The 72,089-nt window shown below is 46.0% G+C and overlaps 3 protein-coding genes and 2 long non-coding RNA genes across 5 annotated transcripts; 3 read left to right on the top strand and 2 right to left on the bottom strand.

Annotated features, from left to right (window-relative positions):
- Positions 1-5,059: 5,059 nt before the first annotated feature.
- On the bottom strand, positions 5,060-8,848 carry LOC120676742 (probable LRR receptor-like serine/threonine-protein kinase At3g47570). Its single transcript, XM_039958068.1, has 2 exons — positions 5,811-8,848; positions 5,060-5,674 (listed from the first exon to the last, which is right to left on the bottom strand). Exons 1-2 carry the CDS (start codon positions 8,797-8,799, stop codon positions 5,283-5,285), a joined length of 3,381 nt encoding a protein of 1,126 aa, XP_039814002.1. The 5' UTR covers positions 8,800-8,848; the 3' UTR covers positions 5,060-5,282.
- Positions 8,849-11,353: 2,505 nt separating this feature from the next.
- Positions 11,354-11,990, top strand: LOC120675531. The gene is made up of 2 exons (XR_005675380.1): positions 11,354-11,541; positions 11,644-11,990. It is a non-coding gene; the product is annotated as an uncharacterized LOC120675531 (long non-coding RNA).
- A 7,814-nt stretch (positions 11,991-19,804) lies between these two features.
- On the top strand, positions 19,805-20,450 carry LOC120674148. The gene is made up of 2 exons (XR_005674996.1): positions 19,805-20,035; positions 20,145-20,450. It is a non-coding gene; the product is annotated as an uncharacterized LOC120674148 (long non-coding RNA).
- A 20,238-nt stretch (positions 20,451-40,688) lies between these two features.
- LOC120674690 lies at positions 40,689-42,971 on the bottom strand. Its single transcript, XM_039955828.1, has 5 exons — positions 42,759-42,971; positions 42,559-42,658; positions 42,228-42,484; positions 41,316-42,144; positions 40,689-41,212 (listed from the first exon to the last, which is right to left on the bottom strand). Exons 1-5 carry the CDS (start codon positions 42,969-42,971, stop codon positions 40,689-40,691), a joined length of 1,923 nt encoding a protein of 640 aa, XP_039811762.1.
- A 1,262-nt stretch (positions 42,972-44,233) lies between these two features.
- LOC120674689 (peroxidase 1-like) lies at positions 44,234-59,124 on the top strand. The gene is made up of 3 exons (XM_039955827.1): positions 44,234-44,440; positions 44,651-44,673; positions 58,782-59,124. The coding sequence occupies exons 1-3, from the start codon at positions 44,234-44,236 to the stop codon at positions 59,122-59,124; spliced, it is 573 nt and encodes a 190-aa protein (XP_039811761.1).
- Positions 59,125-72,089: the final 12,965 nt, after the last annotated feature.

Below are 72,089 nucleotides of genomic sequence, written 5' to 3'. Positions count from 1 at the left end.
ACCCCCTGAGTACACACCCTCTGGGCTAGGGCGGGTGCCTTCCGCCACCCGGCCGTGGTTTGCACCAAGCCTACCTGGCGCGCCAAATGTCGTGGTGCTGCAAACCACGGCCGGGTGGCGGAAGGCACCCGCCCTAGCCCAGAGGGTGTGTACTCGGGGGTTAGCTAGTCTTAGATCAATCTTCCTCAAGAACACGATGAACACAGCAGGATTTAGAGTGGTTCGGGCCGCCGGAGCGTAATACCCTACGTCCACTGTGTGTTGTATTGCCTTCCCACGAGAGTGAGAAGTTCGCTAGAGCTTGAGTCTGGATTGTGGAGATGATGTGTGAACCTCCTCTGCTGGCCTTGGCTCTTGCCCAGCCTGAGGTTTTCTAGCGGCGCTCCCTCCTTTTATAGATCAAGGGGGAGCGGATACATAGGACGTCGATGCCCCGACAGGTGGGCCCAACGTGAATGCGGCTACAGTGGTAGCGAATCTTTCCTTCGATATGCGTACTGCTGCTCTCCTGTCACAGGGGTCTTCTCTTGTTCCGTCAGCTAGGTGCCCGTTGGAGTAGCGTAGCTTGCGGCGTGGCCTGCTGAGGCTATTATGTAGCGTCATAATGGGTGAAGCCGAGCCGTCGTATCCGACTGTTACGGCAGACTGGCAGACGCGGCATGGGCGGCGCCATCGGCTCCACTGCCTTGGTAATACGCGATCAATAGTGCCGACTGACAAAAGCTGCCTCGTGCCCAGAGGCAGCAGATCCCGCCTCAACCACTCGCACTTAATGCGGGTGGGTGAGGGAGCTTCCAGCGGAAGGCTGGCGCCCGCGCCCGCGTCTGCGTGACACGTGGCGGCTCCGGACCCCACCCGAGCAGCTTGCTGAGCCGAGAGCTCACGGGGGTCCGGATAGGCACGTGGAGGTCCCGGACCCGCCTGCGGGAGTCCGGATGGCACGTGGAAGTCCCGGACCCGCCTGCGGGGGTCCGGGTCCGCAGCCACAGGTGCTGAGCATTTCCACCTCTGGGACACGTGGTGACACCGGACCCGTCCCCAAACGGGAAGCGGGTCCGGGACCGTTGGTCCGGTGAGATGGAGTCGGAACCCAGGAGTCCGGCTGCTCAGCTCCTTAGGGCGTAGTTACGGATAACTACGCGAGTCTTGGCACAGTAGGAGTGGGTACCCCAGTTGTAGGGTACCGACACTATTCCTTTCATTGAGGATCATGAAAGGCCCGAATGACTCTATGATTTTCTATTCTCTTGGCTATGCAAATGAGATCCAGTTGCCAAACGTGGGGTTCCATTTGTATAATTGCGAGTCACTAATAACCACCCCTCTTGTTCCACAAGAGGTGGCCCGTAGGCACAATGTTTCTGGTTTTCCTGGCATGATGACATGAAGCAGGGCCAGAAGGGAAGCCGTGCAGCCGCCTTAGCCTCAGCCATCATATCAACATGAGGTAGGTGGCTCTTGATGGAAGAGCGCCAGCAACGAGTGGGCATGGCAGGCCCATGGGTGCCGATCAACTAGCTCCAGCTCCAGCGGCCCCGATCTCCACAAGATGTTTGGCATCGTCCCAGGGTTTCAGCTCCCTCACTCAGCAAATGGGCAAGCCCAACGTACATGCCAAAGATTGATGAGTCGCTGAACCAGCACATCCATCCGAGCCCGAACTTGCAGTGACACATCAGTGAGAGGATTGATTCTATCTAGTAGAGGCAAGTGCAATAGCAGCAGAGTCAAGGGCATGCTTCCATTGGGCGATGTACAACCCCAACCAATAACAGTGAGTCTAAAGCTAGTTTGGAGGAGGACCCCATGAGAGGTATCTTCTATCTTCTATCTTTATCGCTTTCTTAGGAATGCATGGAACAAAATAAAAATTTGCAAAACCTATAAATTACATATAAATTTGCAAATCTAAAAACAAAATAAAAATTTGCAAAACTTAGAAAATACCAAAAATATTTACTTGCTTTCTTATATGTGTAGTAAGCATTGTTTAATTCTTTGTTGAGATGATGTATAGTTGCTCTGTTAATTTCGTTCATATGCCTAGTTATTACTCCCTCCGTTCGGAAATGATCTACATATTTTGACTAGAGAAAGTCATTCGAAGTAAAGTTTGACTTATTAATCACTCTTAGAATATAATGTCAATTACGAATAACTCAATGTCATCTCAAAACCTCTTTGAATACATATGTATTGACATAAATTTTATAAACTAATTATACATATAATTTAACTAATTATTAGTCAAAGTTTATAAAGTTTGACTTTCTCTAGTCAAAATATGTAGATCATTTCCGAACGGAGGGAGTATAACTTAGTGCTCTACCTAGTTTTGAGTTTGTTGGCTAATGTTCAAACCTTAAGCTTGAAACTTCTGCGTAGCAAAAAGCATGATCCAAATTTAGGTTGTTGGGGGTTATGATATGGTTAAAAAGAGTTACTATGATCTTTTCCTACGTGATGCTTGATATCCGAAGCATTTAATTTTAAAAATAAAAAAAATATAAGAAAGTTCCTCAATGATATGAACTTCGTATCCAAGGCCATATGTTGATCAAATATGCAACTCGTTATCTCATTGAACTTTGTCCAATTGTTGTGACCCTTTGTGGGATACATTTCATACTCCCATGATCAAGATCACGTACCTGTCTCCACCATATGATTAGTTTCAACATTAGAAGATAGCAAGCACTTTATGCATCGACCCACAAAATAAAACTCCATGTTATTTCATGACCAATCTCTCCATAGTTATTTTTGTTGGAAAACAATATGGACTATGCAAAAAAAATCAAAGATATGCTCAAGAAGCCATGCTAAGAGAGAGGAAGAGAGAGGGGGGAGAGAGAGAGAGAGAGAGAGAATTGAACCCATGAATGTCCAAGCTTTCAAACAAAAGAGAGAAGAAAGATAGCCCATATCCAAGAAAAAAAATAAATGAGAGAGATGGTTCATGAAAATACCACCATCCACTAAAAATATCCACTCATTTGCACATCTTGATCAAGATTTATGACTTATTTCTCCTTTGGATCTGATTTTACTCTAGCAAAATATAAGAAACATGTTTGCCTTGAAATTCTCCATACCTACAGCTCCACGAACTTCAGGAGTAGGATGAGAAATAAAGGTGCAATAAAAGCCTTGGTGAGGAGTAATAATACACATTGAGTGATCCAAGAGATCATTTGAGGAACTTTGAAAATTCTTTTGACGAGTGGATATGAAGCATAGCATAGCAATATGGATACCAACATGGTGTACTGGTATTCGGATCATTTATGTGAGCTAATGACTTGTTAAGGCAGATATGAATATTTGCACACGTCAAACTGATTTGGTTAGACATATGTTACGTAAGCCGATTTGAGTGGGAGAATCGGTGAGTGGGCTTATACACTTATTAAGTGTGATTTGGCTTGTGAACCTTAAAAATCTATAAAAGGCCAAATTGTAGCAGACTTTGTTGTTGAGCATCGGATTGACAATGAGCATTGCAAGATTTTTTGAAGGAGATGGCCGATATATGAGTGCTTTGTGTTATTTTTGGCTTAGGTGTTCTGTGTTAAGCATCACCCTTAGAAAAGTGCTAGTTCTAGTTGTTGTTTATTTTGACATGCAAAGCTCATCAAAAAGGCTGGGGGCATGTTAAAAGTGCAAGATCATCATTGAAATCAACTAAATTCTTTCCTAGATAATTAAGGTAACTGTGCTGCTGCACCATAATCATTATTTGGCTACATAAAGAGGTGAGAAGAATGAGAAACAAGACAACAAGTGTTTGCAGTCGAGTTGATGTCCCTTCGACTTATCTCACACTCAAAAGAGGAGGTTGCAACAGATGCGCAAGCAAGAATCACTAGAGCAACAAGGTAAGGTAGTACCAGCAAGGTCAGCAAATACAAAGTAAGTATGGAAACCGAACCGAGTTGTTTCTTTATCACCATGAATTAGATCAAGTTATGGTCAATGAATAGTTTCATCACCCTTAGAAGCAATATACGGCCGATGTATTGTTCATCATCATCCTTAGACAATCTTGGTCCAGAAGATTAGTTTTTGGCATGTAAGCATTGCCAAAAAGTAGGGCATATGTTGACGACCAAAATTAGCACGACTGTGCAGACTGGTTTGATTGGTATGCACAAACCGGTCTAACCGGTTTGGGTGACTTTGTCAAAATGTCAACTTGACTTCACCATTGCCTAGCTCTTATCGAGACGATCAAAATGCAGACATAGAACGTCCAATTTGGATTCAGATGAGAGAGTTATGACCTCGGGAAGACTTGACCTTGACAGGACTGGTCAAACCGGTTGGCTAGGACGGTCAGACCAGTCTAGACAGTCCAGTCCGAGTTAGGAGTTGTATTTCTACATGAAATTAGTTAGGGTTTCGACTCCCAATGGTGCAAGACCTCCCTTGCCTATAAATATAAAGGTCCACGGCCGATTGAGGACATCCAATCGATCAAACAACTTATCTTTCTGCGGTTTTACCTCTCAAACCCTAACTTCTCCAATCCCCATTTGCTATTCCTCTTGCGTCTCTACGGCGTTCGAAGGCATTCTGAGTGGTCTGCTGACCTTAGAGCAACTCTAACTCCATTAGCTCCGATGGGTCCCCCCGGAGCTTGTGGTTTTAGATTTTTGCAGTCTTCCCTGAAGAACCGGTCTGACGGGTCCGTCCAACCGGTCATACCGATTGGCGCAGAGGAGCTGCCGGTGATGATCGTTGCGATCTGCGTGTTCTTGCACTTTCGTGTGTTAACCAGAATTTCGTCAACCCAATGGCACGGGCAACATGGAACTTTAACATGTGCCTAAGACATGACTGGCTGAGTTGGCATGCCAATGCGGACGTCCAGCTCGGATAGAGGATGAAATTGAACCGGAGAGCAAGAGTTCGAGGACTAAATTGGTCTTTGCAAGAGTTCAGGGACGAACTTGACCCAAGAGCAAAAGTTCAAGGACCACATTGCCTATTTTGCCATCTTGGAGAACTACATGGCCCGTGACAACACCGTATGAGTAGAACTAGTCGTCAATCAAAATTAGTAACAAAATATGTATACATGTCATATTTGAAGTTACACTTCTACCTAACTCATGGTGATATGCTTTCATGCTTCAGTACCATAATTATAGACCATCGCAATCTAAATTTTAAAGAACTTGAACAGAAAGGCTTCTCATGAAGATTCTCAGTCACATAAGCAAAATAAGCATAGACTATAATGCGTCCGCAACATGTAAACAAAACCAAGTGTCTATTCATCAACACATAGTAGCTAGTGCTGATAATGTTCTTTTGATTGTGGACACTTCAGCATAAACGTCCATCATTTTTGGTCGATCTTTTGGTGTCTGCATAGAGCATGAGAGACCAAGCTTAAGAAGCTGCGTAATGCAGCTATACATTCCCATGATTGTGTGATTTTCATGGTCTAGTTTATTCTCCATGCCTTCAGATCCGAAATTTGGGATGACATTAGGATCTAGTATCCCATCAATCTTTTGGGGAAATGCATTTCCAACAAATTTCTGAAGGCTCAAACCATTATTAAACAACTCATCTGTTGGGCGTTTCCCTGTGAGCATTTCTAGGATGATGATTCCATAGCTGTAGACATCGCCCTCTGTTGAGATCTTGCTCCCAGTTCCATACTCTGCATTTTTTTTAACATGGACTATTAAAAATGATAAAAGTTTCCTTATGAAAAAGTAAATAAAACGTGGATGATATTAAGGGGATGCGCTATAGCTTTTATAGTGATAAGAGATATTAATAAAGTAAATGATTACCAGGTGCAATGTAACCAATTGATCCTCTTGGTCCTGCTAAGCTTGTAGAAATAGTAATACTTGAAGAATAATTATGGCTTTGAAGGAACTTAGCTAACCCAAAGTCACTAAGACGGGCACCCATGACATCATCTAGAAGCACATTGCTAGGCTTTAAATCACAATGGACAATAGGAGGCACGCAACGGTTATGTAAATAATCCAATGCAGCAGCTATGTCCACTGCTATTGTTACTCTCGAGCCCAAACTTAACGGTCTTCTCATTTCCGAATAAATCCAGCTCTCTAGGGTGCCATTGGCCATATACTCCATTATAAGAGCCTTGAAATCATTCCGTTCCTTGTCCCATGTTGAGCATGCAGAAATCACCCTTACAAGATTACGATGACGAGTGTTTCTGAAGGCCTCGCACTCAGTAACAAAGCTTTTTGGAGCTCCAAGTTCATCAAGCTTGAAAACTTTGATAGCAACGATTTCACTTGCTTCTGATTCAAGTACACCCTTATATACTGATCCAAATGTCCCTGAACCAAGCAAGTTGTCTGAAGAGAAACCATTTGTAGCTTTGACTAAATCAGCGTAGGAGAAGTTTTTCATCTCCATGAATGATGGATGATCTGTCCGCTTAGATCTCTTTCTCCACTTCAACAGAACAAATATTACACATGACAAAGAGATCAAAGCAAGAGCCACGCTAATCCCAATTATCATTATTAGGTTGTGGGAACTGCGCTGCCTTGATGATGCAACACAAAGTGGCAGTTGTGACATTGGGGAACTAGAGCATAACATGGTGTTCCCCTGGACAAATACCTCGCTAGAATTTTTAAATATCCCTCCTTCTGGCAGTTGGCCCTCAAGATTGTTGAAGGACAAGTTGAGAAGATTCAAAGAATTGAAGGATCGAAAAAAGTTTGGAATTTCTCCACTCAAGTTGTTTCGAGAGAGATCGATCTCAGCAATACCTCTCAAATTGCTGAAAGACTGAGGAATTCTGCCGTCAAGAAAGTTACCCTCCAGGTGAAGGGACTCTAAACGGACACAGGCACCGAGACTATTTGGAATATGGCCAGAAAGATGGTTGTTGGAAAATTTTAGTGAGCCTATATTGATCAAGCCACCAATCTCCTGTGGGATTTGCCCAGAAAGCTGATTGTGGGACAAATCGAAACCTTCTGTTAGGGAGGTAAGAGAGAAAAGCTCTTTTGGGATGCTCTCGTTTAAGGTGTTACATGAAAGGTTGAGAGTGATTAAATTTTTGCAGTCACCTAGCGCCCTAGGAATGGCTCCACTGAAATTATTCTCTTGCAAAAGTAGCTTGTACAGATGACTGAGTTTCCCTATTGAAACTGGAATCTGTCCAGAAAGTTTGTTACTTGATAAAATTATGTAAGTCAAATTTGCAAGATTTCCAATTGAGCCAGGGAGATTTCCGACAAAATTATTCTGCTCCATTCTAAGCTCTATGAGGTTCGTGAGATTCCCTATCTCTGGTGGTATGGTACTAGATATCTCATTCGCGTGCAGCCACAAAGCCTTGAGGTTTGCAACACTACCAACTGAACTAGGCAAATTCCCTTGCATTACGTTTGTTGCCAAAGACAACACCTCTAACTGCGTGCAATTTGCCAACGAGGAGAGGAAAGACCAATCGCCAGCTTCCAGGTGATTACTTGCCAAAATTAGTGTGTTCAACTTGTAAAGAGGCCCAAAAGATGGGATAATGCCATGGAATGCATTAGCCCCTAGGTTAATGAACTCAAGATTTGTTGCATTGGCCAGAGAAGGAGGGATTTGGCCTTGGAAGTTACTTTGCTGCAAGATCAATGTTTGGATGCTTGGAAGGGTGTACCCGATGTCAAATGGAATGGTATCAGTGAAATTATTGACGCCTAAACTAAGGTACATGAGTGAAGAAATGTTGTATAAGGAGGGTTGGACAGTCCCTTGGAAACTATTGTAAGATATATCAAGTACTTGCAAGTTTGGTATTTTACCTATACTTACTGGGATGATGCCGTTAAAATGGTTTGATGCAAGATACAGCGAGCGAAGGGAAGAAAAGTTCCCCAAAGATGAAGGTATAGTGCCTGCAAGATCATTCACCGATAATGTAAGATATTGCAAAGGTGAGTTGACATTTGAAACATCTGGTATGGACCCAGTAAAACTGTTCCACCCAAGGTTCAATCTTCGAAGTGATGTGCTGTTGAACAGGGCAGGAGGAATGTCACCACCAAGGTTGTTTTCTACCAAGTCCAGTACTTGAAGCGAAGAACTGTTAGCAAGGGCCGACGGAATAGGCCCCGTAAGGGTATTGTTTGCAAAGACTACAGAAAGAAGGGATGGGCTGCTTCCAAGTGAAACGGGAATGCTGCCCGTCAAACTGTTACGAGCAAGATCTAAAACCGAAAGATTGCGGAGCATCCCAACCTCTTCCGGGATAGCTCCACTGAGCTTGTTGCTGCCGAGATCAATCACCTGAAGGTATGTGGAAGACAAAGTGTTTGGGATCGAACCGCTGAAGTTGTTAGAGCTGAGGTTAAGGTAGCTCAACCTACTCAGCTTCCCAAGTTCCAGTGGAATCTGGCCACCGAGTTGATTGTCCGGGAAGAGGATCCTTGTGAGGCGAGTGAGGTTGACGATGCAGGGTGGTATTTGGCCATTGAGGCCAGATGACTCGAGGTCCAGCGCAACGACACGAGGTGTGCTCGTCTTGCTGCAAGTAACACCGGGCCAGCGGCAGAAACTGAGGGAATCGTTCTGCTTCCATGAGCCTAGGAGACCGGCGGGGTTTGAGAAATGGAGCTTTAGGCAAAGGAGGGTTTCGAAGTCGGTGTTAGATGAAGAAGAAGAAGAAGCAGCATTAGCTGCAGGGAATACTAGAAAGATCGAAAGAGAGGAGAGGAAAACCAGAATTAGGAGCCGCGATGATCCGAGACTGAGAATTCGCACAGGAGGCACATGTCTTCTTGCTCTGTCACTCATATTGTGCTTGTTGTCTATTTCAATGATTCCTGAGATCTACTAGCGAAACAAGCTGCATTTATACAAGGATCTACCTGCCTAGCTCCATGCACGTGCCCTTGCTTGCAAAATACTTTTTAATTTGAATATGCTATTTGCACGTTAAGTATAAGCTAGTTAGGTTCCTCGCCAGTTTCTTCTTCCTCATTTCCACGTACCTAACACTTTCAGAGTTTCAGTCAAAGGTACAGAGAAGGAAGAGAAGATGATTTGTATCATGTAGAACGTGACTGCTTCAGGACGAAAAGGATGGGCCGTTGGATAAAGGAAGTTGACTGGGATTTCACATAATTTCTTCCCTGACGTCAACAGAACGATCCATGGCACCATGCTCTGAATAACCACGAGGCATGGCTAGTAAAGTATTATGCGTCCACGACACATGGCAATTCCAATATTCCATGATTCTTATAGATTTGACTACGTGGGCAGCTATCATGGTCGTTAAGGGCACCTGGTCCGAATTTGTCACCCAACCGGATGTGCAAACAAGGGAATGTCTGTGGAAGTCAGGGCAACGGCGCGTGCGTTCGTGTTCGGATGACCTGTGTCTTGGCTTCCCACGATACTTCCAGCATGTCCAGCGCGTGCATTCACATTCCAACGACCCTTTTTTGACCAAGAAAGTAGACGTTCCGGTTCGTACCGGTTAAAAGGCAGCATTTAGGATTGTTGCCAGGGATACTGAAAGGAGCTGGTAGCACACAGAATGGCCGCGGCCATCTCCAAACTTCAATAATAATCGGGCTTCGACGATTCCTTCTTTTTTTTTTGCCCCACATGTACAGCTATGAATATGGCAACAAATGTACGCGGGTATCACGACTTTTGTGTGTGACTAACTTGTGTCGTCTGTGTCACTCGTTGCTCTGTTGCTGGCCACGAAGTTTCCTTTCACCCAGGAATTGAAGACAGCTCAAGCGATCCACCACCAACCATCCAAAGCTTCATTTCGGTGACCCGTTGTGTTGAAGAAAGACCCATGACAGCCGGATCGGAGTAGGTGACTGCATGATTTGACATACCACCTACGGTTTGGAAGATTGAGAGGAATATCCTTACGTTGCCAAGCACTAATAATCATGGATAGGTCGACGGTACTGGTTGTTTATGGGACAAATCAAGTTGTTGAGGTATCTTCAAAACCAGTATTTGCCATGGAAGGTAATTTTGCATTGATGACAAAAGAATTGCTGAAATGTCTATTAAAATAAAAAATTAAAAAATAAAAAATAAAGTGAAGTGAGTGTAGCTCAGCTGGTAAGGTTGCTTGTGGTAGAACCTGCCCACCAGGGTTCAAGTCTTTGAATTGGCACTAGTGCTCGCATTTTTTTTGATTTAACCGGCGATTTTCTTTCTGTGGTAGGTGACGTGTCCGTCGATAGCGAGGCGCTAGTGGAGAGTTCGTTTGGTGTGCCTTCACCAGCTTTAACTCATCCTAACATATACACTATAGCAACCATGCGAAAGACTAAATGGAATAGTTGCACCTCCTATCTAAGAAAAGCGCACTACTACGAGAGGGGTTTGTAGGGGTCGGTAAGGTGAGGGGTGACCTGCTCCTGGAAATAGGTTTTTCAAGGGCACCATTGATGTTCGCCGTCACTACTATCACCTACAAATGGCGCTCACCGCCTTTGAAAATGTCTTTCTAGGGGCGGGTTTTTTGCTACAGTAGTCCACTCCTTTTGCAGGAACGGATTACATTTTGACCTGCTCTTGGAAAAAAATCAGGACATTACTTCATATCATTTTTGTGGTAGTGGCTACTTCTAGTTTGTTTTCTTGCCTGAGTGTCCTTCAACTTGGCTCCTTCAGAAGGCAAGGTCAGTCTCGGGTCGTAGTTTCATTACACAATTACTAATACCGGAAACTTAATAACCGAGTTGGATGAGTATTATGGCGATGGATCTCCTTTATCATCTCATGAAGCTTTCCCTCTGATCTACTTATGATGATCATCCATTTCAGCAAATTTACTGATGTGGCATAAAATTTATGGCCAGTTTAGTTACGAAAATTTTTGGGCACTTTTACAACACTAATTAGGAGTACTAAACATATACTAATTATAAAACTAATTATATAGATGGACAAAAAATCATGAGATGAATGTATTAAGCCTAATTAATTCGTCATTAGAGATTGGTTACTGTAGCACGACATTGTCTAATCATTAATTAGGTTTATTATATTCGTCTCGCGATTTCACCCGGGGTTATGGGATAGATTTTATCAGTTATTCACATTTAATACTCCTAATTAGTGGTCAAACGTTCAAAGTTACTGTAGCACAGGAAAAATCTGGAAAACTAACCGGGGCCTTATTGTCTATGAAACCCTACTGAGATTGGTCTTGATATCAATTGGTTACGTGTCTCCACACGCTAACTCCTTTTATTCCACATTTCCACCCAACCAACTTTTAGACAAATGTAACATAGACATCGCTGGTTCTTCGTCGGAATGCATGGAGGCTACGCTTTATAAGTGGCGGAACTGGTATTGTATCTTGAGCATCGAACACACTCACGAGTTCTTAGGCATAACTCTCCTCTCCAAAGGTAGAAAGCACATACTGCATATCAGTAACAATGGCAAAGAACTCGGCCTTCATTCAGCTGCTACTTGTCCTCCTCACGTTACTGGTTTTTGTCGGCGGCATCCTCGCACGAGATGGACCAAGCACCTGCGCCAACGATCGTAAGATATCACTGTTGCCTTTTCTAAATAGACGCAAGAAGGTTCCGTTGCATAAATTACGTCTTTCGAATTTCTAGCTGAAGTCTACTTCATCATTTGCAGCAGCTCGACAGCAATCCTGCCCTTCGATCCCCGGTAAAGGGCAGTAGTTGTGAGCAGCGGGATTTGGAGGACTCTTCTGTTGGCCTCGCAAGTTTACTGCATGAAACAATTACTTACACTTCTGTGTTATTCACTTGTTCAGGATGATCTTGTGTGTTCTGCCGATGTCCACGTTATGGCCTGCTTTACCAATAATATAATATGATGGACAGTATAACTGCCCGTATACAATAAAAAAGTTTGGAGAAGTTTATGAGTACATATGTAAAAAAGTTTTCACCTAAGTTTTTGGTTTGGTCTGTCTTGTGTCATTAACAAGTGGGGTCTTAATCTATCATATATGCTAATGAGACGTGCTCTCCATCAACGATTCGATCACATACATCCCTACACATTATTGAACAGACAATTATATATACATCTCGATACTTATACCAACTCTATCCATAGCAACGTACGGGCATATAATTATCTAGTATAATATAATTATAGATATAGATATAGATGTGGGTTGCCACCAAACTGTCATGGCAAACAGATATAGTAAACACATTACTACGTGTTAATTACATCTTAATTATGTAAGACTAACCAAAAGAGACTCTCTACGACTAACTGCATCAACCATTTTGTTCAGATCTCTCTATCAGTCTATATCTAATTCCTAATACTAAAATACTGCCTCTCGTGATGATTATCATGCTTCATACCCTCACTCACTACTCTTCGAACATTCAAGCTCCAAGCTTGGAGATATGCTTCCATAATCACTTTTCATCATTAGAAACCTGTGATGTTGAACCGTGGAGCCATTCTTGATGGGAACATGAGGTTGCCTGATCATCCATCAGGAGGATAACTATCAATTGGTCGATAGCATGCCACAAACAATCTGGCTTGCGATCAACAAGATATGAGCCCACGATCGATGCACCACATCTTCTCTTGGTTATCAACCATGTGCTTCCCGGTTTATCTCGCCACCAAAGCTAATCCTTGCCTAAAAATCAAAGAACACAAGCAAGAAGGGGAAAGAACGCAACAAATATTGCAAGTGCGTGGTTAAGCTCACGGATTGTGGGGATTACAAAGTTATGATGTCAAAATAGTTCTTGACAGATTAATCCAAGTAAAATCCAAATCCTAAAGTGAACAAATACTAAAGCATCACTATGTAAGAAAAGCCCAATAGTGACGGCAACATCTTCCTAAGGTAACGAGCATCGGGCCCATCACTCCTATAGCGTCACTGTTTAAGAATCAAAGGTGGCGGGCATTTGCCCGTCACCTATCTGAATTTATAGGTGACAAACTTCAATATAGGGCCGTTGTTCGCGGTTGATATCGATGGTTTTCGCCGAAAACGCTCCACCTGATTTCATGAAACATAGGGTGTAATCATGCTATAATTATCAAATCTAATGAGTTCCACAAGTTTTGGTGTATATTTGGTTTCAGGGACAACATATCCAAAATTGAGCCAAAATGGGCAATGTTTAGACCTGCAAGCCCGAGCCCGGCCGATCGGAACATCAACTATGGAATTTCGGCATGAAACTTTACCAGAGTGATCCTGAGGACAAATCCAAGCCAATCCAATAGGAATCAACTCAGAATACACAAGTTAAGATCAGAAGGCTTGAGTCCCTAAGCACAAAGGGAACACGGGCCCAGAATCAGAGAAACAAGACGTGTAATGCCCGGAACCACCCTCAGGAGCAACATCCAACCGTTGAAGATCATGACGGTGTAACGGAGGGTCGGGAGACATCACGGGCAGGCCGTCCGGCCTTGACCAGGCCGCCCGGCCCAAGATAACTATTTTGGACTGAGAACCAAAACTACCGACCTCCAGAGAGGATCAGAGCCATCCCATAGAAAGGCGGTGCTAGGTGGCACAAGGGCCAGGCCGACCGGCCTAGGCCAGGCCACTTGTCCTTATAGGTCAGCCACTAGCCATCAACCTTCGCGTGGAATCTAAGCAGCAGGTCAACTTCGCGTGCAAGTGAAGCTTGGGTTCAGAACCGACCTTGAAGCACTATATAAAGACCCCCACTCCTCACTTGCAAGACACACCACTTGGAGCAAGAAGGGTCTCAAGTTTTGTAGCTTTCTAGTTTATAATAGGGAGAGTGTGAGGTGAGAGCTTTGGCGGGAGCCAAGCTAAAGGAACGGAATCGAGTTCTCTCGACCTTACCCCACTTTTGTAGCCACTTTAGGGAAATATATATTTTCGAGTAAGTTTATCGTTTATCTTTAGTGTCTCGCTAGTTTTACTTTTTACTTAAGTTACTTTCTTTAATCTGCGGGATCCTGAGTCTGTGTAAGGAGCAAGCTCTAATTATCTGAGGTTACTTTCTGCCTTTGTACATGGTAGGAGTAAGTAGATCAATAGTTGTAGGCATGGTGCCTAGGCTTGGTTAGCTATCTAAGGTTGTGTTCCACCCCACGGTACTGTAGTGGTAGGCGGCAAGTGGTGACAGTCTTGTTCGTCCCTCATAGTCCACCACGTTCGGGTGTTTTCATAACAGTAGTTATTGTCTATCGTTGGCATCCCTTCTCACCCTAGTCTGAGTCCTTCTCTGAGATCGCCGAAGCATATCAAGTTAGTAGTCTGGCAGGATAGCTTAGTATTAGGTAATCTATCTGGAGTTAAGCCCTCTACCCTCGTACCTCTCCCTCCTTGGCGGGTCTGGCTGAATCGTTCTAGACGAAGTTGAAGCTTATCGTTCCTTGGATTTGATATCCCAGGTATACTCTCTGGTGAAAGCTACAATAGGACTCCGTGCGTTTGTGGAGTAATTCGTATTAGGCTAAGAAGTGCCAACAACCGTCACCTTTTATGTTGACCAGGGCCCCCCGTATGAAGTTTCCGCCCGTCACCTATGTCAAATACAGATGACTGTTGTAGTACAACGTTCGCCACCATTCTTCGAAAATAAGTGATGGACTTAGGACAAAGCTCGTCATTTATAATTTTGCAAAGTTGACGGGCTATGCTTCCAGGAGCTGTCACCAGGCGAATTTTAAAAGTGACGTGCTCTGGTTGTTGCCCATCACCTTAGCCTTTAGGCCCCTGCAGGGCCATTTTGTCTTCCGGCTGCATCATAGAGCACAGCCAGGATTTGGCAGCCATCTTGATCCAGCACTCACACAGCACTTAACCCATCTTTTTCACCTAGTTTTTGCAACAGATTGAACATATTGTAAAAGCATTAATTAGAAGTACAATCAATGGTAGAATGAACAAACACATATTGTAATGATGATAGAATACAAGGGATGGGAACCAACACACGAGCAGCTGCTCACAGCGAATTCACAACCAATGTTCACGACAAAGTTCACAGAGGATGGGCAGGTAGTCATGGCATCAAGCACAACTTTCTTTAGTGTTTGCCGCTTCCAGTGTCTCCTCATCTTTGGATTTAGTATTCGTCAGAGCTGTAAAGGAGTTGTGTTAGCAAAGAGATGGTTGGACAAGTTCTATTGTTTTAACTGGATACTTGTATACATAAGGATTGAAATTCAACTAAACGTAGCCTTGTGTGCAAACTATTTTGGTGGAAACTACTGGGGTGGCATCTTCATGGCCGCCCAATGAAAGTACATGGGAGGTATCTTAAAGGTCGCCCGATGGTGTCTCCGGTGTTTCGGTGGAACCTGTTCCCGGATCGTCTTGAGGCAAATCTTCTTCTGGTGAATCAGGGGGTGATTCAATAATGGGACCTCCATGAGGATCCACATGAGGTAGTGCATTTTTGGATTGTCTTGGTGCTCAAGAATGTAGTTAGGGGCAATGTATAGACTAGTTGTACCATACCTATCTGCCGATGACCTACTCCATGTGCACCTTCTTGTCCAGAAGGCCCCGCACTCTGACCACCTTCGGGTTGCTAGTACAGTGTGTATCGGACTCGATAGTTGGGCTGGTCTATAGTAAGAGTGACAATTGTTAGCAGGAACAGTGTAACATTAAGGGAGCAAGGATCTGTTGTAACTGCAGTTACCGTCCACCTCGCGCTGGATTGCTTATTGATCACCCGGTGGATGCGCTTGTACACGAATCCAAAGTGGCCATTTGTGAAGGAGGAAATCACTGGTTTTCAATTGTCTACGGATGGCTATATGTGCAAGCCTAGGTATAACTGATCTCGGTGCATATGTGTTCATGGTTATTGTGAGATTACTTCTATTCAACTGGACGTCGCGAACATGACATATGTTCGCAAAGATTCTAGGTATTACTATGGGCTGCAAAAGATGCGGTCGCATTCCAGATATGACAAGCCTGAGTGGTTCATTATTTTTTGGTGATCGTGGGCGTCTAGCTGTTGTCTGGAAGTTGGGTATGTTTCCATCAAAGGGTACTGTAATGGAACCATGCTGGGGCGTCCATGGATAGATTGCAAGGATTTGGTTCCCAATATGGAGTAATGGTGTACTCAGGATGCAATTGGCTTCAGCGTTTGATTGGGCTAACACCAGGTCATCAAAAAAATGCTGTGAGATATTGTCTAGCGGAACCAAGATCTGAGATTGCTACTGTATTGCATTCTGTATCGCTAACCGATTGATCTCATAGGGGGCATTTGGAGGGAACTCCGGGTATGCTGATACATGGACCTTGACAAGTACTAAGAGGCCTACAAAAGCTGGATTATCGAAGTTCACCTCATGCTCGTCAAAGATTGTGAGGTTTGGATGGTTGAAATGCGACATAGTTGGTCGCCGGGAGCGGTCGCTGGGCAACAAATCACTATTTCAACATAAACAACAAGTATATAGGTGACACCAAATATATAACCATCAAAAGAAGCGTCAGAACAATATTTAGCGTTTCTGAAAAGGCATCAGAATAATACTTAGCATTTCAAAAAAGGCATCAGAATTGAGAGAGATATGTTTGGATTATATAACCATTCATAAAGATCCCAGCCTCATAAGGCATAAACAGATGCGTACTTGCCATAAACACCTCAGGCTTAACTACGACATCTGTTTCATGCCTTTCGCGGCTAAGGTATTTACGTATTGTTCTCACAATAGCTTACAAGTATGTCTCTCAATCTCTCTTGGTGAGCACTGAGGTCAATCTATCTCCTACATCATTATTTGCCAAAAATGCTCACCAATGAACAAAAAAAAGAAGGCCTCAAGTATATATATGACATCAAGTATCCATGAATATTTGGCATTTCAAAAGAAGCATCAGAACAATATTTAGCATTTCCAAAATTACATCAGTGCTGGGAGAGATATGTTTGGATTATATAAAACTCCATGAAGACCTCAGTCTCGAAAGGCATAAGCTACTGCATACTTACCATAAACAGCTCAGCCTCGCTAGACTGCGGCATGTGCTTCATGCCTTCTGAGGCGGAGGTGTTTATGTGTAAGTATACAATACCTTATAAGAACAATCAAATTTAATTTGTACTCTTGTATCGATCTCTCAATCTATCTTGGTGAGCAACAAGTCTATCTCTCAATCTATGTGTGCAACATATCACTATTTCAATATGAACAACAAGTATATCTTGGTGAGCACTGAGGTCAATCTATCTCCCATATCATCATTTCCCAAAAATGCTCACGAATGAAAAAAGAAAGAAATAAGGCCTCAAGTATATATATGACAGCAAGTATCCATGAATATATAGCATTTAAAAAATGGTCACAAATGAACACAAAAAAAAAGAAAAAGAAGAAGGCCTCAGGTAATTACCGAGAGTTGAGGAGGTGAAGGTCGGGACTGGGGACCACGGGCGCGACGAGGAGGCGGCGGCATTACCGAAGACCGGAGAGGAGGCGGTGGCGTGACCGGAGATCGGAGACCAGCGGGCGGGCGCCTGGTGGTGCGACGAGGAGGCGTGACGGCGTGCCCGGATCTCCCCCTTGCCTGTGGGCGGGGGCTCGACAGCGTAACCGGATCTCCTCCTTGCCTGCGGGCGGGGCTCAACGGCGTGTCTGGATCTCCTCCTTGCCTGCGGGCAGGGGCTCGACAGCGTGCCCGGATCTCCTCCTTGCCTGCGGGCGGCGGCGCGACCGGAGAGGATGCGAGGGAGGATAAGCTCGGTTTTTGCATGACCCCATCTTCTTCGCTTAAATACTAGATCAAGATCAAGGTGACGGGCAATATCTTGGAACTTCACCTATGTATCTGGTAAAGGTGACGCGCGATGTATGTAGACCGTCACATATGTATTAGTTAAAGGTGACGGGCCTCATCATGGCCCGTCACCTATATTTTTACATAAGTGACGTGCGATATATGTAGCACGTCACCTATGTCATGTGATGCTCTGGGAATCGCAACCGCCGGTGCACTCTCGGCAACTGTGCCCGCCCTCTCGGCTCCCGCCCTCCCACGCATTGTATAGTGCCTCCCGGCTGCTCTCGGCTCCCATCCCCTCATACCCTCTCGCACCGACGCTCTCGTCCTCGTCGTTGTTGATCGACAATGTCGGGTTCCAGCTCCCGCTCCAGCTGCCGCCGCCGCCACGTGCCCAGGAACTCGTCGCCGTCTTCCTCACCCAGTCTCCCTCGCCGCCGTCGCCTTCTTCCTCTCTCACCTCTAGCCCCAGCTCCAGTGCCAGCCCCTGTGCCGGCCCCTGCTCCGGCCCCTGCTCTGGCGGCTGACGATCCAGGATTGGATCTGGGCCACCCTTTCGGCTTTGACGACACATGGGCGATCCGTGTCCTGCAGGATCCGTTCAACTCGTTGAACGACTACCTTGTCCGCCTTGGGAAACCAGCCGGTCATGCAGAACGCCGCCGACTATATGTCTATGCCATCTTCAGGGTGGCGGAATTTATCAGGGATCTATCATGACTATGTAATATCGTAGTTTGTATGCAGGTCCCTTTATGTGTGTGTCTATATATAGTTATGATAAACTAACTTCTGTCTTGTTATATATCTCACAATAATCTTAACATTGTTAGCTCGCAATTTTCATGTGCACTGGTAAGATAGGCATACACATAGGTGATGAGCTACACATATAGCCCGTCACCTATATTATAGGTGAATCATTTTTTGCGGGAGCATAATCGGGGGGTCTAGGAGAATGAAAGGTGACACGCCTCATCTGTGCGCATCACATTTCATATTAGGGTGACGCGCGACATGGTGGTGTTAACTTTATTTGTGCGCGTCACTATAGGATGGGTCTTAGGTACTGTCAGTTTCTTCTTCCTCATTTCTACGTACCTAACACTTTCAGAGTTTTAGTCAAAGATACAAAAGACGGAAGAGGACGATTTTTGTGTCACGTAGAACGTGACTGATTGAGGACGAAAAGGATGGGCCGTTGGATAGAGGAAGTTGACTGGGATTTCACCCACTTTCTTCCCTGAAGTCAACAGAACGATCTACCATGCTCTGAATAACCACGAGGGGCACGCCACATGCAAACCATTTATCTTGTATTCTCACTTCGTCAGTCATCACGTAATTCCGTGATTACATGGGCAGCTATCATGGTCGTTATTAAGGGCACCTGGTCCAATTTAGTCACCTAATCAGATATGCAAACAAATGTCTGTGGAAGCCAGGGCAAGGGCGCGTGCGTTCCTGTTCAGATGACTTGTGTCTTGACTTCCACGATACTTCCAGCATGTTCAGCGCGTGCATTCACATTCGGACGACCACCCTTTTTTGCCAAGAAAGAAAATAGAGGTTCCGGTTCGTACCGGATTGTTGTCAGGGAAACTGAAAGGAGCTGCTAGCACACTACAGAATGGCCGCAGCCATCTCGAACCTCAATACATCGATCATCGCGCTTCAACGATTCTTGCTTTTTTTTTGCACCACATGTACAGCTATGAATATGGAAACAAATGTACGCGGTACTAGCACCATGTGTGTGTGTCTCTGTCACTCGTTGCTGGCACACGAAGTTTCCTTTCACCCAGGAATTGAAGACAGCTCGAGCGATCCACACCAACCACCCAAAGCTTCACGACCAATTGTACCCCCCATGACGACCGGAGTGGTTGACTATGCTTGATTTGACGAACCATCTATGGTTTGGATTTTGGAACGAAGATCGTAAGAAATAGCCCTATGTGCCGCCAAGTACTAATAATTGTGGACAAGTGGATGCTAGTCGTTTGACTGCGTGGAGAGGCTACGCTTTATAAGCGCTCGAAGCCTCGAACTGGCATTGCATTATATTTTGAGCATCGAACGTACAGTCACCAGGGCTTAGGCGCGCACATCTCGCCTCTCCAAAGGTAACGAACTCTTCGATTGGAGGCACATACTGCACCGTAGTAACAATGGCGAAGAACTCCTCGACCTCCGCTCAGCTGCTTCTCATCGTCCTCATGTTACTGGTTTTTGTCGGCGGCATCCTCGCACGAGGTGGACCAAGCACCTGCTCCCGTAAGATACCACTGTTGCCTTTCCTAAATAGACGCAAGAAGGTTTCGTTGCATGACTTACGTCTTTGGAATTTCCAGCTGAAGTCCTACCTTATCATTATTTGTTGCAGCTCAAGAGCAATCCGACTGCCCTTCAATCCCTGGTAAAGGGCAGTAATCGTAAGCAAGCAGTGGATCCATGGACGATAGGGTGGAATCCGAGAGCCGTTTCTATATATGCAGCGGGATTTGGAGGACTCTTCTGTTGGCCTCGCAAGTTTACAACATGCTGTCTGTTCTTCAGGTCCATGCTTGTGTGTCGTGCTGATGTTGGTGTACTGGCCAGCTTTACCACTACAATTAATATGATGCAATGGACAGTATAATTAATATTGCCAATACTACAATAAAAAAGTATGGAGAAGTTCATGAGTACATGAATATGTGTATTTCGACCAAACTGTCCCGACCGCTAATAGAAATAGTGAACACGCCTTATTACGTGTTAGTTACATCTTAATTACATACCAGGTACAGACTAACGAGTCACAATACAAAAGAGACTCTATACGATCAGTGGAATCAAACATTCAGTTCAAATCTCTCTATCCATCTATATCTATTCAACTATTCCTAATACGAAATAGAATAGTTAGTCCAGCTGGTTGCTACAACCAGAACTAAGAACTAGAGGGTGTGCAGCAAGGTCAAGCACCACCATGGACTTGAAGCTGTTGACAGCTAAAATTGGCAAATACCGTGGCCGACCGGCCGGATCAGTTGGGCCGACCGGTTAGAACATGTAGAGTTCAAATTGGTTAAGATTTGTAATTTAGAATCCTTTTATAAACCGATTTGGAAAGGGTGCATGCTCCCCGATCTTTTAATAAACCTATTTGGAAGGGGTGCATCCTCTCCGGCCTATAAATATAAAGGCCACGGCCGATTGAGGGTTTTTTTAACAACAATCGAATCAATACAATCTACCTTTTATTTTTTTCAAAAACCCTAGCTTTTCCAACCCCTTTTGTTGTTATTCTTGCGTCTCTACGGCATTTGAGAGCATTCTGGGTAGCTTGCCGACTCAAGGACAACCCTAGATCTTCAAGCTCTGATGGGGTCCCTCCCGACCTTGAGGTTTTAGGTTTTCACGCTCCAACCAGTCTGACTGGTTGGTGCCACCGGTCTGACCGATCTTCGTGGCATTTTGCTGGTGAAGATCAATTGCGATCCGTGCACTCTAGTACTTCGTGTGTTGACCTAAACTGCGTTAACATACTTTTTGGCAACTCCGCTGGGGAAGAAGAAGTCATCCATAGAGATGGCTGGTAAGGAAGAAAACAAATCTCTGATTGACCCCAAGAAGGTCATCGATGCTGAGTACGATGACGTACCCGAGGAGCACCGCCAGGCTTTGGAGGCCCAGCTCAAGGCATTTGAGACTGAATACAAGAAGGAGCTGGCCTCGTGCTTCGGGAAGACTCGGCAAGGTCTGATCAAGAGGGACAAATTCGTCATGCCGACTTTCATCTCCAACTTCATCTACTTCCAGTACGAGCTATGTAAGCGCTTCACCCACTGACTTCATTAATCAGTTCTTATCTGCTTTGGGGAACAAGTTTGATGAATCACAACAACTTAGGCATAACTTGCTCATTGGAATTGATGAACGCCTTCAATCTTTAGATAAGGGTAAAAAGGTAGTAGATCATACTTATTCCACCAAAACCCTTAATGCTAGTTCTTCAGTCATGCCTACATCTGCACCGTTACTTCGATGGGCAAACACCACGGCCAAGCATAGTTTAGCCATCCCTAGCCGAACCATTCGGACCGGTCCAATTGACCGGTCAGACCGGTGTTGTGGCGGCTGGAGCGGTCGGACCAGTCCAACAGACCGATCAGACCGGTGTCATGGTGCTTGGCTCAGCAACACCACCATGGCTCACATCAGTTCCTTCTTCACCTGGCCTTGGCCGAATGGATGAGTTGGTGAACTTCGAGCCACCATACACCACCAAATCGTACGACGAACCCTCTTTTCCCACTGTTACCACAAGATGTTTGGATCGACTTGATTAAACGTAATCCTGTTAACACTACATAGAACGATGGCCACCACTGATCCAGCCACGCATCATCTAAACTCTAATGCCCAAACATCGATAAGTGGTAACTATGAGGCCAATCTTGCTAGGATGAAGGAAGATCTGGCCAATATGTTTAAATCTAAACTTGTCATAGATGTGGGTAGGACCCGTTTGTATCAAAGGCCTTATTTGATCCGGGTGACAGGTAGACATACTGGACCTGTCAAACGGCACCTACAGTTACGAGTGTTAGCCACATCAGCCTACTAGGCCCGCACTCGTACACATGGGCGCTCGGGTCACACCTCTCCAGTGGACCCGCATTGACATAGTTGACACACTAGCGTGGCACGAGGACCGGTGGGTCCAGGTTGCTACACGTGGCAGCCGGTTCGGTTCTATGACGAGTTGCATTTTGATGGCGCACCGTATTGTGACGCTATCAAATGCTATTTATTGACACACATTTTACCTTCGTCACTGATCCGCATAGGATGAGGACTTCGATGATGACTTGTGATGAAATGGATGTTGGTCAGTGATGCATGTTTTATTTCTGTCATAGTTGAACAGGGGTTGCAGGCCGTCACCGAAGGGCTATGACGAATTCTGAATTTTCGTCATAGATGCGGTCTATTCAATGACAACTTTATGGAACATCACGCGCAAAACGTCATTCGATATACTATTTCTACTGGTGATATGACCCCAATTCACCACTCTCTGTAGCCCTGCAACAAACATCCTGGCCATTTGGCTACAACCCCACCCAACTACCAAAATATGATGGATCAGTGGACCCACTCAGTTTCTCGTGACTTTCAAGGCCACCATCACATCAACTGGGGGAGATGATCCTATTATGGCCAAGTCTTTCATCATAGCCTACAAAGGTCCTGCATCGAACTGGTAGTCGTATTTACCACCATGATCCATCACAAGCTGGAACAAACTCAAAGACAAGTTAAGGCAAGACTTCCAAGGCTTTAAGAGGGTTGACACAATCTCTGCCGAAGACTTCCAATGCATACAGGTGGACAGAGAGCCACTCTTCATAAACTTCCCCATCAAAAGAAATAAGCAGAACTGTTATATCTGATAATTTTATGTGCCGGAAAACATGCATGTGCAATATCTAAGAAATCACCTCTTATATAAAAGAACATGCATGTACAATTCATTACCATCAAAATCGTAGTGTTCACTACTCTGATCATCCAAGAAAACATAGTATCAATATTCAATTTATGTTCACTGCATGGGGAGTAAATAATAAAACAAAATATTTTTTCACCATATGCTTTAGTGGCGCAGGGGAAGCACGCAGCTGCCGGTCGCGTAGTGTAGCCGGCGACCGCCACTGCCTCCCCTAGCTCCCTTGCATGGTGGCCATGAGAGACGCCAACAGCCTGCTCCACTCCCCAACTCAGTTCGGCTGGTGGGACTTCGGTGGCCATCATTTGGCTTGATTGCCCGTGGTGGTGGTGATATTTTCTTTAAGGAGTTTTGGGTGAAAGCTTTACTTGATGCATGCGTCGGGCCGACATCGGTGGCGCTGTCTAGGCATCATTTTTCCTCCTTTGAGGAGCTGTTGTGATGCTTTCGGCAAAGGTCAGCAGTTCTCCGGGTGAAAATCTAACTCTGGCTTGTCGGATGGGCAACGACAATGTTTTCAACGTCGTGTTGGAGGCATCGCCCTGGAGTTATGTGTATCTAAACTCATTGCCTAAGCAGAATTTATTTATATGGTTTCTACGTTGAAGGGTTTCATGAGCAACCAAGTATTGAAAAATCGTGTTTCTAAGTAGACGAGAGATGTGTTTGATTGGTTCTGCGCAAAGCTATTACATGATTGAAATATGAATGAATGAGAAGATTGAAGCCTAAACTTCTAGCTTTCTTTCTTTATATTAGAGCATTCTTTCTTGCCTTTTAACAGGGCCAGCTCTATGATTCCGAGTGCTCTAGAGCGAACCGGATTTTATGGGCCCTTAGCCTAAATACATTTTTTATTTTGTAATAGGATAAAAGAGATAATAATACTAATGTTATATTGGCATATATATAATTATTGAAGAACAATAAATATAATATAAACTAAAAGTGGAAAATAAAATGAATATGATTACCTCAAATAATAACTATGCCCCATGACTCCATCAGTAATAATGTTTCAGTCCTTCATAAAATAGCTTCTTGGAGCATTTCTTGATGCGAAATCCTTAAGAACCATATCTAGATCAATGTTGTTTAAGATATCTTTCTCAATGATGTACATAGCCAAACTATTCAATCTTTTAGGTAACATAGTTATCCTAAAATAATTTCTTTGTAGTTTCAGTTTTGAGAAACTTCTTTCAACTGAGAGTACAGTCACATGTACAATTTCTTTTCTAAGAACCTGACAATTATTTCTTGGGCAACAATCAGAAAAACAAATGATGCCTCATTAGAATTGAAAGTTTAAAACTAAATATCTAAGACATTAGATAAATATTAAATAAAATTTATGTAAGAAGGAATAATACCGATGCAATAAGGCAATCACTGATTTCTCTTGAGTCTGGACGTCTCGTCTTTGCCTCTTTCACACTTTGGATTGCAGGATTGGATCACCCGAGCATGCACAGACAGCAGGCAGCTGCAGCAGTGCAACACAGGGGGACAAACACACCAAAGGGTCGTTTAGTTGCGTCCGTAGAGTTTTTAAAATGGAATCTTTGCACAAGGATGCAGACTGCAGAGTTAGCTCAGCTCGTGAATCGTGATGGAGACAGACAGGCAGACAGCGCCTGCCCTGCGGCAGCTGAGGCGACGGGCAGAGACCTGAGCGGGTCGGCGACGACGAGGGCGCCTGGACGGCCGACGGCAGCCGGCTGCACCGCTGCGGTTTCCAACGCCCCTCTGTCCTCTACATCTCCCGTCGACCCTCCTGTGTAATCAATCGCCAATCGGAGCGAGCGGTGCGACGCATCGTCTGCTGTCCACGATCAGCGATTAGCACGCCTATGATTACATTAGATTTGATGCTGGGCCCCCTTCTCCCGGGCGTGTCTATCTATCGCTTTAAGCGATTTCACACGATCGCATCGCAGAAGGGATCAGCACGCGGGGCATGCACCGGCACGCGCGAGCGGAATCTGGGGTCCGGCCCATTAAACTGGTTGGAGGCATAAATGTTAGTTGATTTGCCATTTCCCCCTAAAAAAAAGGTCTGCCATTTGCTTCAGTTTTTTTTCCACATAGTGTTCCCAAAAACTAAAATTTTTGCACAAAAAGTTCACCTAAAAAGTTTACCCAAATGTTTTAGAACTTTTCAAACATTTCAGATTTATTTGAAACATTTGTTTAAAAGTTCACCTAAAAAGTTCGCAATAAATGTTGCTACACACTAATGTTATGAATGTTTCAACCATTTCAAATTTGTTTGGAAACAATTCAAAGTTTACGAAGAAAAGTTACCAAAAAAATGTTTTGGTTTTTTCTAAATGTTGTTAAACACTTCAGAATTGTTTGACATTCCAAATTGTTCCAAAACATTCAGATTTGTTTGGAATCATTTCATAGTGTTCTAAAAAATTGTTTACACGAAAAGTTTCCAATAAATGTTGAAAAACACTTTAGAATGTTCCGAATGTTTGAAACATTTAAAATTTGTTTATAAATAAAGCAATTTAGATTGTTTCAAAACATTTCAATTTGTTCAGGAGAAATGTTAAACTGAAAATTCCACAAAAAAGGTAAGCAAACATGAAACAATTCAGAATGTTTACAACAAAATGTTTAAGTAAAAAGTTCTCAAAATGGTCATCAAACATTTCAGGTTATTTAGAATGTTTAAAAACATCCAGATTTGTTTGCGAACAATTAAAAGTGTTTCTATTTATTTTAAACATTTCAATTTGTTCAGAAAAAATGTTGAACTTAAAAAGTTGATAAAAAAGGTCAGCAAACATTTCAAATTGTTTAGATGAAAATGTGTAATTAAAAGTTCACAAAAAATGGTCATCAAATAAAATCAGATAGTTTAGATTGTCGTGACGCGCGCAATAAATAGAAATTGTCGTCTCCGCTTGGAAGTGTCTATTCATAGCACATGCGATTAGCCGTCATACCATCGCAGAAGTCTATCAGAGATAAAAACATTCTAGAGAAGAAATTTGTTCCAGAATCAAATAAAATGTTCCAGAACAAGATAAAAATACCCTCGAAATAGAAATTGTTTCAGAACAATTAGAAGTGTTTTAGGAAAAGCATCATCTAACATAATCGAGTGTGGTCTAGTTTCGAAGACCTCATCGTAATAAATACAACTATGCAATCAAAATTTAATTTAAATAATTAGTTAGTATGATAGGGCAATTTGTATTTGAATGGATATATTGTGCATGCAAATCGAGCTGCCCATGCCAGCAGCCTTCTGCGACGGCCGAGCTCCGGCATCCTGCGATGCAAACATTTACATCGCAGAAACGAGGTGAGCGCATTATCGGACGAGCACAACGCACGCGCGGGCACGTGGGAATGGACAGGGGAGGTGGCCCATTAGGCATTTTGGGCTGAAATGTTAATTAAAGGCCTCTCATTTGCAGCGCTAGAAGCACAAAAGCCAAACCGTGATCTACAGGTTCGCTCCTACTTCTTCGTGTTCTATGAAAAAAATCTAAATTTGTTCGAGAATAATTAACAGAGTTCTAAAAAAAATACCAAAAATGTTCTGAAATCAAATTTTGCAGTTTTTAAATGTTCTTGAACATTCTCAATTTGTTTGGAAACATTTCATAGTATTCCGTGGAAATGGTTACCCAAAAAGTTCCCAAAAACTAATTGTAAAACATTCTTAAAATTGTTTCTAAAATAAATTCCAAACTTGTTCGAGAACAATTGACAATGTTATGGATAATTGCCCAAAATGTTTGGCAACAAGTTTTGCACTATTCGAAATATTCCTGAACATTCCAAATTTGTTTGGAAACATTTCATAGTGTTCCGTGGAAAAAATATTACCCAAAATGTTCCACACAATTGGAAATGTTCCGAAACATTGCAAAGAGTTCGGTAGAAAATGTTTAATAAAAAAGTTTTCTAAAACTAAAATTTCAAATTTATTTGAGAGCAATTCACAGTGTTCTGAATAAAATGCCAAAAATATTTGAAAAAAGTTTTGCACTTTTTAGAATGTTCCTGAACATTAAAAACTGCCCAAAAACATTTCAGAATGTTGCATTTATAATGTTTATCCAAAAAGTTCTTGAAAAATGTTCGTCGAAAAAATCCAAATTGTTTGTACAACAAATTTCAAATTTGTTCACGAACATTTCGTAGTGTTCTAAAGATATTGCTACGACAAAGACAACCAAAGAGACTGAAATCCGAAGAAATCAACTATCAAATCTGTATAACCTAGTTCGATCTGTGATTTATATGTCTCCACGCTAAGGATTGGGGAAAAGGAACTAATAAAACTAAGAGGAGGAATGAGAAAGAATCGATGAACAATTACCTACCAATCAGAGCAGGATCATCATCAGAATGAGTGAGATGAGAAACTATATCCATTGATTTGCCAAATTCCTCTAACGCAGAAATCCTAATCGTCTAATGATCTCATCATCAAAGAAGCTATTACCTTTTTTTAGTGGAGAGAAGCTATTACCTCGTTGGTGTCGTTGGTGTGGAGAGCGAACCAGTGATGGATGAAAAAAAAGAATAGCGCTAACGTGGGCCATCTTTTCTTAATGGGCCGCCGAAACTGAAACTATGAAGACAAAACAAAATGGTGTAGCAGACGAGCCATTTCTGGAGTTTTTTTTATTTTTATATTATTTTTTTCGATTTATCAAAAAAATATATCAATTTTTTTTTGCAAAAATGTCACACTGCCGCCGGTTCGTTTGGCGGTAATGAGATACCGCCGAATGAACCGGCGGTAAGGGTTCTGGCCCACCGCCTGACAACATATCGTCGGTTCATCCGGCGGTAAGAGGCCAGGCCAATGGGCCTTCGTGGGCCGGTAACTTACCGCCAGTTGGACCGGCGGTAGCTGGCGCTTACCGCCAGATGAGCCGGCGGTAAGAACCTACCGCCGGACCAACCGGCGGTAACGCCCCCCATCTTAATCCCGCCCGCCCGCCCGCCGCCCGCCAGCCCGCTCACTCCCCGTGCCGCCGCCCGCCCGCCAAGCGCCGCTCGCTCTCGCGCGCCGCCGCCCGCCAGCCCCGCGGCCCGTTCGCTCTGCCGCCCGCATCGCGGCTGGTGAGGGCCGGCCCCCGCGCGCCGGGGTTTGGCCGGCCGGCGCTCCCCCGGCCACGCGCTCGCCTTTGGTTCGCGCGCCCACTAGTGTGTCAGGTATATTTTTATTTTTAGTTTTATTAATAATAATTTGTAGATTAGTATTAGAAATATTAGTGATTTAGATATAGTTTTAGATGTAGAAATAGTTTTAACAAATATTAGTGATTTACATATAATTATTTTTAATATGAAATCGTAGAACTTGAAATTGAAAATATTAGTTTACAGACGAATATAATTTCATATATAAATATTAATGAGTCCAAACAGACATATTAGTGTCATAAAAATATTATTAATTGATATATGTCAGTAATAGTAATAGAAATTAAGATAGATGTAAATAGTAATAGAAATTGTAGAGAAACAATTAAGATAGATGTAAAAATAGCAGAATTATTTATTAGCGTTGATTAAATTCTAAGGACAAGTAATTATTGTCGTAAATATTGGCAGGCATGTCAGATGATTTGTATTTTCAAGTGTTCTATGGGTCAGGAGAAGTTAGATATGGTCCTGAAGGGATAGATTTGTCAGAGTTTAGCTCGATCACAAAAAAAGTACCCCGAGCTAGAGAGAGGACTTGGATTTCAATATCCAATTGGCTATATAAAGCTTTCAGCCTTAGTCGAGATGAACATGAGATCTCTGTCATGGCAGTGGTCAGTCGAAGGGAACCAGTATTTTGGGAGCTATTGCCGCTTGAAGGGATGCAAAACTGGAGGAACTATGTCAATATAAGTAGTAGTCGAGGCTTACCGCTTGTGTTGTTTGTTCAAGCATTCGAGAAGATTAGTTTTAGAACTGAAGCGGGCGGGGATCATGAAGGCCAGGGAGATATAGTATCGGAAGAAACTGAGACGATGCATGAACCTCATGAAGAAGGTGGTGAACTCGAGATTTTAGAAGATGATAGACATGCTGCACACGAACCTCGTCAAGCAACTGGTCAGGCTGATGAAGGGGGAAACATTCCAAAGATAGTTGAAGAGTTTCAGAGGGAGGGTGAAGAACAGCACAATGCAATAAATAATGACTCATCGGATGATGATGACGAAGATTATCATGTCCCACACAACTGGTCCGGGTATGATTTTTCAAAATTAAGTGTAAATGAAGGTGAAGCGGTGCCTTGGGAGTACAGGCAAAATGAGGTATGCATCGGTTCGGTGTATGCCAATAGTGACAACATGAAGGAAGCTATAAAACGTTGGTCGACTCTCTCTTTGCAAAGACAGTTCAAAGTTGTCAAGAGCAGTCCGAGAACATATGACGTGTGTTGTGTGAGAAGCGAATGTCCTTTCAGGGTGTATGTTTCTATGGGCAAGTGGCAGGATTTCTGGGAGGTCAAAAAAATTGTGGAGCACACATGCCTACTTGAGCAATTAGAACCACAGCACCGCAACCTCAGTGCAGGTTTCATAGCTAACTACATGTACCCTTTGATCGTGGACAATCCTAGTTATGAACCTAAGTCAATCATTTGTGATGTTGAGGAGGAGTTTAAATATAAAATTAGCTACAACAAAGCTTACAGAGTGAAACAGAAAGCGCTGCAGATGAGGTGGGGGACGTATGAAGCTTCGTATCACAATATGCCGGCATTGCTGCACACTATATGTCTTAGAAATCCTGGTAGCTACTACGACTTGAAAACGTATCCATGTGCCCAGAAGCCTGGAAAGCAGGTACTCCAACGGTCGTTCTTGGCATTGGGCGCTTGCATTGAGGCGTTTCCGCACTGCCGCCCAGTCATTTGTATAGATGGGACATTTTTGACATGAAGGTATAAAGGCACAATCCTCACAGCTGTTGCAGCTGATGGTAACAGACAATTGTTGCCTTTGGCAATTGCCTTTGTGGAGAAAGAATCAGGGGATACTTGGTATTGGTTTTTGCAGAGGGTGAAGCAGATGATTGTCAAAAATGTAGAGAACGTGTGTTTGATTCATGATCGCCACAAGGGTATATTACAAGCAATCGATGACATACAGAATGGTTCTACTGAGCATAGTAGGACTGCACTTTGGCCGGACCTAAAGAGTAGGTGGTGCATGAGGCATATGGGGGCAAACTTTCATAGCCAGTTCAAGAACAAAACCCTTATGAAGCTATTCAAGCGGTTATGCAGCCAGAATCAGGAAATGAAATTCAACTTCCTATGGAAAAAATTGGATGAGCTAACAAAAAAGCAAACGGCGGAGCTAGCGAAGAGATCTGTCAATACAGAGGAGGACGACCAGGTCTCACTTGAAGACGTGGGCTTGGACGGTCCGAATGTCAGGCGCAAAAGGAGAAGGGCAATTAAGACATTCTCGGAGTGGATTGAGCACGAACCAAAAGAGAAATGGGCTTTACTGTTTGATGAAGGAGGTGCTAGGTATGGTTTAATGACTATGAACCTAGCCGAGGTATACAATTGGGTGCTGCGTGGTGTAAGATCATTGCCACTTGTTGGGATCGTGGAGTTTTTCTTGTATCGCACTTGCGAGTACTTTAGGAACCATTACGTTGTGGCGCAGAAAGATATGATCGATAATCGCAAAATTTACGGATACAAGGTTACGGAGCATATGGAGGAAGCTTTCAAAAAGGCCCGTTTACATCGGGTGACTCCAGTTGGCTCTATGGAACGTCGGTACGAGGTGATGTGTAGGGACAAAGGCCGAATGGGGGACCGGCGTGAGAAGCATGTGCAGGAGTGTGTTCTCCGTCCTTATGCTTGTATTTGCTCATGTCATAAGCCAAAGCTGCTGCACCTGCCGTGCACACATGTCATTGCTACCTGTTTTGAAGCTGGTGGACTACAGGCTCGTATGTATGTCTCAAATTACTTCATGAAGGAAACTATTTGGATGACTTGGAGGCACGAGATTTATGGGTTCCGCATCCTGGGAGACTTCATAACTGATCCTGGACACAATGCAACTTACATTCCGGATCCAGATCCAGAAATGTTTCAAGGGGTGGGCCGACGCAAGAAGAAACACATTAGAAATAACATGGATCGATCAGAGGCTGGTTGAGATGAATTTACCCAGAGTTTCCGCCACAGCACAAGAGTGAATTTCCAATGAAATTCCTCTTCGACAATACGATAACCGTAGAGAACCGTGGCCAAAATGCAGACATGGTGAGGACTGCTTAGTGCAGATGTGCACCGACGGGATGGATGGCGGTCGGCGTTTCTTCAAATGCCCACACGCATGGGTAATGCTCGGTTGTTTTATTTCTTTATCTTCATTGAGACACCTTACATGAAATTTATTTTGCAGTCTTCAGATGCTCCAGAAAACTGTGGATTTACCAGGTGGGTCGATCCTGCACCAATTGATTCAGTTCAAGAGTTCATCGAGTACCTCCAGATAAAGATCTTTGATCTGGAGTGCAAGGTGAACCATTACGAGGAAGTGAGCGAGGGTAATAAAGACGACGAAGATGATGATACCAGCAATGCTGCCGCTTCACAAGATGAACCATGCACTATTCCTTACTGCAACTGCCCTTGTTACAAGAAGAAGGGTTCTGCCCCTCCGGCACCACCGCCTACACCACCTGCAATGGGTGGATACTGCGGAGAAGGCTCAACACAGTTTGCTACGTGGGGGTACGGCTATTAGGACTACCTAGTGCTAGTGACGCATCGTTGTATTTGTTGGGTTTTTTAAATTACCTAAGGCATGTTAGCTTAGATCAGAATCTGTTTACCGTAGTTGCAACGGGTTCTGCCATGCCACTGCATTTCTGCTGTGTGTTTCATTAACGTTGTATTATGATGTAATTCCTATGGTTTACATTGTGACAATTACGCCGGTACCGTGTAGTGTTCCGGGCGATGGGATGTGTCAGGGCAGTGCAATAATCCATATTTAAAGTGGTAGCAGTACGACGAGTTTAAAGTGGTCGATGCGATGAGTAGGTCGATGCAATAATCCGTATTTAAAGTGGTAGCAGTGAGCGCTGTGGAGCGTGCGAGTACAGATGGTACGAGAAGTGAGAGGTCCTATTGTTGTTTAAAGTGGAATGAGTGCGCGCTGTGGAGCGTGCGAGTGCAGAACAGTGGACGACTGTGGAGCAGTGAGAGGTAATATCTGTGTTCAAAGTGCTTGGACATGCAGGCAGCCCTGCGTGTATAAAAGAGCACCTTGTGGTTCCCGAGAGCACAGACTTGCAATTCAGGTTCCACTTTTTTTAATTAGCCCAAACAAACAGCTATGAGCTCCTCATTCTCCCGGGCAGCTTTCCGTCAGGAAATGGAGGCTAATTTAGGACCCTCTCCTAACGATCCCAATAGATGTATTACAGATTGCAAGGTATGGCCGAAAGGTGTAGAGCCACCCGATTGCTATTGCCAAATGCGTTGTGTTCCGAACATATCTCGTGATTATGAGACTTTTGGCCAGAGGTATTGGTGTTGCAAGAATATCGAGGAAGTCCAAAAAAGAGGTGCAACATCACATGTATAGATTAATTTGTAACTATGCTTTTGTTATTTTTATTAATTTTGAATCGTTTCTTGTTTGCAAAAGTACGCTGGTGATGACACGCATACTCATTGGTGTCATTTCCATGAGTGGATTGACATGTGGATCACTCATTGTGATCAGCAGTATATGGAGTGGTTGAAGAAGGTGAATGAAGATTTACGCAAAGGCGAGCGTGCAAAAGCAGACATCGCGGGACGTGATAAGGTTACTGCCCGTGAATGATTGATGTTGTACTGCTCCGTCTGAATAAATAATGTAACGTTTGTTCGAATTACCTAAGGCATGTTAGGCTTAGTCTTGGACCTCGTTATCGTAGCTTGCAACAGGTCCTGACATGCCATGTCATGTGTTCTGTGCGTTGAATTGTGTGGACCACTATTTAATTTGTGTTCAATGTATGAACGGTGATTGTTTTGATTGTTTTTATTGTGTGTACTGGCCGATATATGCCCATGGAGTTGTCATCGCGTCGGTCTGAAAAGTTTATTTGTAGGGCAATACTTCTGAAAAATCTAGTTGTAGCTAGTACAAATTACACAATGCAGATTAATTTGACATTGAAATTACAATAATAATTGCGCTGGCATGTACATGGAACACGCTAACGTCGTGTTCCATCTAGACCTAACATGCCTTAGGGAATATGAAATTCGAACATTACATGATAGTCATCTACAGAGTGCACCGAGGATACTTCCCCTTCCTAATAGCCTCGGGTCCCGCCTCCATCGCACGACGGGTCCTCTCTCGCTTCCTCTCCCTATCAGCTTCACGCTCCTCCGCATGTCGACGTTCCACATCTGCGAACCTCTTCTGGATCTCTTCTTTATCTTCCTTGCGCTTCTCCTCCATTTTTTCCTCTTGCAGCATTCGTTGCCACCTTTCCGCAGCCCACCTTACTTTGCGCTCAACGTGTTCCTTAGCTTCGGTCGATTGCTCCGTGTCCAGCCACTGTATGAAATCACAAAGAGGTGGTGGACTCTATTTCCAAGCCGAGTTAGAATTAACTTACTGAACTCCGAAGGCGCAAACTAGATAGTGCGAGGTGATACCTTCGCTTTGTCCTTGCCATAGCGCTTTGGCGGATCGTACTCGTAGTTCTCACACATGAAGAACCTCCTGCCGAAGTCATCGCCCAAAACTTTGGACTCCATCAGCTTGCACAATGAACCGCAGAAGCACATTGGAATATGCACTCCTTGAGGCACAGGTTCTCTAATCTTGTTCCACGGAATATAGGTAGAACCAGAGAAAGACATGGTGGTCGTGCGGGGTTTCCTAAAGACTTCGTATGAGATGGCTATTGACTTCATATGAGATGGGGCGATGTTCTATTTATAGATGGAGCTATTTGGTCTATAGGCATGGTTCACACATGTCTATCACCGTTTCAAACGGTGGTAGGTCCTCCCAAATTTTTAATTATAGTGGGGGTGCAGAAGAATCTGATGCAAGGTGATAGGACATCGAATTCGTAATTGAAACTCATGAATATCTCATAAAAATATATTTTCACAGACTATTAGAGTTAAATCTAATTTGTATAAATTTTAAAAAAAATATTTCCCTAACCTCCGCTATCTCTATTATTTTCTGAAATATCTCTAAACGTAAAGAAAATAATTACAGTTCAGATAGCCTATAAAATAATTATACAATTAATTACAGCAGTGAGAGCATATAAAATAATTAAAAAAATTATGGGAATGCCTACCGCCGTTTCAAACGGCGGTAGGGTGCTGGCCGTCTACAGGACTGCTACAACCGGCTATAGCCGCGCTATAGCCCGGCGGTAGCACTTACCGCCGGTTCGTTTGGCGGTAAGGAGCTACCGCCGGATGAAACGACGGTAAGTTCCATGGGCCGTGGGCCAATGATCTTACCGCCGGTTCATCCGGCGGTACCTCATTACCGCCAAACGAACCGGTGGCAGGGTTACATTTTTGCAAAAAAATATAACGACATATATTTTTGATAAATCGAATAAAAAATAATATAAAAATAAAAAATTCCCATTTCTGCGACGGCGTAACATACAGTCGCGCGCGTGACAAATAGAATCCGCCCTTGTCTCTGGCCCCACCGATCGCCACCGCCGCATGGCCCCAGAGCTGGCCCTGCCTTTTAATCCTTCAATTTGAGGTTTCTAGTCTAAGAGCAATTGTAGTTTGGCTATTGTGAATATTCAAGGTTGGGATTTTCCTTAATCTAAAAATATATTTCAAATGTCTATCTGACGCAGAGGGAGAGGAAAAAACGTGGCTAGGGTAATTTGTTGGAAGGAGCTAGGGTAATTTGTTGGAAGGAGCTTGGGTGGGCCAAGCATATTAACTTTGTTGGCAGTTAGTAACTTGAAAACGGCCCCTTTATTATCTTTGCTCATTCCACTTGATGGGCCATGATGAGATTTGGGTCCAATAGTTCCCACAGTAGCCATTAATCGCACTACTAGAAAAAGAATTATAGGTGCCGGTTAAAAATGAGCATAGGTACCGGTTTTGCAACTGGTACCTCCAAACCGGAACCAAAAGTGACCGTCTGTAGGATCAAGAACACCGACTAGAGGGGGGGGGGTGAATAGGCAGTTTAAAATCTAAAACCAACAACACTAGAGAAATTTAATTAGTAACAAAGAAAAGCCCTATGTCATGCTACTACTATCTCTAGATGGGTTTGCAACCTAGGGTGACAAGATACAAATCAAGATCTAGTAAAGTAAATTGTTCAAAGTAAAAACAAGAATTAAAGTGAGCAAGAGTGGTAACCAAGCTTGACACACGAATTTATTCTGTGGTGTCGATGACTTGCCGGTCACCCCTAATCTACGTTGAGGTGGATTCCAAAAATCAACCGCTCCTCTATCAAGAACCTCTTGATCTTGAGCCGGCTTGAATCAAGGAACCGCTCCACACCTCGATTCCACTAGATTTGCTCTTCACCACTCCGGTGAGGTGAGCACAAGACCTCTCACAACCGAAATCAGGGCTCCTCAACATTCTCCTTGGAGGAGCTCCACGAAATCCTCTTCTATAAGCCGTCTAGGGAGCGGCAACTCCCAAGAGTAACAAGTCGATGACGCTTGCTTGAAGTTTTCTTAGTGCCACAAAGCTCAAACTCTTGATGCAATGCACTAGGAAGCCCTCACACTCTCAAGAATGCAATCTCTAAGCAAGTGTGTGTGAGAGAGGGATGCCTTAGCTCTATAGTGTCAAGTATGCAGTCCAAATGGCCAAGAGAGAGACCCAATGGCCGGGCATTGGGTATATATAGACATCCCCTCAAAAACTAGCCGTTACACTCTTTTCTGCGAAGTCGCGGACCGTCCGCTGTTCAAAAACCGAACCGTCCGCCGTTATAAGCTAGTGAGTCAGAGTGCATTTAATGCGTGTCAAAACTAGCCGTTACAGCCCTGGCAGACCGTCCGCGCCCTAGGGCGGACCGTCCGCAGTTAAGTGTTCCACACCACCAGAGACGAACATCATCTCTGGTACAACTTTGGAATTAGTCGGCGGACCGTCCGCGCCCCAGAAGCGGACCGTCTGCCGTTCATCCTTGAAATCCACCAGAGACAACAATGTCTCTGGTACAAATCTTCAAATAGTCGGTGGACCGTCCGCGCCCCAGGGGTGGACCATCCGCAGCACAGATCATAAGCCCAACCAGAGAAAACACCCTCTCTGGTACATTTTGAGTTAGAGAGGCGGACCGTCCGCCCACCTGGGCCGGACTGTCCGCCAGTCACATCTAATTTCCACCAGAGCCAAACATGCTCTCTGGTACAGGTGCGGACTGTCCGCTCTCCAGGGAGCGGACTGTCCGCGCTTGTGCAATCAGCTCTCAAACTTGTTCTTTTTCAAATCTTGTCAAAGTGTCGTTAGCCCTCATGCATGCACCTAGACATTTTGAGCAAAGTGGCACTAAAGACCCGTCAAGCACGAGTACACAACCCCTCTTGATAGTACGGCTATCTATCCAACAAAACCGGTCACTTTTCATCCACTAAACACCTTGTGACCGGTAAAATACAAAAGCCCTATTTTATACCTTTGTCTTGAGCCCGAGCTTTGCATATCATCTCCAAACTTCACACGTTCACAACCAAATCCCTTTCATCCGTGGATCAACCCATGCTTATTATCTCGAATGAAATTGTTAATCCACAAATCGTTATCATTAATTACCAAAACTCGAATTAGGGGCCTAGATGCTTTGACCGTCTAAAACACCGGGTAAATCACCCGGTGCCTAAGGTGCATAGGTACCGGTTTTACCAACCGGTACCAACAGCTGCCTCTCCCGTTCGCTAGAATCTCTCTCGTTCTAGTCTCTCCCATTTCTGTATCTCCTTCCGTTCTAGTGCCAACAATCATTCGAAAAATCAACCACAAAATATTAAATCAATCGATTCAAATTCCATAAATCTCACAAATCATTCAAAGAATCAATTACAAGATTGATACACTCAATACAATCCCACATGCATCTCTATTTCAGGAAAATTTCAAAAAAGAAGAAAAGAAAACACCCAAGGCAGGGGGGCATTTGCGGGCTTGGACAGAACCACGCCTTCATCCTTGGGCTTGAGGACAATCGCAGGCTCCTCTTGTTTCTTGGCTTCGCTAATGATCTCTGCGTCGAGCGCTTGGAACGCAACCTCGCATTTGCTGATAATCAAGGCCCCGCAGTATATATGGCACAGGTTAGGAATCGAGGGAAGCGCCGAATAAGGGAACAATTCCCAAGATTAGGCCACTCGAGGCGAAGTATGCAGGGGATTTACTTATCGTTTTTGGGAGGGAGGGCGTTGCAGGTGTAGTCGAGGATGCGGATTAGGCCGAGGTTCTGCAGGTTGCCGGAGCGAACGCCAGATCCAACAAATCCAAGCGGACGCTCGTCAGACCCGCCGACAAAATCCAGAGGAACCGCACTAAGAACAGTACAGATCCGCCGTCCTACGGAGCAAAAACTAGCAGGAGAACATATCCAGCAGAATGAGGTAGCAGAGGAGCTGAGAACTCACCTGAACCGGTTGCCCGTGCCGATGGACTTGAGGTCGACGACCTGGACGACGAGCTCTGGGATCTCGGCGGCGTCACCCGGTGACGGGTTCGCAAGGATGTGGGACACGGCGCCCGGCGTGACGGACGTGGCGGCGTCCATGCCTCCTCTCGTCTGCGGACTCGTCTCCCGGAAGGAAGGTAGGTTTCGCGCGGACCGGTGGGCGAGCTCTGAGCTGCGGTGGAAATGCGTCGGAGCTGCCCAGGCCGATGCGCGCGCTTATAAGGTGGATTTGGGGGAGAAATGGCGAGAGATCGCCCATTGGTACCGGTTGATAGTTTTGACCGGTGCCAAAAATCAATATTTAGAGCGAGAGATCGGTCATTGGTACCTGTTGATAGTTTTCACCGGTGCCAAAAATATATCTCTTTTATTGGTCCTGGGTTGTGAAACGATCCGGTGCCAATTTTTGATCATTGGTACCGGGCTGTGCCATCACCCGGTACCAAAAGTTCTCCCTAGCCACCTTGGTCCATCGGTTCGGGCTAAAAGTACCAGCTGTCGTTGCAGCCGGTACTGATGCAAGTATTAGTACCAGGTGATATGGCAACTGGTACTTTTGTGCTGGACCGATGGTCCGTTTTCTAGTAGTGTCGGGTGTTGGAATGCAGCTGGGCCTCGAGGCGTCTGATAAGGAAGACAATGTACGGTTGCATGATTTTTCATATTTCCATTGAATTACTTTGATCAAACAAAGTTGAAGCTAAGCATATGGGACCATGAGTAGAGAAACCTTAGGACCCATGTGTAAGAAAGAAAATGTGCAGAATTTTTTGATGATTGGGATCCAATTTTCCATATGAAGCCAACTCCTAACAATAATGGATTGATTTTTTACCAATCGTATGAAATTCCCATGAAATAGCTTTAATTTCAGAGGAATTATACCAAGAGGTTAGACCTCATGGAAAATTTTCTTTATTGCACATTCTCTTATCTAGTTCTCATGTTTCTTCTGTGCACAATTCAAACGGCCATTCCAGCAGTTTTCATGTGTTGTTCATTCCATGGTATTGAATGTTTCAATGTTTCTCCCATTGCTCCAGTATTTTGAGAATCATTTGGTCCAAAGAGGACCAAAATGGAGACATCCACGTTTTGATTTTCTTCGACCAATTTACTCATATGGATTTAAGTTATCGTCAGTGTTCATATGTTCCCGTATCTCTTTGAGATACATGAAGTTTAACGTAGAACAATTGATTCAGGAAAGGAGATAGTGCCAGAGATGTTTCTCCCAGTGCAAGCTGCGAGACGATGGGCGTCGATTACTAAAATCACACGAAACATGTGCATGTTGGCATGTTGCATGTCGTCTTTACGCTATAGCTATGCCATTAGTCTACTAATTTAAGTCCTCTCGTGGTTGTTGGATCACCTAACTGGACTTTAGTCCAATCGTAATCGATCGAGCTCTGCGTAATCATTCTGTTTGACTGTACACGCTGTCACAAAAAAGCATGTATACCTGTAGAGTATGGTTCATGAGCTGCAAAAGGACGTAGAGAGGATGGCTAATTTATGGCCTAAACGTGGCTAAAGCGCTCTGCCAGCATGACTAGCCGTGTTTGGTTTGGTTGCTCTCGTAGCCGCCGCAGTAAAGCTAGCTGCGTAACAGTATTATATAGCTCCAGCCAAATAAAGGTACGGCTTTTTTGAGTGAAATAAAGGTACGGCTAATACTGTACCCCAAAACGTGCAGGCCATGCATCGATCAGCAGCACCTACTCTTCTAGCTACCATCTACAAATAGGCATCTGCAGTGTGGACCGACCAGGATTCACCTTTTCGTTTTTTTTACGAATCCCGCCGATCACCGGAAACGGAATTTCGGGCGAAATTTCGCTAAATTTCGGTAATTCCGACCGAAAAGTGATTTTGAATTTGAAAAACGAAATTTCGTTGCATTCCGACCGAAATTTCGGTTTTGTTGACCGAAATTTCGGTGATTTTGACCGAAATTTCGGTTTTGTCACCGTAAAATGATGCAAATTAATAGAAAATGATGTGTATATATGGAAAAATTGAAAATTTTGGCAAAATTTTCCCTGATTATGTGTATATTGACAGTTTATAATGCATAACATATATATAACTCCACAAAACAATGATAAATACACCATTTAACACATAACTCATGTCCAAACTCCAAAGTCCACACATACAACGTAATACATCCAAAGTCCATTAGAATTATTACACACAACTCATGTCCAAAGTCCACACATAGAACACAATACATCCAAAGTCCACACATAGAACGCAATACATCCAAAGTCTATTAGAATTATTACAATCCAAAGATACAACAGAGGCAAAGGCATAGTCCAGAATAATCCATGTAGCATATTCTCTGCATTTAAATATTTATGTGAAATAAATTAAATAAGTAGAGATAAGTTCTGTTGATAGGATAAGTACCTGCATTCTTCAGTCCTCAAATCTCTCTCCCGGTGGTCCCTCATACGGCTCTTCTATTGGTGGCAATTACACGTACGTAGGTGGGTGATATTGCAACTGTGGAGCTCCATATGGTAGGTAGCCGTGATAATCCAAATAAGGCAATGCTGCAACTGCCTGCGGAAGTGGCGGGTTCACCACCCCTGGTGGTGGCCACAGAAAGCCCCCTGCAGGGGGAGAAGTACTGTAAGGGTTGTAGTACTGACCACTGGAGGCAGAGTTGGAGCTATCTTCATCATATGCAAGTGGGGTCCTGTCGACCATGTCGACTTGTCGATGTTGTTTGTCATTGTGAAGTAGGTGCTCCATGATCTGTATCTTGTGTTGCATGGGTGAAGTCCTCCTCCCAAGTGAACCTTATAGTAGAAGATATACGATAACCACCACTTTCGTTGCCATCATTGCCATCACCTTCACTGCTACTGGAATCATCATCATCATCATCATCATCATCATCATCATCATCACCAGCACCACCAATGTCCTCACCACCACTAGGCTCAGGTGTGGTATCGTCACTACCTAACTCCTCCTCAGTGCGTGGTTTCTTCCCTTTTCTCATTTTGGGACCAATCTTAGTCTTCCTTTTTCCCAGATGTGTGTCCCCAATTGTTTCTTCGGCCCATGTCTCCACATCTTCATCATGACCATGAGAAGAGCCTATGTCAGTGAACATCTGGCTCGGCAATAGAGTGTCAGTGAAGTCTGAGTCTTCATCAAATGCTGGGTCTCCATTGGACCTTGATTGCTTCATCCAATCTTGAATTGCTGATGACTGCCGGTACAAAGAAAGATCCATGAAACTGCTAACTGGATCATAGTCATATGGATCGACCCCTCTAGTAGCACGTTGCAGCTGGTGAAGTTTTCCGGTCAATGGCCATTCGCCTAGCAATGTCACTAGAGAACTCACCTTGCTTCGTCCTGAATATTTCAAATTCCTGCAATGCAATTGCTGCTGAATTAGTATTCAACATTTTCTCCAGACCATTGCGCATTACTGCCATTACTTTCTGTGATGTGCCCAAACTGTACTGCACGTAAGGGTTAAGAGCACAAGCAGTGGCCATATATGTGCCTGACATCACTGTGGTCATCCTTGCATCTATCACAGCCATGATCTTTTCAAACCGGGGGTAGTCACTGCTGAACTTGCTGGCATATGTCTGCCTCATGTTTTGATACTCCATTGTCACCTCACTCAAATTAGGTGTCTTGTCTGTGTCAGCAAATCTCAGAAACATGTACAGAGGCTCAACATCATTGATCACATACTCCATATTCGCCCACCATTCAAGACTTGTGATGCATTCGTAAATGTACCTTCCAGATTCACTTTTGAAGTGGCGGGACCGTCGGAACTCAGGTGACACTAACCATGTCATGAACTGGTCCTTCTTCTTATACATGCTTTCAAGGAACATGTAGTTGGTCCCAAATCTTGTTACATTCCACTTGACCAACTCTCCACCGATGGCTTCCCTCATCATGCTGTGTAAACTGTTGGAGTTGTAGAGCCAGCTGCAAATTCGTTGCGCGCTTCGAATACAAGCATCATGCTCCGGCCACTTCCCTATGTCCTTGAGCATAAGGTTGATGGTATGGGCAAGGCAAGGCTGCCATGCAATGGTAGGGAACTCGTGACAGAGAATTTTGCAGGCTTTTTTGTAGTTCGAACCATTATCCGTGACAAGCTGAACCACATTGTGAGGCTCCACTTTCATGACCACTGCTCGTATCTCCTGCACAACATTGCCAATGTGATATGCGTATGGTCCTATATTTTATGCCAAGGTGAGAACAATGCATCGATACATGGACTTACCTTCAACAAGTATTGATGGTCCTGTATTTTGTCGGACGCATTGATGGACTTCAAGAAATACATGGTGCCACCGCTATACACCAAGAAATTAATGACCGAGTTACGCATAGGCCCCGTCCACGAATCACACATGATCGTGACTCCACATTCATCCCACTCGATCTTCCACTTCTCTATCTCTTTCTCTATCTCCTTCACATTCTCATCCAAATATTTTCCATCTATCTCCCTCCCTGATGGTATTTTGATTCCAACACCTGCGGTCATAGAAGAGAAAGCATTAAAATCACAATGAAGGATATGTAATGTAACTGAAAATAGATGTTGTTACCTTGTTTCTGGGTCTCTATGATCGCAGCCTTAAAGTATGGGTCATCGACTTTCCGGCCGGGAATACCGACAGCATGGCACGCCTTCAGCCCATGCCCTCCCTAGAAGCTCTTTTGATGTCCTCCCCTTGACAGTCCATGGGCCGGTATCAATCCTTTGCTGCCGTGGACCACTGCTCAACCCTAGATGGTAGTCCCTAACCCTCTCGGGGACTTGTGACTGGCTCCTTCTGAACATCGAAGGCAGCGGTCCACCACTGCCTCCAACACCACCACTGCCTCCTACACCACCACTTCCCTCGATCAGGACGACTACTACATCCCGATCCGCCACCCCTATCATATCGTGGCCCAGCTTGCTGCATAAATTCATACTCTTGGCGGGACTGGTGTAAGGCCGCTTGTAGTTCTGCATCCTCGTCGAGCCCCTGGCCTCCCTCCTTCTCTAGGTCAATGTGCGGCCCCCTTGCAGCTTGGTCCCTCAGTAGCTTTTCTCGGGCCCTTGCTTTAGCTCTAGCCTTGTTCCTGTCCAACTGCTCACTAAAGAAGGCCTTAACTTCGGCTGGAACCGAAGGGCAGTCCTTCACATCTTTCCCCCTATGTGCCAAATGCTCTTTGAACCTTGTTGCTCCTCCCCCACTCTTCTCCTCCCTGCAATACTTGGATTTGAAACCACCCCTGATCTTTTGACCATGCTCCCACACTAGGTCTGGCATTGTCCTACAATTACAGAAAAATAGCAAGGTGTAAGTTCATGAATAACACATGAAGTAGCAACTCATGTTCTTTTTGATGAATACCTACTAACAACCCATGAATATCATATAAACTAACAATTCATTAAAACTACCAATTCATACATATCAACTAACATGAAAAAATTCATACATATCAACTAACTGATTTTTTCTATGCTTTCTATGTCACATGGTCTCTAGAATCTCAAATCAACTAACTTAGATCGACATCAACAAGCATCAACATAAAAAAAACCTTCTCATACCTTAGTTCCCGGAGCCGAGGCGAAATCCGGTCAGTTTCACCGGTTTTCCGCCGGTAATACACCGAAATCCGCCCGGATTACGGCGCCCTTCCGGCAACGCATCCAGGGAACGGGATCCGCCCCATCCCGCCCAGATTTCGCCGCCTTTCCGCCGAGATTTCGGTGTGCGGAGCCGAAAATCGCCGGCGGCGGCGGAGGGGACCAGAGAGGAGACCGTGGAGGGGAAAAAAGATGCTCGGGCGACCCTGAGGGGTGACGACTGACGAGCAGATAAGGTTTACCGTGTTAATGGGTCCACTCATCGTTAACGGGTCTGAACTCATTTAGTGATTTTAACCAACCAAATCAACTTATATTTGAACGATTTCAAGTGCTACTCGCTCAAAAAAGCACCTAGTTTTTTATCATATTTTTTTCATATTTTTTTACAAATTTTTTTGAATTTTTGAATTTCGAAACGAAATTCACCGAAAAATAGCGAAATTTCTCTTCCCGGTAACTAGCGGAAACGAAATTTTTTCCGGAATTTCACCGAAATTTCACCGAAAATGTGAGCCTTGGGACCGACACAGCAGCTACCTCACTCTTCAGCTCGATCTCTGTACGTAGAGTGTGGATTCATTTGCCGTCCTTGACTAGCTCCGGCCTCCAGCTGCTAAGACAAGACGGCGGTCATGGCTGCCAGCATTAAGCTGTGCTTAGCAGTCTCGTGCGCCCTGGTTTTGGCCACGGCGTGCCATGGCCTCCAGGTGGACTACTACGGGAAGACGTGCCCCAGGGCTGAGGCCCTCGTGAGGGCCGAGGTGAAGAAGGCCGTGCGCGCCAACCCCGGCGTCGGCGCCGGCCTCATCCGCATGCTCTTCCACGACTGCTTCGTCGAGGTACATTTCATTCTGATTTCTGCTGGCACATGTATTAGTGACGTGTCAGTGTCACTGATCGATTGACCAAGTCAGCGTGTGCAGTGCAAATTATCTTTGTCATTCATGTTGTCTCTATGAGACACCCAAAAGCGGGTCTAGAATTACAAGTCTTCTTAATATTTTATAACTGTCATGAATCATGATAGACCTTTTTGTTCTATGACCCAGATCTCTCCTCTGAGTGATTCTTCGTATGTTGGTCCGTCGATAATGTTTTGTGACGAAACACCCACTAATTTATATGAAATTAAACCGCAGCAACCTCGCCATACATGTTTTGCTAGGCAACCCATCAATTTGGATGAAATCAACCCGCAATCCACCTCACCATACAGCACATTTTGCAAAAACACCCTCAAATTTGGATAACATCAAACCAATATCCAAATCCAAGTTCAGAACTTTTCCAGTTCCCTCCCTCCTCTACCTCTGCAGCCTCCATCCGCAACATCATCTATGCTTCCCAATCCACGACTGCTTCCCTCTCCAATCAGCAAGTGAGGTGCCCATCCCACCAAAGCTGGAATCCAACGGCGCGAAGCACGGTGGGCCTGGACCGCACCCGGCAGGATGGCCCATGCCGCACCCACAAGCCACAACACGGGGGAGGTAGCCACGACCCGAAGCGTCACGGCAGCCGCGACCGCGACCCGTGAGGGGGAGGCAGCATCAGATCGTTGTACTGGTAGGCACAGTTCTTGTGAGCAAGCGTACCTCACCCAATATTTTCAAATCGTATTATCGAACCTAGTCGTAAAGCACTGATAAGTGACTATAAATATGATTAGTCGTTGATCATGCTGATTAGTCGAGGCTAGTCGAACATAGTCGGTAGTCTAGTCATCCTATCTGAATCCCTTAATACCTGGATGTATGTATATATTAAATAGATGGTCAATTATAAAATACAATAGAGAATAGGTTGGCAAACAATAAAGATTAAGATTCAACCATGGTTGGTTGGTCCAACAACACGTAAATATCTCACTGAATAAGTATCTCCAAGTAAATTGTCAAATGCTAAGCTATAGTACTAGAGTTAGTAAAGGATTACAAACCTGCTGGACTCCTTCTATATCTAATCGGTCCATAAATTGTGATTAGTCTGACAAATCGGAAATCTTACAATCTAGTCGAGCTAATCGAGTCGGTGGGTATAATCAGTACAAAGGAATCTAAGGATGATTAGTCGTGAATTGTGATTCCTCAGACGATATATAACATTGACCTCACCTGAACTGGATACCCGTGCTGGCGGAGCGTGTGAAAGGAATCAGATGCTCGTAGCCTAAGAGAAGGAGGGGTGAATTCGGCAACTTAAAATCTTAATCTAAGGCTCCAACTAGTTTGCACAATATTTAAACTAAAACATGCTATCTAAAAATGCAACTACGGTTTCTTCTAGCGTGAAACTCTTATCCCAAAAGAGTTATGCAACCTACAGTCAATCCTAGCTTGATACTACTCTAAAAAAAGTAAAGTCATATAAGTTGCAATATGAAATGTGAAAACGTAAAGGGATTAGAGTAAGCAAACTCTCGACATGAAGATTTATCCCGTGGTTCGGTTAGGCACAAAGCCACTCCTACTCCATGTTGTTGAAGCACTCACAAAGAATATTGCTTCCCATAATCAAGTCTCTCTCGGGACTCTTTTTGACTTGCCACAAAGGCTATGCCAAGTCACCACGATCATCTTGTTCCCGCTTTCCACTAAGAAGCTTCTTCATGAAGGATGGGGGTCTCTATGTCTCCCGCACAAAGATGTCGTCGCCGCTCCACACCAAGCCAGAGTATCAAAGACATTACCGGTGAGCCACCAAGACTCCAAGGGGCCAGCACACTGAGTACAAGTGTTGGTTCACTCACTACTAGAAAACAGGCCAAAGGTCCAGGCCAAAGGTACCAGCTGCTGTTGCAGCCGGTACCGTTGGTACCAATGGTACTGGTTTCAACAGCAACTGGTATCTTTGGCCTTGGACCGACCCCGTGGAGGACAATTGGCACCGGGTGGAGGTACAAACCGGTTCCAATGCGGCAGCATAAGAACCGGTTTGTACCACCACCCGGTGCCAAATGCAGACGCCGGTATAGGCACCGGTTGGTGGGACCAACTGGTGCCTATTGTGCTGCAAACGGCACCGGGTCCTGCCACGACCCGGTGCCGGCTGACGCTCGGGCCAGAAGCACTGGTTTGTGCCTTGACCCGGTGCTATTGAATAACATTTAGCACCGGGTCATAGGTACCAACTGGTGCCTTTAGTCCACGCCAATAAATACCCCAACCTCTCCCCCCTCCAAGCTGCCGTGAACTCACTGTTCATGGCAGCTGAGTGAGGGGAGGGGAGGCGAATTTTTGTTTTTTTTTCAAAAAAGATTAGTTATTTTTCTCCATAACTTAGCAATTGGTTTTTAGAAGCAGTTATCATTTAATTTAGTTTATATATGTGACAATTATTTTTAGTTGTAGCATTTTATTGTAGTTATATGCGTTATCCATTTATTTGATATGTGAATACAATCAAATTATTGTATTTATATGTTTTATCAATTTATTTGATAAGTGAATAGTATCTATTTATTATAGTTATATGCATTATCAATTATATATTTGAATTCAAATTTTGTATGGAAATATTATCAATTACATATGAAAGGGTGCTTTATTTAGTTCCTTTCAAAATTCCAATACTTTACAAGATTCCACATTCGAGATGCATGTTGCGCCAATTCGAGACCCACAGCTCAGCTAGGCCAGAAGGCCACATGCGTTGTTTTTTGTACAAAAATATAAAGTTCCATATAGAGAAACAAAGTTTTTACACAGTCATGTAGTCAGAAGGCCATATGAATCGTTATAATTTTGTAGTTCAGTTTTATTAATAGCATATTCAATATTAGTTATAAATTGGTAGTATGAATGAACTATTTGTACACTACAATGATGTATATAAATTTATTGTGGACCCATGACTGTCACGTGTTGATGACGCAATTGATTCCAGTTGCACTTAGAGGTATTCTACCAGCTAATGTTCGAGCAACAATTATAAAGCTATGCGCCTTTCTCAACACAATTTCTCAGAAGTCAATCGATCCATCGAGTTTAAGCAGGCTACAAGAGGATGTTGTCCAAAGTTTAGTCAGTCTTGAAATGATATTTCCTCCATCATTCTTCAATATTATGACGCATCTTCTAGTTCACCTGGTCAAAGAGATTGGTATTCTCGGTCCTGTTTTCCTTCATAATATGTTCCCTTTTGAACGATACTTTGTAGTCCTAAAGAAATACGTTCGTAATCGGGCTCGTCCAGAAGGAAGCATTGCGAAGGGTTACGTCACAGAGGAGGTCATTGAGTTTTGTGTTGACTATGTGGAAGAACTCTGCCCAATTGGGATTCCAGTACCACGTCATGAGGGGCGACTGATTGGAAAGGGTACACTCGGAAGAAAATTAGTAAATACCACAGATCATGCCACGTTGAGCAAAGCACATCTCACAGTTCTGCAACAATCAGTCTTGGTGGCTCCATACATGGAGGAGCACATGCAAATTGTGTGAAGCATATACTCTTTGAAGTCTGAAACATGGATTACAAAACATCATAACGATACATTCGCCACCTGGTTGCAGAAGGAAGTCATGGCCAACGATCAAATTCATGAAAAGCTAGCTTGGCTGGCCAGGGGTCCGGCAAATTCAATCCTGATGTACCAAGGATATGAAATTAATGGTTACACATTTTATACAAGAGCCCAAGATAACAAGAGCACCAATCAAAATAGTGGTGTCCGTATAGATGCCACCGACTCTAGTGGCCAAACGAACTCATATTTTGGTTACATTGAAGAGATCTGGGAACTTGACTATGAGCCGTTGAAGATACCTCTATTTCGTTGTCAATGGGTTAAACTCACAGGAAAATGTGTCGATATCGACGAGTACGGAATGACAACGGTAGACCTCAAAGAGCTTGGCTATCGAGACGAACCATTCGTCCTAGCTAAAGATGTCACTCGAGTTTTCTATGTGCATGACATGTCTAGCAAACCGAGAAAGGACAAGTCCAGGAATAAATCAAGTTTTTTAGGTGCCGGAGATGAGCCAAAGCGCCATATTATTCTGGCAGGAAAAAGAAAAATTGTGGGAGTCGGCGATGTCACAGATGAAGAAGAATACAATAAGGTTGAAGATATGACTCCGTTCGCAGTGGAGGTTGACACAAGTATTCTTTTAGCCGAAGAGGAGGTTCCGTACGCACGTCATGACAATAATGAAGGGACGATTGTAAAGCGAACCATCGAATCATCGTTAATACTCCCTTAGTTGAATGATTATGTCTTGTAATATTTTCTATGAACATTATCAGATTTCTTATACAATGAATTGATTTATTGGGCAATTAAATGATTTATTATGCAATTATTTGATTTATTATGATTTATTATGCAATTAAAATGCTTAGTTATGCACCTAAATGATTTATCATGTAGTAATTAGAATTATTGTGCATTTAAATGATTTATTATGCAATTATAATAATTAGTTATGCACCTAAATGATTTATTATGTAGTAATTAAATTATTGTGCACTAAAAAGATTTATTATTCAATTAACTAATTTATTAGACGATTAAATGATTTATTAGGCTATTAAATGATTTATTAGGCTATTAAATGGTTTATTAGGCTATTAATGTAATTATTTGCTTTGAACATTATCATATTTATTGGGCAATTAACTGATTTACTAGGTATTTATCAGATTTATTATTTAATTAACTAATTTATTAGACTGATTAAATTATTTATTAGGCTATTAATGTAATTATTAGGCAATTAACTTATTTACTAGGCATTATATGATTTATTAGGTACAATAATTTTTTTCGAATATCATGATGCAATATTTGATTTATTGGGCAATTAACAGATTTATTAGGCAACTAATATATTTATTAGAGAAACAGAAAAGGGAAAAGAAAAGAAACAGAAAAACCTTAGGTACCGGTTCGAAATATGAACCGGTACCTAAGGCTGCCTAGTCCCAAAAAAGGGGTCGAGAAGTTTCGAACCGTGCCTGCGGCGAACAAAATTCCTAGAGTTACCATTGCGCTATCGAGTAATTTCAGTTAGATCGTCGCCAACAAGCGGAAAAAGCAAATGTCGTGGAAGCCTTAGGCACCGGTTTTCGTTCCCCACCCGGTGCCAAAGGGGAATTTCAATTCCCGCCCATTGGGCACCTAAGGCACGGGGTGGGAGGTCACCCGGTACCTAAGGCTTTCCTTAGGCACCGGTTGGATACCCAACCAGTACCTAAGGCTGCCTTAGGTACCGGGTGACTTTATCACCCGGTGCCAAAGGCTTCCACCATATAAGCACCGGCCCTCTCCATCTTCCTCCACTCGCTGCCGCCCTCCGCCGCCTCGACCTCCGCCGCCGTCGCGCCGCCGCCCCACGTCGACGCTCCTCGCTCCGCATCTCTGCGCCACCGAGCACCGCTCCCGTGCATCGCCGCCGTCGACGTTCCTCGCTCTGCAGCTCTGCTCCGCCGACACCGAGCACCGCTCCCGTGTGCTGCCGCCACCGAGCACCACCACCGTCGATCCGCCACCCCGCTGTGCCTCTTCGCCGCTCGTTCGTCACCGAAGCTAGGTGAGGTGGTGAGGAAGCCCCATACCCCCTTTCCCTTCTCTCTCTGTCGCTCTATCTCGCCGGCGATTCCTCGCCGAAGCCGCGGCTCCGACCCCTCACCGCCGAGCGGCCACCTCCGGCCACCGCCGCACCTCCTGGACCCCCTATCCACGTTCCCCGTCGCCCCCTCTCCCTCCCCGGCTTAACCTCGCCACGAACCGAGCCCTGGAGCACCATTTTCGGTGTACTCCGGCGGTCCGCCGCCCGCCCGAGCCGCCGGCTCTGCCTAGCGCCAAGCCGCGCCGTCGCCAGAGCCGCTAGCCAAGCCGCCGTCCTCCTGAGCCGTCGCCTGAGCAGAGCCGAGCCGCAGCTGAGCCAGCAGCCGCGTCTCAAGCCGCCCCCACCCTTTTTCAGCCATTAGATCGAGATCCAATGGATCGGATCTGTTAGATCGAGATCCAACGGATCGGATCTGTTAGATCCGAGCCAAACCAGAGCCACCCCTGCGCTTTTGCTAAAGAGACCCTGAGTTTCTTCAAAATTAACCCGCAGTCCTTCCTAGTTCAAAAGAAATTCCAGAGAGGCCCTTTCTAGATTTTTCTTGCAAATAAACCCCTAGAATCTTGTTTTAGCCATATCTTTCACATTCTGACTCCGATTTTAGCGATTCTTGCGCTCACGCGATCCTTGCATCGTGCTCTACATCGTTTTCAACTTTTCCAGTACTATTTTTACTGTTTTTGTACTGTTTCTTATTTGTATTATTTTTTCCTCTTATGTGATCGTGTAGACGATGTGCCGTTCGAGTGTGATCTTTCAAGGTGAGATAATTTTTTTCTAAACCCATTAATGGACTTTCTATTATTAGTCTTATGTATAGTGTACAATGTTTTCATTATATATAGTGTATAATTTAGTTATAGAATTTAGTTATAGAATTTAGTTATTAGAGAGACTTTATTTAATCATGTATTTAAATAGAGAGTGAATAATGCTTGTATTTATGTATTTATCATGTATTTCTGTAACTCATGTATTTATTATGTAACTCATGTATTTCTGTAACTCATGCATGTATTTATGTATTATGAATTCTTCATTCTTAATTATGAAATCAAACATGACGCTCTCTCCTTCTTAACGACTTCTTAACGGCGATCGGTCTCTCGCTAACTCTCGTTGTCTCCTTGTCCCCGACGCTCTCTCGCTGTCTCCTCACCGATGCTCGGTCTCTCGCTCACACACGCGCGCACGCACGCACACGCACACACACACACACACACACACACTCACTCACACACTCACTCACACACACTCACACTGACTCACACACACACTATCTCTCTCTCTCTATCCCACTAACACACAAACACACACACAGACTCACACACACACTCACTAACTCTCTCTCTCTTTCTCTGTCCCACTAACACACAAACACACACACACACACACTCTCTCTCTCCCTCTAACATACATACACACACTCTCTCTCACACACACTCTCTCTCTCTTTCAAACACGCATATTCGTTCAAAGAATTGAATTCTCCTGCTTCATTTAAGGATGGACACATACTCTAACACATTTTTACGGTTTCAGTTAAGGATGGACCCCTTCGGTGATGATGAGGTCGCCAAGCAATACATGTTGGACGCAATAAACGAAGATACGAGGGCCAACACCACCCAGCCAATCGCTGGAGAAGATTCTCGGATAGCTGATTCGTTCCTGAATATGTTTGGAGATGCCGATGAAGAAGATGATGACTGTGTGCCGCCGCCCAATCAACAGCAGCATGTTCCAGTATGAATCTTAAAACTATATGCATGGTGACTTCAGTAGATTAGTTTTGTGATTAACATATCTTTTCTGTAATTTAGTCAACCTCCGCATTGACTTCGTTTAGCCAGTCAAAAGGGAGACGCCGGCCAAACAAGAAAATGGAGGGAAGACAGGTCGTCACAGAAGTGGACGCAGAGGGCTGTCTAAGTGCTCCAGAGGCTACTAGCACAAAATTTGTCAACCAATGTGGGGTTATTGTTCGGGCAAAAATTCCGATCACCACAAGACTATGGAAAATGAGCAAACCCGAAGAATAGCAACACGCCGTGCCTGCACATCAGAAGGAAATGCTATGGGTAGAACTCAAGGATATGTTCACTCTTCCTGAAGGAGTTTACCAAGAACTTGTGAAGAAATGTGCCTTAAAAAAGATGGCCCCTGCCTTTGCAACTTTCAAGAAGAAGTTATACATCAATTACATCAAGAAGGATAAGGAGCCGAACTGGGACGATCTTCCTCAGGTTAAACCATACTGGGAGGAGTTCAAACAATACAAACTATCAGAGGAAACCCAAGAAAAATCCGAACAGGCCAAGGTAAATGCAGCAAATAAGAAGTACAGCCACCACCTTGGGGATGCCGGGTACAAGAAGTCAGTAAAAAAATGGCAGGAGATGGAGCAGGACCTTATGGATAGAGGCATCAGGCCGACGACTTGGGTTTGGCCGGATAGATCCATGTGGTGGTTATTTGCTAATGGCGTGACACTAAACCAGTTGGATGGAAGTTTGGTCGTGCCCGAGCATATGCAAGAAGTGTTCCGCGATCTAGTCGCTGCAATAGATGAGACCCAACAAGGAACATTCCAGCCTCAAAGGGAGAATGATGAGCTGACAAGGGCATTAAAGAATCCGGAACACCCTGGACGAGCCCGCGGCATCGACGTGGTCCCATGGAAAGTTGCTTGGGCAGGAGATTCCTCTTACAAGACTCACCGAAAGAGCAAAGCCAAACAGGAAGAGAAACTTCGTGCTATGTAAGAAGAGATGACCAGGAAGGTTGCGTCCTTGGAATCTCAGATGGACGCCAGGGTCGATAAGGCAGTGCAGCTAGCTCTGAGTCAAAGGGGCACTGCTGGGTCGCACCCGGATGTTGTGATGAGCCCGGTCTCTCAGCGACGCAGTAGCTGTGCATCCACAGCGGCGCCTGACGTACAAGCGGAACAGCTATCTCAGATTGAGCCAACGGCGGTAGATGACCAGAGGTATCCAGTGGACGATGTCACCATGCCGACACTGTGCGAGCTTCATGTTCGAGTAAGAAATATATCCATTCATGTCGCATACGGGTCAGCCCTGCCCCTGAATCCTTCTACTACAATTCATGGAAGGCTGATACCCCCTGGCTACACCTCCATCACAGTCGAGCAGATACTTGGAAACAATGAGGATCTTGAGCTCAACTTTGTTGGAGGGGATGGAGAGAAGACATTGGGAGACGCACTGCACGGGGTCGTTCAATGGCGCAAGACCGACATCAAACTTACTGCAAGCACAACGGCTCCCGTGCAGACCGATCGCCCGTCTCCGCGGTCTCCGTCACCGCCGTCCCCACAACCACCTCCTTCACCACCGTCTCCGCCGGCGCAAAGGGCTACGAGTACTCCAACTCCTCCTGACCCAGAAAAAGGAAAGAAAAAGACAGCATCCCTCCTAGCGGCTGGACCCTCAAAAAAGAAGCAGAAAACGGTCGAAAGAAAATTAACCTACGAGAAAACCACTGAGGAGTTGGAAGAGGAGACTTCTCGATATATGAAAGAACAATTGAAGCCTAAAGTCCCCCCGCTGAGGGAAAAGGTACCTCTAGAACTAGGGAAAAAGCTTCTCGCAAACCTAGACAACACACCAAAATCGAAAAGCTTATCCTCGGAATATGATCGTACTCTGACAAAAGCACACAAGGTGAGAAATCTGAAGAAAAAATGTGGCAAGACCATTCCTTAGCTTGGCTCACAACAAAAAGGACTCGAGCCCCTCCGGGTGTCAGGGTTGCCACTCCTACACCCGACGGACGTACAACTCCAGGCAAACCTATAGGCCGCGATATTTCTTCCTGAAACTGGATTAACGCTAGTGGAGGCAACGGGGCAAGTGGAGGCGGAAATCCCTATCGCTCCCGTTCTTACTCCATTCCATCATGTAAAACCTTTTGTCACTGAGGAAGAGGAGAAAAGTCTAGGCACGCAGATGTTCAATTTGCATAGATGGTACCTGCGAATGTCGAATGACGAAGGGAAAATGTTTGGAGTCAAGTATCGTGACCATGATTTCTTCCGCGGGGAGGACGACTTCTGGGTGTACTTCAAAAATTTATATCACATTTACCATCGACAATCCCTCGACGCCTCTATCATCACCATTTGGGTTTTGTAAGTATCACTTACCTCTACATTAATACTTTTTGTTAACAAGAACATAATTATATGTGTGCATTATAAAATTTCTATTGTATCGTTTAGACAAGAGACCCAAAGAAGCCGAAAACATGTATGGCACCATCAGATCGGCTTCATGTCTCCTTTGCTAGTCAACCAGAAAGTGCTCAACGAAAATTACAAGGAAATGTGCCAAAACATGTACGATTCGTTGACTAGGCAAAATTACAAATCCTATATATTCATACCATACAACTTTGGGTAAGCCTTGGTCGACTCAATCCTCTGTTATATTACTAAATAAATACTAAGTCGTCTAATGCATGTATGTATATATCCTATCTATATCTGCAGTTATCATTGGATTTTACTCATACTTTCCGTAGAGACCGGCAATCTTATAGTCTTTGACTCAATGAGAAATCCAAAGTCCGCAATCCAACATATCCTAGACCCATTGAATAGGTAAGTTCAGTTTGCACAATCAAATCTTTTTTTTGTTAATAACAATTCCTGAATATCAAACTTAACTTTGAACGTAGGGTTTGGAAAAAATTTGTGAAAAATAACAAAGGATGTGGTCAATGGAGGCCCGAACTGAACGTTAACATGGATTATCTGGTATGTTGATTCATATAGATTTGTCTAGTTAAGTATATAATCCCAAATTGTTCTAAATTGAGTAATTTATTTGTTTCTCCTTAAGTGTGCGAGACAACAACAAGGAACTGATTGGTGCGGGTACTACGTATGCGACTACTTGCACATCATGACTCCATGCGGGAAGGCTACTGATGAAGACACGAGAGTACGTCCAAACCGTTCACTAGTACATTTTCATAATTGACTAACGCACATGATGTTAATCCTTTTTTTCCTAAATGATAGATGTCTCAAATGGGGGATGAATGTTACTCTACTGATCGGATCAATGCCGTGTGCGAGCAGCTCGCCGAATTCATTTTGAACGAGATCTTGGATCCTAGAGGCGAGTTCTACCACGACGGTCACATCCATAGAGGACTTCCATCGACCTCCTGAGGGGACCAGTAGTTGGACTGCAAACATGACTTGTATATTTGTAAATATTTTTAAACATTATGCCTTGATGTTTGTAAATTTGTAAATATATTAGTTCATCTAATTAGCTTAATTATATGCTCGCATTTTACTTTTAGTTAGTTTCAAATATTCTCTGAAAACGAACACGAATGACCAATGAACGTATAGTACTGTAGAGCTTGAGTGCGTTTAGCAATTATAAAAGAATAAACAGTAGTAAATATAACAAACAAAACTGGATTTGGAAAAAAAGGGAAAAGATCATTGGTACCGGTTGGAAATACCAACCGGTACCAAAGGGGCTGCCACCTTGCGTCAGCGTGGCAGCCTCTTTGGTACCGGTTGGTCTTTCCAACCGGTGCCAATGGAAGCCTAAGGCACCGGTTGAAAAACCCGGTGTCTTAAGGCGAGGCCATTGGTCTCGGTTTGCGGGAACCGATTGGAAAACCGGTGCCTAAGGCCTTTTCCAACCGGTTCCCATAGCCTGTTTTCCAGTAGTGACTCTAGAACCATAGCACAAGGCAGCAACACCTTGCTCTCTCACTCACTTAAGAGCTAACTTAGCACTAACACTCTCAAAGGTGTGCTAAGGACTAAGGATTTGATCACTAAGCACTTGGGTTGGCTTGGAGGTATTCTTCAATGTGTATGGGGTCTTTCTGAACTCCTACAAGTTGAAAATGGCCAGGGTGAGCTGCTTATATAGGCCACCAACTCGAAGTAGCCATTTGTGTCCGTTGTCCTTTTTCTGCGTAGGGCATCGGAACTTCCAACGGGGGGCGTCGGAACTTCCGGTCAGACTATGCCTTGATGTAGCCGTTGAACCTTCTAACAGCTGAGGTGGTAGCCATCGGAAGATCCGATGCTATAATCAGACGGGGCATGGGAATTCTCGATGCTGAAGATTTGTCTACTCGTGCACTGCAATGCTGACATCATTGCTCCGGTACAATGCTCCGACGGGTCACCGGAACATCCGATGCTGAAGGCACGGCTGCTGTGCCCTTGACATGCTCTCTGTATGATGCTCCAATGCTTGTCTTGGAGACCATCGGAACTTCCGATGGTACTTGATTTTCTTCACTTGACTCAGCAACGCACAGAGAATTTCCCTGGTACTAGTGCTTCGGAACTTCCGATGAGGGGTCATCGGAACTTCCGATGGCCACCGGAACTTCCGGTGCTACTGAATTTCTTCTGTGTCTTCCTAGCACTTGTCCAACTCATCACGGCTGTCATTTAGACACCACAAATATATTCCATGTCTACTTTTTCACTGTGACTAGCTTGCATGTCTCGACAGCGAATTGAACATCTCAACGGTGAATTGGACATCTCGGATATGGTTTGGACTTCATCCAAGTGATCTAAAAATTCCTACAAATATGAACTCGCAAACTTATTAGTCCCACTGATTGCGTTGTCACTCAATTACCAAAATCACTCAAAATGGTCTAAATAGGGTCATATTCGTTACAGCGTGGCAGTACAACCCATGTTGTGCACCCGCGCCGCGAGGGAGGCGGGCGCGTCCAGCAGCATTGCTGCGATTAAGCAGCTGTGTCGCCACGACTCATTGAGCATGTGACATCGCAGCTGTCATTCATCTAGGCTTCAGCTCACACGTGTATACAAATTTTGAATGGAATTGTTCTCCAAAGGTGCATCAGTGCCTTCAGCTACTTCACTAACGTACAACAATCTATGCATCAGTCCCATGCGAGCATCTAGACATGACGTCTCTCTTGTTCCGTGGGCATGCGAACATGGTCATGAACCGGTTTGAGATTAGCCTAAGGAAACAGCACAGTGGTCATGTCCAGAGTCCCGACAGGCGACAGCCCAACAGAGCTGCCTCACTTCTTGTCCTACGCCTCCTACTTACCTATTCTTATAATGCTTGCCATCGGACCTGTCGGTATAATGGCACTACTAGGAAAGATAGAAAAAGCACGACTCTAATACAACGTGGTCCGATAGGAATAGTACCCGTACCATCCCAGCCTGATGCAGCAGTCTGTGTCTTGGCCGCAACCTCAGCATGTAGTGCCAGTCCGAACTCGATACGATTTTGGACCTAGCACAATTAGACCCTTATAGCTGCATAAACTCCTCGTATAATACTGGCCATCCCAACCTTTTAACCCCTAATGATCATCCCTCCCTTTCTCCAGCCAGCCGCCACCCTCCTCTCGCTTCTCTCTCGTGAACCCAAGTCCCGAGCACACCGCACCCTCACCTCCTCGGCCACTAACGGCTTTCAACTCGTCGAATTTCCAGAGTCCCGAGCGATCGCAAAGTATAGGCTCCGCAAATACACCAAGTTGGCCAAAGTTGACATGCTGTGTGAAGGCAACCAGGAGGAGGGTGCCATGGTGGACACTATACCATAGCCCCAATATGACAACTTCATTGTGGTCGGTATAAGCCATTTCAGCGATCAACCATCAGTCGGCAAAAAGTTTTACCGACCCCAAGTAGTGAAAGTAGTGTCAGTATAAGTTTATACCAACCAATACCTTTTTACCGACCGATAGTTTGGTGCCCAGCAAGTTTTACTAACAGACACCTCTGTACTTTACCAACCAACTATGTAAGGATATACAATACTTTCACCGACTGATTGTTCAACGAGATCGTTTTAATTGAACAAAAAATAATTCACCAAGAGTAACCATAATAACCAAACGAACATCCATCACAATATTAGAGTGGTGATACATGAACCATATGTTGGGGGAGCCACCTTCGGCTGACGGGCGAAGGCACGCGAGGTCCCGTCGGGCAAGGGAAGCCACGGACTTGGACCGGAGAAGCGAAGCCCAACCGTGAAGCCTGGTGAAGCCCAACAGCGAAGCCCTGCTGCAAAGCCCACGAGTGGAGCGATGTGGTGAAGCCCTACAGTGAAGCCCACGAGCGAAGCCCTCTGGCGAAGCCTACGATCGAACCCACATCGACCCCAGGGGTGAGCGCGGAGCAGGGCGCGTGCCAAGCCAGACGAAGATTCGACGGCGAAGGCACTCGCGCGAAGATGCGGCTGCGAGGGTCAGACGAAGGAGAGGACGGCGGGAGACGCGAGGGTTCGCGGAAGGCCCACTTGGAAGGCCAGCTATAATCCACTACCATTGTCGCAGTTGTAATGTTACTAAATTGTTCAGGGAATATTCCTAGAATCGGGCAGTTAGGGGGTGTTACGGGGATTCTAAGTCGACGGGTAGGTGAACCGTCGGCTATAAATACAAGTGTAACTGTTGGTTGATGGGACATTGAATACAAGGAGTTATTACGCTTGCTTTGAGTTTTGAGCTGTTGGTCTGCGCGCTGACTGTGTGGAGGCTTCGCCCTCAAGTTCTAGAGCTGTTGTGATACTCCTTTGCTCTGAAGGATATCCTCCACCAATAGTTTTGGCGCCCACCCGCGGTTCGTTCCGAGACACCACATGGCAGCGAAGAAGAATACCAACGCGGGCGCTTCGACGGAGCCTCCCGCTTCGGCGAAGGCCCGTGCTCTAGCGAACGCCATCATTCCAACCAACACGGGAAATAACAATCATGAAGACAACAACGAAGACACTTCAGTCGACGACCTCACCAATGGGGAGTTTGAGGTCGAGCTCCTCGACATGGGCATCGCAACCGAAGACATCCAAGCCATGCGAAGAATCGACGCGTGCCTCGTGGAGTGGTCGCGCCACGCCCGGCAAGCAGCAACCCTAGCCGACCCATAGACCACAACAATGACGACAATAGTGAAGGGAAAGCAAAGGGTTCTCACCACCGAAGAGCTGGAGGAGCAACTTAACAAGCTCAGAGAGGAAGAGCTTCGCTGCAACGCGATGCGGCAGCAAATCCGCGAGTGCATGGCGACACTACAACAAGACCAGGGCCCTCACCCCGAGCTAGTACGCCAGTCCTTCAGGCTTCGCCCACGACCCATCATCATCGACGAAGATGTGTACTCTGATGAAGAAGGCGAGTACATAATGATTCACAGCAGCATCGACAGAACCACGGAGGCCCCGACACCCCTCTCTTCGTGGAATTCGAAAAGCTCCAGTGGCCGCCGCGCTTCAATCCGGCCATCCTCCCACAGTACGACGGAGACTCTGACCCGCGCGAATTCCTTCTCAAGCACGAAGCCGCAGCCGAAGCCATCGGAGGAGGTGCCACCTACAAAGTGAAAGCCCTCGTTCTCTGCCTGAGGGGCCTCGCACAGCACTGGTACTCGAACCTCCCAAATGGCCACATCCGCGCATGGGACCATTTGCGAGCGGAGCTGACCACCGCATTCCGGGCGCCGAAGGCCGATGAAATCATGTCATGCGATTTCCACAGCTTGAAGCAAGGAGGCTCCAGCCTCCAAGAGTACCTTCACCGCCTCGTCAGGCTTTGCGCAAGGGCTCTGGAGGTGGCTGAGAAAACAATCATCGATGCCACAGTCGCAGGACTAGACCTCAGGCCGTGCGGAGAGTACCTCGAGCGCCGTAAGCCGAAGACCATCGACAAGCTCTTCGAGATGATGCAAGAGTATTGCATCTCGGACAAGGGCAAGAGGCGAAGACTTGAAGAGATAAACGAGCAGCAAGTGCGGAACCGCGAACGAGCGAGGCCACACCAGGCCACCCAGGCGAAGGCCCCGAAGGCTGCGAACACAGTCTTCGGTGATGAAGAACGCGACTCCCAGCCTCAAAACAATAGAGGAGGGAGGAGCGACCGAAGCAACACCAACCGCGGCCGCGGGGACAAACTGGTCGACGGCAGAAAATCCCATACTGCTGCATCCATGGTAAGGACATGGGGCATTGGACAAGCAAGTACCCCCTCGTCAAGGAGAAGAAAGAGGAATTTGACCGAAGTAACACTCAGCAGGCTCAGCCGCCGAAGCCCATCAGTTACACCAAGCACAACAACCAGCCGCGAGGCCTGCCCCCACCCATCCAGCGGTAGTCCTCGCAACGACCTCACTGGACTTTGGCGTACTCTACTATCTCCCTGTCCTTCCCAACTTTCCTTTACAACCCCACATACACACCCCCAGCCTTACCAGCCCCTTCGGCACCCCAAATCCCACAAACCCACACCCCTTCAGCACCGCAACAAGCATGGCAGCAACCACCCACAGCACAAACCCCCACCTTCCTTCCCCCAATGCCAAAGCTAGAGCCAGGTCAAGTCCCAGAAAGAGCCAATAATCCCTCCGGAGCATGGTCAATGTCATTAACGCCATCTCCGGTGGATCAAACGAGCCTGTACACAAGACGAAGAAGCAGAGGAAAGAATACCTCCGCACTTTATCTCAAGTGTGCGAAGGCAAACATTTCCGCACCCCTTGGTCCCATGTCCAAATCACATTCTCCGGAGCCGACCTCAGGCTTCAACACTACTCGCATAATGACCCCCTCGTCATCCAAGCCAACATCAGCAAAAACTCTGTGCACTTCGCAGGAAACGACATAGGACATATCCTCGACGTTAATGGCAGCTCTGCAGACATCATCACCTGGCAGTGCTTCATCAAGATGGGGCTGATAGATCAAAACTTGAATAAGTCCCAATATCCCCTCATCGGCTTCAGCAGAAAGAAAATCGAGGCCCTTGGCAAAATCAAACTGAACGTGACCTTCGGCGAAGGGACACCCAGAGAATAGAGCTCATTAGCTTCGACATGGTAGACATCAACTACCCGTACAATGCCATCTTCAGCCGCAACACCATCATCAAGTTTGCAGCGGTCATCCACCAGACATACCTCTGCATGAAGATACCAACTTCCGAGGGGTCATCACGGTCCTCGGCAACCAAGAGGAGGCGTGGAGGTGCGAAGACAACATGTCATGCACGACAAAGAACGTACATGTGATCAAGGCCGCATATGCTAAAGACAAAGAAGATGAGGCAGAGCCTCCCAAGCCCGACCAAGCATACAAGTCGGAGGGGGTCATGCCTGGGGAACACAAGAAAAAGGTGCCACTCTGCAAAGATGTCCACGATCGTATAGTAAACATCGGCAAGGGGCTCGACGACACCGAAGAGGCCATATTGATCCAGTTCTTGAGGAACAACCAGGACATCTTTGCATGGTCATCTTCAGACCTGCAAGGAGTCAGCCGAGAAATCATGGAGCACGCACTGCGGGTGGACCCGAAGGTCAAACCCCGAAAACAACGCCTTCGGACAATGTCCGAAGATAGGAAGAAAGCAGCCCAGGGTGAATTACAGAAGTTGCTCAATGCGGGTGTCATCCGCGAAGTACAGTACCCCGAGTGGCTCACTAATGTGGTCATGGTCCTGAAGAAGAACGACAAGTGGAGGATGTGCATTGATTTCACAACCATCAACAAGTTCTGCCAGAAGGATGACTATCCCCTACCTCGCATTGACACTCTGGTGGACGAGCAGCGGGTTTGGAGATGCTAAGCATGCTGGATTGCTTCTCAGGCTATCACCAGATATTCATAAAAAAATCTGACGAAGAGAAGACCAGCTTCACAACACCCTTCGGCACTTATTGTTACGTCAGAATGCCAGAGGAGATCCGCAATGCAGGAAGCACTTTCAACAGAACCATCAGGGTAGTACTTGGAACCCAGCTGGATAGAAACATTTCAGCATACGTCGACGATATCGTCGTGCGAAGCAAGAAGCGCGAAGACCACATTCAAGACCTCCATGAGACCTTCGCCAACCTCCGGAAACATGGACTCAAATTGAACCCGGAGAAGTGTGTCTTCGGCGTGAGGCGAGGAAAGCTATTGGGATGCATGATCATAGAGAGGGGCATCGAGGCAAACCCTATAAAAATCGAAGCTATAAGAAGAATGAAGCCGCCTACGACAAAGAAGGGGGGTCCAGAAGCTGACAGGTAGACTGGCTTCGCTAAATAGATTTATCTCACGGTCAGCAGAGAAGTCGCTCCCTTTCTTCAAGGTCCTGAAAGGCTCCGAAAACTTCCAATGGGGGCCGGAACAAGACAAGGCCTTCGAAGACCTCAAGCAATATTTGGAGAACTTGCCAGTCATGACCAGCCCTTCACCGGATGCGAAGTTACTGCTATACATCGCGACTACGAGCTCTACGGTAAGCGCAGCATTAGTGGAAGAGAGGATGGACGAAGGAAAGCTGAAGCAGTTCCCAATCTACTTCGTATCCGAAGCTCTTAGCAGATTGAAGCTACTGTATTTAGAAATGGAAAAGATGGCATACACAGTAGTGATGGCGGCCCAGAAGCTTCGGCATTATTTTCAGAGCTTCAAAATTAAAGTCCCAACCTCTTACCCTCTTCGGGACATGTTCGAGAACAAGGAAGCCTCTAGAAGAATCGAGAAGTGGGCAACTCAATTGGCAGCACACGCTATCGATTTCGTTTCGCGAAGTACCATCAAGTCCCAGGTCCTCGCAGACTTCATCGCTGATTGGACACCAGCAGCACCTCTACGGGGCCCCCCGATGATCGAAGCCATATGATAGTTGGAATGCGATGGAGCGTACTGCCAGAATGGCTTGGGGGCTTCGGCAATTCTCGTAGCGCCTTCGAGCACCCAACTCAAGTATGCAGCTAGACTTGACTTCGAAGGATGCACCAACAATGTAGCCGAATATGAAGGCCTGCTTCTAGGCCTTCGCAAAGCTCGAGCACTTGGAGCGCGAAGGCTATCTATCAGATCCGATTTGGAGCTCATCACGAACCACATTGGCAAATCTTACCGAGCGCTTAAACCAGAGCTCGCAAAGTACCTGACAGCAGTTTGAAGAATGGAGAAATACTTCCATGGGTTTAGCGTTCGAAGCTTCCCCTGATCGCAGAACAAGCAGGCCAACATTTTGGCAAAGGCTGCAGCAGAAAATGAGCCATTGCCTCCCGATGATTTCTTTGAAACGCTCAAGCACGGCTCCGTCAACTGTGCCGACGATCCAGTGAAGTTCGTCAATGCCATTTCCAGCGAAGACTGGAGGGCAACTATTATGGCTTACCTTCGGGGACACTTCGTCCCGGAGGATGAGAAGGAGGAGAAGCAAATGTCCCTTCGGGCGCGCAACTATTCCATCATCAACGAAGAATTGTACCGAGGGGGCGTCTGCGTGCCACTGTTGAAGTGTATCTCGCAAGCCGAAGGTAAACAATTGCTGGAAGAGATCCATGCAGGCATGCGCTCCTCGCACACCGGCACAAGGGCCCTTGTCAGCAAAGCTTTCCGCGAAGGGTTTTACTGGCCTTCGGTGGTAGTAGACGCCCACGAAGTTGTCAGGACATGTTCAAACTGCCAAAACCACGCCCATTACAGTAAATTTTCCCCGGACGAAGTCCACCTCATACCTCCGGTGTGGCCCCTCGCACGCTGGGGCATCGACATCGTCGGTCCTCTGCCCACAGCTCCGGGCAACTACAAGTACGCAGCAGTAGCAATGGAATACTTTTCAAAATGGATCGAAGCCAAGGCACTGCGAGACATCACAGGAGCAGCCCTGCAAAAGTTCTTCTGGCAGAACATTGTCTGCCACTTCGGCATTCCAAAGGAAGACACCATTGACAACGACAAACAGTTTGATTGCACTACCTTCAGAGAGTTCTGCTCCCAGCTGGGTACCAAGTTGTGCTTCGCTTCAGTTTACCACCCGCAGTCCAATGGAGCCGTTGAAAGGGCCAACGACCTCATCTTCACGGGCATAAAGATAAACATCACTGAACAACCGAAGGGAAAATGGGTGGATGAATTGCCGAAGGTCATCTGGTCCCACAATACAACCGAGTCATGGGTAACGAAGTTTACACCCTCCAAGCTTCTCTATGCGAAGAAGCCATGACTCCGGAAGAGCTTCATCATGGGTCTTACAGTATGGAGGATTTTGACGAGGATATGAAGCCAACTATTGACACAATCGAAGCCATCAAAATCCAAGCAGCTATCAACCTCAGCAGATACCAGGAGGAAACCCGAAGGTGGCGCAACAAGAAAGTCAGGCCGAGGGAGATCAAGGAAGGTGACCTCGTGCTTCGCCGCATCCCGAAGAGCAAATTGAAGGGGAAGATGCACAACAAGTGGGAAGGACCATTCCTGGTTACTTCGATGGCTAGACCCGAAGCATGCCGACTTCGCACACTCTACGGGGTCGAGGACCCGTATTCTTGGAACAAAGATATGCTTCAACGTTATTGTGTTTAGTTTCTTTCCCATTTTTGTAATAAATTGCAAACATTTCCTTCGTGACAAGTTCGCATCATGTACCGAAGGGCCCGTACTCTTTTCCACATAGGGGGAGCCTTCGTGCAGTCTCTTTGGTTGATGAAGGTGTGCAGTTTTTAACGAGGCGGCAACCCTATGTAACCCCTTGTGAAATATAAACAAGGTCCCCGAAAAATAGTGTCGCAGGTCAAAAAAGCACCGAAGCGTCTATCCTCTTCGTCACAGCGAACAGGGGAGTCATCGACGCAATTCAAGTGTTCAACACTTGGAGAAGTAAGCCCGAGGCTTGTGTGGCGAACGGCCCGCGTCACCCCTCGGCTTCACTTCACAAATTTTACATCTTAAAAAGACATTTCGTGCCAAGTGCCGAAGGCATGGAAAGTTCTATCGTGCGAAAGCCGAAGGCGAGGGCCCACCTATACGTGCTAAAGAGCCGAAGGTCCCCCTAAAGAAAAGACCTTTTTGCGCCAAGCACCGAAGGCATGGAAAGTCCTAGCGTGCGAAAGCCGAAGGCTAGGGCCCACCTATGCATGCTAAAGAGCCGAAGGTCCCCTAAGGAGAAGCCCTTCCGAGTGAAACGCCGAAGGCAAACAACATTTTATCGCATACACTTCGCATATTGAAAATTCTAGGGAGCAAAGCTCAGGGACGATGACTTTTGGGTATGCCACGCCCTCCAAGCACGCAAAGGGGGGGTGGCGCTTTGCTAATAGAAATGTTGCGTACTCGCAGAGACTGACACCCCCAAATGTCGCCTAACACAAGGTACAAAGGGGGGTGGCGCTTCGCAAACAGATCGAATCACGCAGGCAATAAATGAAGGATATCAAACTTCGGAGACAAAAATTCGATTACACAAACCTTGTCCTAAAACAGGCAAAGTCATAGTTACATTTAGGGCTACGTTATTACATCGGAAGTCTCTTCTTCAAACACTATGCGGTCCAGATCTTCAATGACTTCATGGACCGCAAGATCTAGAATCTCTTCGGCCATCCTTCGCAGATAAGCTTCGAACGATGGCTCTGCAACAAACGAAGGCCACCATCAGTCCCCTAAGGACATGGTGTCGCCTCGAAAATGATACAAAAAAGTCCCAGAATCAGGGACTTCATCAACAGGCTCCGGCTTGGGCTCAAGAAGCCCCACCGCGGTAGCATAAGGGCGATCCGTGTTCAAAATGCGTCTAATCTCATGCTGAAGCACACGGTCGGCAAGAATCTTCACTTGTTTCTCTTTATCATGAGAAACTCAGACCAAAAGTGCTTCGCCTTCGCATTGCCCAAATCATACATTCGCTCCCTGTGTTCACACCATTCTTGGAAGGTACCCCACGGATATTCAAATGCATACTTCGCCCACGAGCCATCAACAACATAAAAAGTACCCCGATTCATCCACAAAGGAAAAATACCTTCGGTAATCCGTACAGGTTCCGACGCAGGGTCCTGCGCAGATACCGAAGGCGTTAGTTTCTACAAAATGCTCGTTTATTACAAAATGGCAAACTCTAACTCCTCACTCCTCGACATTTAAATCTTCGTCGCCAACCTCATGTGGAACTTCGCGGCCATCGTCGCCAGCGCCAGGGGCTTCACCCTCCTCATACTGCCCCGCCTCCTCAAGCGCAGCCGCATCCTCAAGATTCCCAGCATTAGCAGAGCCGAGGAAGGAGTGTGCCCAGGCCTCAGCATTGGCTTGAAGCTACAAAAAACAGAAGTCAGCATTCAACTAAACAAAACCAGTGCGGCCGCGGAACCACTAAGTACCTGATCCTTCAGCCGCTCGGCCTCTGTAAGGACGAGGTCGCGCCCGCTCGACCAGAAGAAGGTTCCCGCAAAAATTTTGGCAATTTTCTTCGGCAGCGGAGGCAGCGCTTCGGGTCGGACGTCCTCAGGCGAGGGCCACTGGAATGAAGCTTTGTGCATCATCCGGAGCTGAACCTTCGTGACGGCGGTGTCCGCCCCGGCACCGGCAGGGAGAAGCCACAGATGGCGGCACTGAGAGACCGGGCCGCCACAGCGGCACTGAGGTCACCAATCACCTGGCTGCCACAGTCCGCCATGGCGACGCAAGCCTGAAGCCACCGAAATAGTTTGGAGATACTGATGTGGGTGGCATTCAGTGACAGCTCCGGAGCCTCCAAGCCAAACTTCTCAAGCAGATTGGCAATATCTTCTTGAAGGGGCTCGGCTCCAGCGTGGACAGCCTCGTGATATGCGGCGATGGTCTGGCGCACCTCTTGATGCTGGGCTTCGACATCCCGAACCTCCGCCTCCTTCGCCTCCGCTCGACGGCGAGCTTCAACTGTCTCCGCCCGGGCAGCATCAGCCTCCAGGTGAGCAGTCTTGAGTTGTTCCAAGGCAGCTTCGGCTTCGGAGCACAAAGTGGAGAGCCTCCAGGGCAGTTTTCTCTCGCTCAAGTTGAACGATCCTCTGCTCCAAGCCCGCTATTCATGAAGGTTCGCTGCGCTCGATCGCCATCTGCCGACGGGTGCATCGCGCCTCAACATAGGACTTCAGGGCTTGGTCTTCAGTGCAACGAAGTGCATGCCCAGCCCCGGTCCTCATTAGCCAACTCTCCAACAGCGGGAGGCAGAAGGAGTCTCCCGCCTCGGACAGGAAGCCTCGCTCGTGCTCTCCACTTTTAAAGCGAAGGCTGCCGACAACTTGGGCACCAATGAGCTTCGCCCCTGATGCCCCGAGGGCAATAGTGACGTCCGTAGGGTTGGAGGGGCTCAGCACGTAGCCACTTCTCTCCAACGAGCTCGAACTGCCACTGCTGGTCCCGTCACTGGCATTCTGTTCCTTCGTCGCTGCTCCACCAGAAGAGGGGGCATGCTCCAAACCCTGGTCGTCATCGTCTCCTTCCTCTGTCAACGAGGCCACCGCGTGCTCTGGGGCCTTTGCCGAGTGCTCAGGGGCCTTCGCCACAGACGCCGACGCCGCATGAGGCGGTGGCCGTACTTCTTCATCGCTCTTCGGCTCAATGTCGCTCAGCTGCCCCGAGAAGGCAGGCTTCGCGCGAAGAGGGGACACAACAATGGGAGCCGTAGGAGTTTTCTCTTGCTCGGAAGCATCAACGCTGGAGCTCGCAGCCTCTTCGGAGTCCCTTTACTATGAAGAGGGGATCCTCCGAGGAGAGACTCAAACACACGGGGACACTTCGTCGCCCGTCCACTGCCGCCGCCGCCCCTCCTTTTCTTCTTCTTGAGGGTGCTGGTGGTCTTGGCACTTCGCGGGGCAGCAGGCTCCTTGGCCGTCTTCACAGCCTTACCCTTGGCCACTTCCTTAGCCTTGGCCTTGGCTTTCTTCTTCTCGTCGGCTTCGATAAGCCCGGCTTTGGCGATGCGCCGTGGAGCCTTAATCTCGAAAAATGCAAACACCCGGTTGTTTCGGGTGCCGCCGAACTTGTAGCTGAGCAACTGGTGCTCTTTGTGTGCTTCGGCACCAACAACCTCGTCTGCCAGGACTTCGATAGCCACAGAGTCGACATCTGTAGAGGCAGTAATAGGTTAAAAAATGATTGAGTGAAGAGAAGACAAACAACTTACCCTCCTTACTGATGCCGGACGAAGTCGAGAAGTTGGGCATCGGGACGCCGTTCACCACTTATCTTCGGCCGCCCACGAGGAGATCGACCACCCCTCGCGGACGGGGAAACATTTGCAGGCCACGTACTCCTCGATGATGTCTCAGGTTCCGAAAACCTTCGACAACTCACGGAGCATTGCGATAAGGGCCTCCTTCTCCGGCGTCTTCCCGTCCACCTCCACCACTGGGTGCTCCCCGAGGGGGCCAATTTCCTTAGCCACCAGGAGGTGACTCTTCGTCACAGAATCGAGGGGGACCTTATGGTAAAACCACAGCGAAGTCCAGTCCCCTGGCCACTTGTTTCTGTAGGCAACGACGGGGCTCGGCACCATGGCTTTGAAGGTGAAGGTATAAATGCCGAATTGCGGTTCCGCCTCCGAACCTTGGTCGTTGCTGGTGCACAAAAGCATCGTCTTCGGCTTAAAGTGGCAGCGGAATATGCGCGCGAACCCTTCGGCGCTGGGCAACAGGTGGTACATCTTCACCAGCCACATATAGAGGTTCAGCCGAAGGAAAGAAGACGGCGTCATCTGGTGCATGAAATCTCCGAAGAGCTTGAAGATCCCCACAACAACCGAGTCGAGGGGGAACCGAAGAACCACAGTGCAGAAGTCACGAAAGACAATCACCTCATTCGGGTTCGGCTTTACAACAGTCTCGCCGGTGGGAGTGGCATGCGCGAGGCCAGCCTCGAGGACGCCACGCCTCTCCATCTCACGGATCATCGCCGGGGTCACACCGCTCTTCTCGAGGTGGGATGTCGGCGGAAAGCGGGCTCTCTCCCGTGGAGCAATGTCTTCGGAAGAGGCTGTGGTGAAAGCAAAGTGAGCAACTGCCGAAGCCGCGGAGCAGGCAAGAGCCAAAGGGCCAAGGCAGAAAAAGGACTGCAAAGGAAAGCGGGGGCGGAGGGGCTGAGAGCGTAGGGTCCCATTACCCCCCGGCCTCAGCTTATATAGTGCCCGCCATCGGACCCATGCGCCTCGAGCCACGGTCCATTTGAGGTGCAAAGACATTTTTGCCCTCGGTCACATGAAGAAAGATGGATCAACCCAAGGGCATCCAAGTCTTTCCATCGAGGAGTTGGACCACCTCGCCTTGAAACATAACTTCTCATTAATATCTTACTCCGAATCTCAGAACACGACTACACACACAGCGAAGACCACAGAATTTTTCTTTTCATGTGCAAATGCAGGTACTCCGGACGACCGTGCGCGCCCGCTCATCCGAAGGGTGGTGCTTCGGGCGGCATTTCAACATCGAGGCTCCGGAGCCTCCGAGGAGCAACCGCAGCCTCGAGGGGCTACTGTTGGGGGAGCCACCTTCGGACGACGGGCGAAGGCACACAAAGTCCCGTCGGGCACGGGAAGCCACGGACTTGGACCCGAGAAGCAAAGCCCAACAGCGAAGCCTGGTGAAGCCCGCGGGCGAAGCCCAACTACGAAGCCCAACAGCGAAGCCTGATGAAGCCCGCGGGCGAAGCCCAACTACGAAGCCCTACTGCGAAGCCCACGAGCAGAGCGACGTGGCGAAGCCTACGATGAAGCCACACCGACCCCAGGGGTGAGCGCGGAGGAGGGCGTGTGCCAAGCCCGACGAAGATCCGATGGCAAAGGCACGCGCGTGAAGACACGGCTGCGAGGGTTAGACGAAGGACTGGACTGCTGGAGACGCGAGGGTTCGCGGAAGGCCCACTTGGAAGTCCAGCTATAATCCACTACCATTGTCGCAGTTGTAATGTTACTAAATTGTACAGGGAATATTCCTAGAATCGGGCAGTTAGGGGGTGTTACGGGGATTCTAAGTCGACGGTTAGGTGAACCGTCGGCTATAAATACCCGTGTAACTGTTGGTTGATGGGACATTGAATACGAGGTGTTATTACGCTCGCTTTGATTTTTGAGCTGTTGCTCTGCGCGCTGACAGTGCGGAGGCTTCGCCCTCCCGTTCTAGAGCTGTTGTGATACTCCTTCACTCCGAAGGGTATCCTCCACCAACACCATACAAAGATATCGTCACAACACTGATTCATTCATGTAGATAGCACATCAAGTTCCAAATGTCACACTAAATTGTATCACATAAGATACTACATTACCTAGCTTAACATAGCTCATTGGCATCCATCAGCAGTTCAGCACTATGAGCGGCTTAGCTTTCAAGTTTCTACCTAGCACCCATCTTAGATGTGTTCCTGAAATGCTAAACTATAATGCAATCAGTGACATCATACAAACCTCCATTCTCAATACATCGAAACAGATAAAATAAGAAGCTGCATGGTCGTAATCACAAATGAGTATTGCATGGCAACAATTTCAACTCTACAAAATGTTTACTTCTCTCGCAATGCATGACAGAATATATGGCCTTCGTTATCCGAACCCAAAGGGATCAAGTCAATGGGCATAACCTTCTAATAGGAAGGTAATAAGTAATAGCAAAACATTCAATTCATATGATTTCAACATTAGTTTAAGCATTTGGAACCAAATTAAGCAGATCCCTTGCAGTCGTAAGCAAGAAAATTTGTATATTGTACTAGGAAGCAGAAAACTAACTAAGCAAGTCTACGCAACAAATTAATTGCACCACCTGCACAATTGATTGGATTAATAGATTCACACTAATCGTGGCTCTGAGTAGTTACTTCGATGTTCGATTTTAGTACAGAAATGCATCATAAGAAAGTTCATTTCATCATTGTGGGGGGACGCCACCTTCAGGCCTATACTGAAAACAAGCAAAAGACCAAGGTCACCAAATAATCCTCTTCCCAAAGCCTTCGGCGGCAAAGAGTCATCACCGAAGGACAGCGAAGAGTCGCCGAAGTACAGCGAAGACCTAAGGCTTGAACAACGTTGTCCCAAAGGGTGAGATTGCCGTAGAGAGGCGGCAGCAAGGTCAGGTCAAAGACTTCTTCCAGCATGCATGCCAGAGGGTAGGAAAAGAAGAAGAGAGCACTGAGTTGTAAAGATAGGCTAGCTGTGAAATTGCCCTATACCCCTAGGATATTCTCATAATATAGCCGTTAGAGAAGGGTGGAGAGTAATTTCTTATGGGGTAGGTGAACCGCCGCCTCTATAAATACCCCATGTAACTGTAACTGATAGAACATTGAATACAGAGTGATTGAACTTCACTTCGGTGTCCTAAGGTGTTCGGTATGATTGCCTAGGTAACGAACACCTTTCTCGAGACTGTTGTGGTTCCCCTCTGCTCCGGTGGGTACCTTCCACCAATAGTTTGGTGTTGACATGTGTGTTCATTCCACCAAACCTCATGGCAGTGAAGAAGAATACCACCACCATCATTTCGGTTGATCTCCCATCTTCATCGGGGATCGCTGTAGTGACACAGGGAAACAACAACCCCCGCAGCGCCAGATCTCTGTCGGTCCCACAGCCGACGGAGAGTTCAAAGTCAATCTCAATGAATTGGGGATCGCCTAGAAGACATCGCAGCCATGTGAAGGATCATCGCACACCTCGTAGAAGCCCAGGAGAGGGTGTGTCAATAAGCCGAAGCAGCGAACTCTTCGGTCCCGCATATAATTGTTGACGGTCACTAATGACCCATTTTGAACGTCAACTATCGTGCAAAAGTCGAGCATTAGAAGGAATAAATTTTAGCATAGGATGATTATTTGACGAATTACACAGATGCTGGTCTGAGAAAGTGTGCAGGTGAATTTGGGCCAAAACTGCAGGTAGCGAGCATATTATCCATGGCATAAATTCCTGGGCCAAGCACAAGCAAGCCCAAAGGCCTAAGGGGCCCACTTGGCAGCTGCACATGAGAGGGAAACTCGGCCCACACGCGTGACATGTCATCAATCCAAAGCAATTCCACCTCGACCAACCAGGTGCGAGCAAGAAGATCCATGAACCCACCAGGGCATGCAACCGACATAGTTTC

This window comes from Panicum virgatum, chromosome 5N (genome assembly GCF_016808335.1).
Source record: "Panicum virgatum strain AP13 chromosome 5N, P.virgatum_v5, whole genome shotgun sequence".
Lineage (NCBI taxonomy): Eukaryota > Viridiplantae > Streptophyta > Magnoliopsida > Poales > Poaceae > Panicum > Panicum virgatum.
The sequence above is the reverse complement of the archived record's forward strand: the minus strand, read 5'-3'. Positions and strand labels throughout refer to the sequence as shown.

Bases quoted from the DNA above. Each gene is read 5' to 3' on its own strand.
- LOC120674689 (XM_039955827.1), top strand. From the start codon at position 44,234: ATGGCTGCCAGCATTAAGCTGTGCTTAGCAGTCTCGTGCGCCCTGGTT. The intron at 44,441-44,650 runs GTACATTTCATT...TCTATGACCCAG, and splicing joins TCCACGACTGCTTCGTCGAG to ATCTCTCCTCTGAGTGATTC. The intron at 44,674-58,781 runs GTATGTTGGTCC...TTTGCTCTGAAG, and splicing joins TCTCCTCTGAGTGATTCTTC to GATATCCTCCACCAATAGTT.
- LOC120674690 (XM_039955828.1), bottom strand. From the start codon at position 42,971: ATGCAGAACTACAAGCGGCCTTACACCAGTCCCGCCAAGAGTATGAAT. The intron at 42,659-42,758 runs GTTAGGGACTAC...AAGAGCTTCTAG, and splicing joins AGTCACAAGTCCCCGAGAGG to GGAGGGCATGGGCTGAAGGC. The intron at 41,213-41,315 runs GTGAGTTCTCTA...ACTATGATCCAG, and splicing joins AATATTCAGGACGAAGCAAG to TTAGCAGTTTCATGGATCTT.
- LOC120676742 (XM_039958068.1), bottom strand. From the start codon at position 8,799: ATGAGTGACAGAGCAAGAAGACATGTGCCTCCTGTGCGAATTCTCAGT. The intron at 5,675-5,810 runs GTAATCATTTAC...AAAAAAATGCAG, and splicing joins AATTGGTTACATTGCACCTG to AGTATGGAACTGGGAGCAAG.